Raw genomic sequence first — 67,000 nt, forward strand, 5'->3', positions numbered from 1 at the left:
CCTCCTTCCACGAAGGCTATCATTGGAATTGCGACTTCTCCTGTTCTCCGTTTGAGCAAAATGTCCTCCAGATGACAGTACTCTAAACCTACCTCCGGTGGGATACGATACTTCGCCCTGAAGCCCGCCATACCGGCCGGAGAATCTACCATTTTCTCAAGCCTACCCATCCCCTCTAATCCTAAAACAACTTGAAGGCAGTATGATTAATGAAGAATAATGGAGAAGAAGCGCGCACTTACGGGTAAGAGGCTCGAAGGAGTCTTCAAGAGAATGGCAGCGAAAGTAAGAACGGACTGAAGGAGAAAGCTCTGAGAAGTTCTGAATATTGGAATGCTCGTCAAAAGTGAGGGACAAACGCCCTCAAAGCCTATTATACTCGGTAGAAGTTGAACAGACGCACTCACGTCTAAGGCACGTGAAACGCTGTCCACCGTAGATCCTGCCTCCAACCGTTGGATTGGGCGAGTGTAAAACCTCGAAAGCTGTGTTACTTTCCCCTGGGTCATTAACTGCCCACAGCATTAATGAGGCACGTGAAGGCGTGCTTCCCCCCTACACGTGTGAAGCAGTGATTCACCACGAGCCGTCTAGTGAGGATCAAAATCCCGCCTTTTCTCCTCAGACCCAGAAAAAAGGCAGGCATTTTGAGGGGCTATTATGGGGGTAAATTCCGTCAGCCGATGTTGGGCCATAGTACATGTACCAAGCCCAACCACAACAAGAAGAAAAGGCATGGGCATAGGATATCCCATCCCAACCATGTTGGGCCGGGCCTATTTAGGGGCGTCCGAGGAGGACTACCTCCTCGGACTCGCCAAGTGGGTGTCCGATTCACACTCCATACATGGCGAAAAGTCACCCAATACGAAAGAATAGTGCGTGACGTTCAGGAAGGGGGGCAACCACAACTGCCGCATTAAATGCCAAGGAACTACTTTTCCAGCCGCATTAATGTGAAAAGGACAGGAACGCAGAATTATCTTGGCCAGTGCAACTCACAGAAAAAAGGGAAGATGACCTATGGGACAAGCACTCAAGTAGAGGGCCAGATGGTTGACAAGTGTAGGGTCGTGATCTTAGGAAGGATGCTATATAAGAGAAGGAAATCCCCATGGAAAGTGGATGGCAAGCAGAAAGAAGAAAAAGATAGAAAAAGAGAAAGGGGATAGAAGCAGAAGAAACAGCCCCAGGGACCGTTATTCCAAAAGTTTGGAGGAATATCCTTACGTCCAACTGGTTGCATGGCTTGGTCATAACTACGTTTCCTCTATCAAAGACCTAGTTCTGTAACCTACTCTCTACAAATTCATTGTTGAGGGACTTTTGGGCCAGAACCACCCGTCTGTTGGGCCTGAGCCCCAAAACCGCCCCCCTACATTATCTACATATGAATTTTGATTAAGCCGTGCATCGCACGGGCATAATGCTAGTTTTAGGAATAAGATAGGCATTAAATATAGGTTTAATCTTACAAAAATTAAGAATTATAAACCTCACAATTTGCCCTCTTTTTTGGGGGTGAGAGTTGAATTTTAATTAATAAATAAATAAAGTACAACTGCACACATCATCAAACAAAATTTTTATTAGTGTATATATATGAATTGGCTTTCGCAGAAACCCAGGTGCATGAAAATATACATGAAAAAACAGTCAGGCAATACAAGTGGCTTTCGTAGTTGTAATTTTTAATTAAGTCAATTAATTATTGCCCCAAGTCACAGTAGTTCAACTTCAAGAGCAGTGTATACGTAATACTTTTTTTTTGAGAATCCGTATACGTAATACATGATAATACATTGTATAGAAAAGGAAGTTAAGGTTCTTGATTTCTCACTCCTTTTAATAATTACGTTTTGTTTTTTTTAAGGAAACAACAAGGAGAAGCTTGAAAGTGTAAACCACAGATTTGATTTACAATTAAGTTAATCTTCCTCCCTAAATGTCACATTATTAGTTTGTCAACAGCGAATGCACAAGAAACAAAGCTAGAGAGAGAGCCTTTTTTTTTAGCCCTCCTAGTTTTTGTTTTTATTATTTGAAGGAAACTAGTGTTGGTTTAAACTGGAAAAGTGATTAAGTGAGAAAATAATATGATGTAGTTTGGATATGATTCATATGAAATTCTTTGGGCTTATACACACAAAGTTGAAAGCAATAACAACAATAACAATATACTAGTAATCTCTTCTCACATTTAAGATACTTTTCTTTTTCTTTTTTTAAGAAAAAAAAAATCAGTATTCTCCCAAAAAAAAAGAAAAAAAGAAAAAAAAAAGGAATGCATAAGAAATTTTATTGATTAAGAATCCTCAAAGAAGTTAAAGAAAGTTAAATTTTAAAATCAATTGAGATTGAAATATATATTTGGTAGTGTAGGAGTGTCCACAAGTTGGATTGAGTCAAATTTTTACTCAACCCAATTAAGAGTGGCGATTTAGACGGATCAGGCTCTTCATTGCAGTTAAAGATTGTGTGGAGATCTCACCAGATTCAATGAAAATTACTACCAGATTTAATGGAGACCTCTCACCATAATCACGTGGAGATCTTACTCGATCTGGTGGAGATTTCAACAAATTGCTCATTGGTCAATCCAAATCAATTTCTAAAATTATAATTTAAAATTTAAATCGCTCAATCCGAATCATTTTCCAAAATTCTACTAGATTCTAAATTTCCATAATATTTCATATCCACTAATTTTTAGATACTCCAGTTATAAGCTCATCCAAAACCAAGGGTTTTCCTCTAATTTTATTTAGATTAAATCTATTTTTTTCCCTTATAAAGATTAAAAATAAGATAGGCATTAAATATAGTAGGCGTCACAATTTGCTCTCATTTTAGGCGTGAGAAAGTAGAGTTGAATTTCTCAAACAAATTTGCTTTTAGAAACAAAGAAAATATATTGCTTATTCCCTCAAAAGATAGGCCTTTTTGATGGCTCTTGTGAGTCTAATCTAACTAAATTTTCTCAAAAAATAAAAAAAAGAAAATATATTTATTAAAGTGTACTTGTTAAGAACTGAATTCTTCCATGACAGGCAAGCAAAGATATACCTATAAAATTTTTTTTATAATAAAAATATAAAAAGTGAAAAGACGAAAATACCCCTGACACCTTGGATCCGTTCCTCAAGATCCGTGGCTCTAAAAAAACGTTAAAACCACCTCTTCGGTTCTTCCTCGTTCCCCACTTCCCACTCACTATAATAACTCCCCTTTTCTCAAAAACTCTCCGCCCCATCCGCCGCCGTCGTCTCCGCCACCGAAAACGATGAACAAGCACCACCGCATCTACAACAACAGCCAAGATTCGTCGATATTGCCGCCGTCGTCGTCCTCCTCCTCCTCCTCGTCTCTCAAGCAAAAGCTCAAGTCGTCCCTGTGTTGCTTCCACAGTCACGGCCAACGTGATGACAATTCCGTGAATTACTCTTCCGACTCGCAGGAGCCGAGGCTGTACCGGAGCACGTCGATGAAGCTGAGGCCGCAGCGGTGCTTGGTGAATCACGATGCTCTCATACCGCCGGAGTTGAAAGACAAGTGCAAGAACTTGATGTCGCGAATCGGAGCAGGAGGTGGAGGAGGAGGAGGAGGAGGGAGGCACCGGAGGCGCCATTCCGCTGATTTCAAATACGATCCTCTCAGCTACGCCCTCAATTTCGACGAGGGCGAAAACGACGACGGTTACGGTTACGGTTACGGCAACTGTAACGGTAATGGAGTGCCGTCTCGCGATTCCGTCGATGTTCCGTTACGGAATTTCGCGTCAAGGTTACCGCCGTCTCCGCCGCACACGGGGATCGCCACCCATAGTTGATGATTATTCAGGTTTCTCTTTTTTGTTCGTTCTTTTTCTTTTAAGAAAAAACAAAAATGGTGGTGTTTGTGGCGGTTATGGCGGTTATTATAAATATATATATATTTCTATTATATATACGTGAATATCTGCTTTCACTTTCTTTGTTTTTTTCTGGCCCTACGTGTAATTTTGCTTCTTCTTTTTTCAAGAAAAGGTTTACAGTGCCTTAAATTCTGGTTCCCATTGAATAATACCAAAGAATTTTTCCAGATATATTTTTTTGAGCTTTTATTTTTGTATTGGATAAACTTTCTAGATTTAAGAACAACACTAAAAGTATTCTTGTTATCTCTATAAATAGTAAAAATAATGAACTAATCAAACTGCATTAGAATTTAGAAAAACAATTCATTGCTTTACGGATTTGGTATTACACAATTTTAAGTTTGAGAAACTTCTTTAAAATTGGAAATAAGATTATGTATCGATCATTTTTCCTATTTGGCTGTCTTGTGTCATATTAGTGTCATATCAACCGTATCATGTTATAAATTTTTTTAAAATTATTTATATTTTCATGTCGTAGCCGTGTCCATGTCTGTGTTCATGCTTCCTAGCTCATTATTCATGGCTTTCATAATCATTTTACATGCAATGCCTGCGTGCTGTGTTTTTATTTATTTATTTATTTTTAATGTTGTTCATGTTTAAAACTTAAAATAGAGGATGTATGATAAGAAGTATGTGAGAATATTAGCCACCAAATTCCATAGCCACTGCTACTTTTTGATGGACAATGCTCTTTTAGTTGCTTCAATCTAGTAAAGGTCTCTTATGCAAGCCTATAAACGCTAATAATAAAAGTTTACAAGCTAGCATTGTTAGATATATATAGTTGACCCAGTTGGCCATGGTAGAAGGACGGTGGGTGAGCGTTATGAACTTATTATTTTGTAAAGGAATTAATTATCTTGACTTGTGTGTCAACATTTATAGCGGGCCCATGTAAGTCCCGTGAGGGTTTGATAAAAAAAAGCATCTTTATAATATTTGACCTAATAAAAAAGCTTAGTAGATGTTCAAGAAGTAAAGAAAAAGTAAACAATTCTATTCTTAAAGATATCATGACCCACAATGTTCAAATTTATTGTAAACCTATATATTATTACTTGTTAATCAATCAAAATTTTAGGGTTAATTTAGGCTTCTTTAGTATATAAATCATACTTGCGTTCATAGTAAATAACAAGTTCAATGGTCAAGATGTAATCGTCAAGAACTTTTTATTGAAGATGTAAACAGTTTAGACTACATTAAAACTTTACTTCCACTTGTTGTAAGGAATAAAAAGGAAGAGAAAGAGATTTTTGAAAGAAACTATGTAATGTGTGTATAAACAGTGCATTTTCTGTATATAAAAAATACACATATATGTCTAAGTTGTTGACCTAAGTTGGACAATATTAAGGGTTGAATTTGGCACACTAACTGATACTAAAATAGATATCCTACAAATATATATACTAACACCATTCTTTATTTGTCTCTTTCAAATATTTGCATCACTTGACAAGTTTAACACGAACAAATATCCATAGCTAGATATCGTGGCAGCACATTTTGGCGATCGCGATTGATATTTGATAGGCATTGAATTGAAAGCTTCTTGTGAAGAGTGATGATATTGGCACGGGACAAAGACAGCCAGTGAGTGAAATACTAAATAATAAAAGTCCACTCACTCCAATAGGCACGAATCACATGACCATTTTAAAAATAAAAAGCAAAAAAAAAATCTCAGAACTCACAATACGGATGGTTTGGATAGAGTAATGTTGGTGCACAATTCACTCACGTGACGAGTTGTGACTTGTGAGTGATAGAGGGATGATGGTGAGCCCAGGTAGACCTACCTTTATTACTCACAACTCACTACCTGGACGAGTTATGGCACAAATTGTGCCACTTTATGTGACACTAGCATTAAGAATTCTTACTAGCTTACTGCACCAATATTTTAACAATGATAAGAAAGGAGAGAATGAAAATGAACAATGGAATTTGCTTTTCAAAAGGAAAATTCCTTATCTAGCATATTCCACTTTTTATCTAAATATAAATCTCTTTTATATTCTCAAAAAAAAAAAATTAAAAAAAAATAAATCTCTCTCAGTGGCTTGACTTTCAACTATAATAATGTGACTGCGTGTTAATTTATAAGACTATTTATATGTATTATTTCAACAAGTTACACGACTCACTAAAATAATTATATGATAAAAAAAAAAAAAAAAACCACATAAAACACCTCTTCAATCACTAATTCACCATTAATAAATTGTAAGTAAGATAACTTCAAATTGAGCCCAACTTCTTCTTAAAAATGATAGTTCTTTTATTCTCATTCATCCTAAAGTGTATAATGAAGTTGCACTTGGCAGTGGCAGCAAATAGTAGTAGCGCAATGCTCTAAGCCTCTAACCCCTACAGCATATGATTTTTTTTTATTGTTTAGTTTAGCATATTTTCCTTTGCCTCTTGTTTACGTTCTTTAATCTTTACAGCTTTACTACATTATTTTTGACACATCATATCATATCATATTATATTATATTATATATATAATAAAAGTTGGGCTTAGACGTCGTAGTTACGCCACGTGGCTTCACAAAATTGCATAAATTTTAATAAATTTTTAGATTTTAAGAATAGATATATACAAATTTTTTGGATAAATCTAATAAATCAATAACAATTGTGTCTATCTAAAATGTTATCAATAAACCCTAAAATCAATAGAATATAATTACCTAAGGATAGAATTCAAATAAAAAAAAGAGATAAAAATCATATCATATTATACTACTAGGACTCTAATTCATATCTTAAAAAAATGCAAATTGCAAAAATTTTATTAAATTTTCAGATTTTTAAAGAACTAAAAAGGAATAGTATACTACCAGAATTCTAATTCATGTCTAAAAAAAACTGTAGATTAATATTAGATTAATCAGGACTCTAATTCATTTTTATCTCTAATAAAAAAATCATGACTCTAATTCTTTTTTATCTCTAAAAAAAATACTGGAAAAAAAAAAAATACTGCTGCACGTAAAAAAGTTGGGCTGAGAAACAAACATGCGAAACGAGATACGAGAAAAAGTATTGTTATACATTCATAATGTGATTTAAATATGCTAAACATTTTCTACAGAACAGAAAAAGTATACCATATAGTGCGGAAAAAAAAATTGTTATACCCTTAACAATGTGTACACTTTGTACGTATGTATCATATCCAAAATTTAGTTGTATACTAATTAATATGTGATAATCATTACTCATAACACAATTAGATATGATTGAATTCTTTATTCTACTTGAGTCACTCCATCTTTGAAAGTTGGGCTTAGAAGTCGTGGTTGCGTCAAGTGGCTTCACTAAATTGCAGAATTTTTTATAGATTTTTTAAAAATAAATATATATTTTTTTTATTCTTATCTTTTTTTTTTCGTTGATAAAAAGGAATAGTATACTACCAGGATTCTAATTCATGTCTAAAAAAAACTGCAGATTAATATTAGATTAATCAGGACTCTAATTCATTTTTATCTCTAATAAAAAAATCATGACTCTAATTCTTTTTTATCTCTAAAAAAAAAATACTGCAAAAAAAAAAAAAAAAATACTGCTTCACGTAAAAAAGTTGGGCTGAGAAACAAACATACAAAACAAGATACGAGAAAAAGTATTGTTATACATTCATAATGTGATTTAAATATGCTAAACATTTTCTACAGAATAGAAAAAGTATACCATATAGTGCGGAAAAAAAAAATTGTTATACACTTAACAATGTGTACACTTTGTACGTATGTATCATATCCAAAATTTAGTTGCATACTAATTAATATATGATAATCATTACTCATAACACAATTAGATAGGATTGAATTCTTTATTCTACTTGAGTCACTCCATCTTTGAAAGTTGGGCTTAGAAGTCGTGGTTGCGTCAAGTGGCTTCACTAAATTGCAGAATTTTTTATAGATTTTTTTTAAATAAATATATATATATTTTTTTTTTCTGTTGATAAAAATTTTAATTTGAAATCACTTCTTTGGATAATGTTTGATAGGCACAAAAACTTAATAATTTAATATTGTAAGGACTCAATTCTCGACGGCCCCAAAACAGTATTGGGTTTGTACGTAAAAAGGCCTAAACAATATAATTTGTAGAACGTGGGTTTGAAAAGCTAGGCCTTGGTCACTGAACGGGTCGTGGTGTTCATACAAAATTAAACCATGTTCGCTCGGGGAGTCTTTCTCCTCGAGACGATCTGGTTCTTGGCCTTTTTTCCCCCCCCCCCCCCTTTCTTGGTGCATCAATCTTCACATTATATAGCCCTTCTTGGCTGATCTTGGCCATCCATCTGTTGATCAGGCAGGTGTCTATTCAAGTACCTGTCTCATCAGCTGCCTCCCCTTACTTTTTGTTAGTTGCAATAACCGAAACCACACTGTTCAGGCGTCTTTTCTCATTAATATGGTTAGGACGTTTGTGGACGCATTCAATGCGGAGGGGACATATTTACCTTGAACCACCTCCACACCGTACCCCCACGTGGGTTCCATTCTACTCGCCTCTTCTTCTGGGGGCCTTTTGGAGGCTGCCTTTGATGACATGTCACTCTTCCCTTCGAAGTCTTGGGATGCCGAGGACAGAGTCATCCTCGGCTACGTCTCTAGGCTATTTGGTCTTTCCCTACTCATCCTCGGCAACTACCCTCCTCGGCACGGGCCCTGGACCCTAATGGAAAGTGGGCCGGGTCGTAAGTTCTCTGGCCCCACAAATATCAACTTAACTTCTTCTCATCTATTAAAAAAAAATTATTCTTCTTTTTAACCCCAATTTTTTATTTCTACGTTATCTTTTTTTTTTTTCCTATAATTTCTAAGTTGATAAAAAATTTTAATTTGAAATCACTTCTTTGGATAAAGCTTGATAGACACAAAAACTTAATAATTTAATATCAACTTAACTTCTTCTCATCCATTAAAAAAAAAAAAAAATCATCTTTTTTTCCCTAATTTTTGATTTCTACGGTTTGTCTTCTTCTTTTTTTAAAAAATAAAATAAAAATTATTCTTCTTTTTTTCCCATTTTTTGATTTCTACGATTTCTCAATTTGTTATTCTTCTTTTTTCTTTTTTTATAAATATTTAGATAAACACAATTGAAAAAGAAAAATATAATTAAATAATTAAATATCATCTTCCTAATGGGATTTTATATAATAAAGTTTAACTGGAACTCTACTTCTCTTACAAGTACATGTGAATATAGCACTATTTAAAGTAGATCAGTTATTGGATTTTGATAACATGATACGCAAATCAATTCCATTGCTACAAGGGAATGATAGCAATTTCACACTTTCATTCTATATACACGACATGCTCAGTCTATCCCTCTCTTCAGTTTTTTCCTTATTTACAAGGTAAATTTCTATCTTCCTCACTCTAAAAGCTACGATAATGTTTGTTTATAATTTAATTTGTTGTGCTCGAATATGGTTTTTGGGATTTTCTTAACTTTTGTTACGGGTACATATTGATTTTTTTTTTCAGACTTCCAAGATTTAGATTTTAACTTCACACCTTCACAAAATTAAACTGACATTAGATTTTTTGTTCATATCAACTTCTTTTACGTGGAGTGGACATATATATATATATATATATATATAATAACTCATAGAACCAGACAAATTTTTTTTCTCTATTCATCTCTTCTTCTATATGTATTTGTTTACTCTAATTTATTCATCTCTATTCATAATAGCTATCTTCTTTTTATTTTTTATTCATTGTGTTTCTATTTTTCTATTGACGTAGTTCAATTATTGTTTAAATTCTATTATTTTTATAAAGTATTTTAGATAATGCAATTCATTTTAATTATTGATATATATTTTTTTTAATTTGGTGTTTTTAATTGATTGTGCAGATTATTTCCTCACTAAGGGCAATATCAAAATGGCTAGACATGAATGTCAATATCAAAATGGCTAGACACGGGTGATTCATATGTAAACTGTTACATTTATATTGCAATATGATATATATATTTTTCTCTTTATGTACCTTTATTTATCTATTTTTGAAATTATTTTGAGTGTAGTACCCTAGAAGGTATAGACACTTATTTTTATTTTATTTTTTTGTAATTTATGGAATATTTAGTTCAGTCATATATACAAGAAATTTTATCACCAAATCTATTTGGGATGGAACTCATCTACAATATGAAATTAGGAGATTTATGTGAGAAGAGCTATCTTTTTTATTTTATTTTATTGTGTTTCAATTATTACTTAAATTCTATGATTTTTTATTGAAAAAATTTAGATAATGCAATTCATCTTAATTATTGATATTATTTTTTGATTTGGTGTTCTTAATTGATTATGCTAATTATTTCCTCACTTATGACAAAAATTTACATTTACATCGCAATCTAGATACTTTATTTTTGTAATTTATGGAATTTGTTTTTGGTTATATATACTAGAAATTTATTTATGGTTAGCACTTCTACTACTCCACGTGTTAGCAAGTATAATAGAAAGATTTTTAAGTGCCATATATATATATAAAAACAAATTAAAATTTTACTACAAAGAGCTTCTAAAAATTTAAAACTTGCCATAATTTTTAAAAATTACTATTTTTTTGTTATTAAATTATATTATAGTATAAAAAATATATATTTTAATTTATATACAATTTTTTTATTAAGTCGTGCAGATATAATACTAATATATTTTATAAATTTGTGGCAAAATAAATGAAGATAACCCACAGCCCGCTGACTTTCTCGTTTGGTGGAGCTAACCATGTCCAGTTAGACTGCCAGAAAGGCCCAGAAACTAACTCAAGCCCCATTTTTGACAACCCATCCTAGACCTCTTTCGATGATGGGCCAGATCTTTCTATCTACGGCCCATATGACAAATATATTCTATCTTAGACTCCATATTATTATTGAGTGTCTCGCCCACATATTTCCCCTTTATGAAAAATTTTCTTTACTAGTAACTTGAAGTTCAATTCAGCCTATGTCAAGTATAACAAATTTGCAATTCAGCCAATTAAAAAAAAAAAAAAAGTTGAATTGCAAGATTTTAAGGTCTAACAAAAAAATCAATTGGTGTCTTAACTTGATATAAAGACCAAGCATCATATAATAGACACTGAAAACTATAGGTTTGAAATATTATCCTATTTATCAAACAAAAAAAAAAAATCCAATTCCCATCTCTTCCTTTGTCGTACAAAATTTATTCCATGAGAGATGCAAAGCAAAATTCATAAAGTGCCAAGGGCCTTGTTGTAAAAGTATATGTTGATTTTTCCGCCTTATAATAAGCATATTTATTATAACCGTACTGAACTCATATTAATGAATTATAAAAAATTTCAACTTGGTTTGAAATAAAAAACCTGATTTTTACAAAATATAGAACCCACTATTTTATTCTAACCATCCTATTTTTGTGGGTTCCAGTTAACTCAATTGATAAGTCTCTTATGATTAAATAAGATATTTGAGGTTCGATTTTCAACTACACAAAAAACCGATTGATGTCTTAGTCTGATAATAAATAGCTATCATTAGGAATGGACGACATAAGTCGAAACTCTAAAAAAAAAAAAAACCATCCTATTTTTCAATGTTAAGTTACTTTTATCAAATAACCATCCATTCTTTCAATTTTACGCTTTTAGTCTTTTACTTTTAAGCTCGAAATAAGTATGTAGTTAAAGATTTTGGTGTCCTATTTTAATCATTTTTATATATAAAAAAGCATTAAATTCTATCTATGTATAATTTTATAAACAATAACATTATATTGATTTTAATATTTAGTATACTCACATAGTTTATGTTTAAATTGAATACAATCTCATATTATATATATATATATATATATATCATCTTCGTTTTTTATGTATTGTTTAATTATATATATTTTTATAAATAAATGAACTATTATAATTATAATAGTTATTAATAAATGGGAGAGGATTTGAATCCAAGTTCTTTTTTATCTAAAATCTTTGTAATGCCACTGAACTTCAGTTCTTAACTCTTTTTTTATTTTTATTTTTTTTTATTTTTTTTTCCAGTAATGCTAAATCAGAAAAATAAATATATGAAGGAGATGATTAATTATTTATACACACTAAAATGACCTTGAAAATTATGATAGAGAGACCTCTTAATACACAAAATTTCTTCCAGTGCTCTTAATTAAACACAGGTATTCACAATTTCAATGTTGCCAACATGTAATATATGTCATCACGGTCATAACATATATAGAATAAAAATCGATACATACTTGTACTCAGTTGTACTAGAAATCATTGACATTTATCACTGCCCACAACAGTTTGAAATCACAGCCAGCTTGTGTCAAAGAATGTGTAGTTTCCACTTCCACTTCCACATTCAAAATATGGTATTCTTTTTTCCTCAAAAGGTGATAATTATTTGTCATACTTATTTCATAGAAACACGTAAGTGACCCACATTTTTGTGAGAGAGACTATAGAGTGGATGTATAAGATACTTTCTCCTCTAACAGTCCAATTACGACTTAAATAAAAGAAAGGCAATTGGGTTCACATGTCATCAACTTGGGTGGGATAGCTGGGCTCTTATTGACGGGAAAAACTTAAATAGTCTCGGAGCAGTGCTTCGGGCTCTCACAAAGTGGGTGTGCCCCAGACGTGGATCCCACCATGGGGTCCACCCACTTTGTAAAAGCCTAAAACATTGCTTTGAGACTACTTAAATATTACTCCTTATTGACCACCACTTCTACTTTCCCACCTACAAGCTATAACAGTCATACTCATGCACATTCCTTCTATTTCTTAGCCCATGTTAGTTGTTACCGTCACCAGGAGAATTCTCCAAGAATTAGTCAACAAGAAGTGCTAACTGATATTGTAACCTACCAACTCTTTGTTTTTTTTGTTTGAGAAGAATGTAACCTACCAACTCAATTGGTGGATTTCAAAAAATTTTAAGCATTCTAATATAAGAGTCAAAATAATAGAGTGTTCTCGCCCATGTGAGTAGTCATCCTCATCTAAGACAGTCTGGACTATTCATTGACTATCATACCTATATTGACTTTGCATATGGTTTTGAATATTACAATCCCTCAAAATTTTGGTAAGGAATTTAGAAAAAAAAAAATGTAGATATAATATGAAATAATGGATTTAATTGCCAAGAGGTAAGAGCCTTGCAACTCAATTGACACTTTTTGGAGTTTTTAACGAAAATATTCAGGATATAAATCCTTCAGCCCCTAATTATTTTTTGGGTTTAACGCAAAAATATATTTACAAATTGCAATCTAGACTCAAATACAATATTTTTCAGGTATTTTAATTTTTTTTTTAAATCCTAAGAAAACATATAATTATGGAGATTTAGAATTCAGTATCATAGATAAATTTTAAGTGAATAGCATAAAATTTTGACCTTTTAATTTTAAATGATAGCATAATCAATTGGATACTATATATGTCTCAAGAAGAGAAAACCATTAATTTAAATCTCTCTCATTTTTTTTCTCCCTATAATCCTAAACACATTTTTAAAATTAAAAATTACCTTCTTGAAAGAAAGAAAAACATGTGAAAAACTGACATTGCTACCTTTCTTTATTGAGATTCTTTTCAACCATAACTTTCTTTTTTTTGGTTCTCAAATTAGGTTTTTTGATGTCCCTATTTATGTCTCATCAATTCGATTATCTCTTCTCTATATATTAAGAGGATTTAGAAAGTTAGTTATGACTTCAAAAAATATAAAAAATACCCATAATTTAATTAGATAATCCTTATTCTTAAAAAAATAAAAAATAGGGTTAAAATTGTGATTCAACAAAATTAAAAAAAAAAAAAAATTACTAGAGAAACTTTTTTCCTAAAAATTAGCACACTCTCTATTTAAATATATCTTATGCAAGTTTAATACATTTTTTCCTAAAAATTAGCACATACCAAACCAACAGTTTACTCCATTTCAAATCCTAAATTTTCCTTTCTGTGTAACCTTAATACCTTACTAACAATAAAAACATCACCGTATGTGCGGAGCGCATGATGAGGCTAGTAGACATTATTTCATACTTAATTAATAATGTCCAATGCAAATACTTTATTTTTGTTGATAGAATGGAGACAAGGAGAAGAGAGAGAAAGTGATGTGAGAGGAAGAATATGCGAGAATAATATGTATATTTTTGTATAAATAATGTGCTGCACAAATAAAGGAAAGTAAAATACAAATACAAATAAATTGAAGACTGGGCTTGAGCCCGTTGGGCTGTACAGTAATATAGACTAACAATTTTTTTTAGACTTGCAAATGCATTTGATAACATATTTTTCGACTCGGTTCAGTCGGTTGATTTTGTTCAAATTCTTGGTTAATGCGTTTTAAGAATTCCATACCCAGACGCATAAAAAGCATAATTTCGTATCATCAATTCATCACCATCATCATCAATCTCTATCCCATAAAGCCTAGTTGTTACAAACTGAAAAGACATCATAAACGTGTTGGTTTCACATCATTGCTGAATAAAGTATAGAAAACACTACTACATTACCATGCCCCACAAAAATAGAATGACCTACTAGTCAACTAGTATCCGTAATTAACCTTTTAATAAGAGGTAGTTGGAGCATCTTTTCTTCTTGTCTTTGCTTCTCATATATATTAGTGGCCAGTGGGTATTAGATAATTTTGTTTAAGAGAGAGAAAAAGTTTCAATTTATGACGTTCGCTCTTGATGATAAACTAAAATACCAATCGGTTTTTTGGTGTAAGCGGAAATTGAACTCAAAATCTCTTATTCAAATTATCAGGGACTTTACCAGTTAAGTTAACTGGAACTCTCAGGTATTAGCTAGATAATTAAACTTGATGTAAACATGTATTTTTTGTGTTAAATATATTCTATAGGGTATCTAATCTAGAGGTTGTAATGTGCAGTGTTGGTTGTTATGTGACCAGTTATATATATATATCTCGATAATTATGATGGCAAACTTTATTAGATGATTATGTATACTATAAAGGGTCAGTCCTTGGTTCATGGTTATCATATTCTATCATCATATTTGTGGTGGTGGCCATTAATTTCTAGTGGCCCCAAATGAAAATCCCAATTGCAACATTGGTGAAGACCTATAGAAACTTTGAAAGATAATCTAGACGCGTCTTAAAACATAAAATATGATATCTTCTACCGTTTTTACGTTAGGGAAAGGATGGACCCATATCCTTATAAAAAGAACAGAGAAAAACGCGTTCTATTTTTCTCACTAGTTTTACTTTTACCTTTCTATTTGTTCCAACTTCCTAGAGTTTTCTTTTCACAAGCAATACCTTTCTGTCTCCCTTTTGTTTTGTTTTTTTTCTTTCTTATTCTATGGCCAATAGATAATTCTCACCGACATAAGCCAAGCACTCAATAACTCATTCAAAGGGATTGCATGGAAGCTAACATAAAGTGCTCAATTTTGCAATAAAGAAGAGTAAAAAATGTTTTGTTGAATTAGAAACTTTTCTCAACTTTCTTGCTTTCACATGGCTTTGCTTGTTTTTGTTTGTCTTGTGACTTAGGGTCCAATGTATTCAATTCATTGGACTAGTTAAGATGATGATATGTGATTAAAAGTAAATATGTGTTATTATCATAGTGGGTCTAATATAACTGGTTATTAGACCCAAGCTTTTCCCGTTTTATTGTGTTGTATTTAATTCTTTTATTATAACCAAATGATGACAACTGGCTAAAAGTGAATATGTATCACCATTGTGATGAATCTAATGCAACTAGTCATTGGACCGTAGCTTTAACAATCTTATTGTGATGCATTTAAGGCTCTATTTGGGAAGCGCATTTTCCAGCGGAAGCGTTTTTTTATGTGAGTCCGTATACTGTTTATGGGACCTACAATTGCCTTTAATCAGCAACTTTTTCACGACATTATTTGCACATTTAAAAATTATTTTACAACAACATTTTTAGTTTTCAGCAATAAATGACATCTAAATAGAGCCTAATTCTAATATAAGCAATAACCAACCAACTCTACCAGAAGGTAATCGCAACTAACAACCTACACTTATGGGCCTATAGCTAGTGTGCAGCGCTGTACTCCACGACTAAAACTTGCATACCCTTGTACTTTTAGCCCGTTAGCCGCACCATCTCTCTCTCTCTCTCCAACTACCAATATACACTGAATAAATACTATAACCGATATGATTCTGTACTCAACAATTAATAAATAAAGTGAATAAAATTGGGATTCTTTTTTATATAGGTATATAATACCGGAGATCCTGTTGATTAGTATTTAATATATATCCAGGAAAAAATCATGTAGTACCCCGTAAGTTTTGCAGAAAGATTAGGGTATATCGTTATGTGGGGATTTTTTTGGCCACCCTGCTATTACTTTGGATTCATCTTTAATAAATTAAGTAAGAAAGCGACTGCCGCTTGCTAGTTGCTACTAGTACTTATAGTTAATTTTAATTACTCTCAGACATTCTGAAGCACTTTTCCTCTGTGAAAGAGCTTTTTTTTTTTTTTTTTTTTAAGAAGTCCATCTATGGATACACTAAAATTCATACTCAATTTTACAACGTGCTTCCTTTAAATAAGAAAAGAAAAAATTCTCAACAAGCTTGGGTGTTAATCTATGATTGAATTTCAAAATTAAGTGCACCAATCATAAGGTAATACTTAAGTATGTTGTAAATTTGAATGTGTCTGTATAAAATACTCTTAACTTAGTAGAGTTAAAGGGATGCAATAAATGTTATATGCCTTCCTTTTATAGGATTGAGATGATAAAATGTAATTAATTTGATAGCCCGTGAGTAAATATTAATCATTTGATTGCGTGTGTTAATTTTTTTATTTTTGTTTTTTTATCTGAGATAGAATTATACTTTAGTTTAATTTAAGTGTATGTGTGTGAAGCTCCTTACTAGAGATTTGAACTCCGCCCCTTATCTCCTATACTCTACAAACACTTATAATGTTAGAGTAACCATCATGTTAAGGGTGTGTGGTACCCATGGTACCATAGTCTTTTTATTCTTTCTTTATTTTTTCTCTTTTTGATAAAAATTAGGACAAAATTTGATTCCAAGCTAGTTTGGGTTTATTTTTTTCAACACATTAGGTGACAATTTATAAGATTATTCTTGTGTATTATTTAAAGTTTCAAAAAAGTCACATAACTCATTAAAAAGTTATGTGGCAAAAATTATATACGGTAGATTAAAGCAACATAACACCAAATTAGTTTGGAGCCAAACTTTTTTTTCTAAAACTTATAGGGCTTTTATTATCATTCATTCATTTGGGAAACTAGTCCCACAAGTCGACCAGGAGAGTTGTGTCCAACTTTGACACTAGTGGTGGCTAATGTGCGTGGAGCTATCCGAAATATATGTTCCTGTTGTTGGGATTCCCAAATGAAAATCTGACACACCCAACCTATTCCAATGGTGGTAGCAAAGGAAAGGCTCCAAAATTAGACGAAGGAGATTGAAGATCTAAGAATCTAGTGAAATCTTCTCTCTATCGCCCATTTTCGATTTAATCTCCACATGGTCGATTTTACCAAACGCTGGCATTTTTTTTTTTTTTCATTTAAACCTCTACCACTAAACCAGTACTTTCTACAAAAATCCAAACTCATTAATAAGAGTTACAACTATATTTTTATTGATTACTTCAACAAACATAATAAGAAACTTAACTTGTAACTCATGCATATGCATAAGATCATTTAAGAATAATTATAAATTAGATAAATATTAAACATTTATATCTATGTTTATTTTAATGCTAAATATATATTTTTGATTTTTTTCACCAAGTCTTTTAGGAGTATCATTTCGTAGAGTTTGTAAAATTGTTCATTCTTGATTAATTCTTTTTTGTTAAAAAAGAAAAGAATGTAGTTTGTTGACATATTTATATACTTAATTTATACTTCATAGTTTTTGTTATTGTTATAATTTATCTTGTTAATGTTAATTACTGTTAGAGATATTATGTTTATGTAACCCAAGGACCCAATTATATTACTCAACTCATGTATGTCTAACCCTTTTTCGGTGAATGTAGTTCATTAGACTGAACCGTGTAATCTTTGTGTGTTCTCTCTCTTACTTCCATTGTTTCTCAAGTATAAAAATATTTTCCCTTAATTATAACTAGAACATTTTCAAACAAGTTGCATAAAATTAAACTATTGAAATGATACAACCGGTATTTCAGAACATTTTAAATTTGTTATTGAAGGCTAGTTGGTGTCCTAGCATTGGCCAAACTATTCCACTTCTTGCTCATGAGACATTCCAAAAATTCTCTGGACTGATAATGTGGTGGATGACTTTAGAACTTTTGGGTTTACAATACATCCTTCAAGTCTATTGAACCTACCACCTAGGCATCCTTAAATGGACATTTGTTATTGAAGTTAATACTTGATCAAATTATAAGTTTGGATAAGAGACTTTGGATTAGTTTTTGAAGGGGTGGAAGTAATTTTAAATGAGTTCACGATAATGAGGCTAGCACTAGTTTTAAATTAGGACACTTCCAATCATATTAACTAAATTTCAGTCATTGGATAGACCACAAGTACAGGTAATGTGATTTTTGTCATTTTGATTAATTTATTCTCATAAATTGTTAAGTTATAACAATTTGAAAATTGTATCGTGAACATCTAGTAGGCCATTGCTTAACGCTCCCATTAAAAAAAGACCAAAAATTGTGGGTCAATAAGTGGCCTCACTAGTAAAAAAAAAAAAAAAAAAAGGTGAATTGTGCTCTCTTTTATTCACCCAAAATAAAAATTATGACCAATAAAAATCCAACCAAATCAAAATCTTAAGGTCTTTCCGAAAGAAAAGAATAATTTGCTGTGAGTTTATCATCATGGATGATTATTTTCTTCTAACGGCTTGAGACTTCAATTTTTGAAAGTCTGTCTTGTATGCAGTAGATTGTTTGCATTAATTACCCAATCTCTCATTCGACTGCATATCAATCTCTCTCTCTCTCTCTCTCTCTCTCTCTCTCTCTCTCTCTCTCTCTCTCTCTCTCTCTCTCTCTCTCTCTCTCTCTCTCTCTCTCTCTCTCTCTCTCTCTCTCAACCAAAGTCAAAATTGAAAACTAGAATTTCAATACAATCATTGCGCACCCTTGGTGCGGTGGTGATCACTCCACAAGTATAAATGCTTCTGGAGTGTGGGGGGAAAAGGGTCGGGATTTAAGTCTCCAGGAGAGAATTTCATACATATATACACTTAGATTAGACTAGAGTAGAAATTTTATCTTGTATAAAAAAAAAAAGTTTAAAATAAAACTCTTTAAAAGGTAAAATAATTTATTGCTTGGATTGGTTTCTTAGAACCTAACACCTACAAAGATTTTATTGCTCGAATTAGGCACCAAACATATTATGTTGAAAGTAGTTTTATTATTAATTATCAACTCAACCTTGACTAAATATCTCTCTATCTTGGGATTTTAGTGATAGCCTAGTGGTCAATAACATCTTTTTGTGGTGCCTCATGTTTTTGTTTCGAACCCCACATCTCCCTCCCATATAATTGAGAGCATCATATTATGGGGAAGTTTTCTAATTGAGATGAACGTGTGAAAAGGTATTAACAATGATGAACATATTGACAAAGATACACTAAACTTTATAAAAGTATTTTTGGAACAATAAGAGATATAGGAGACGAGTCTCTCTAATTAGGGGTGTTTACAGGTAAGTCAAAGTCACATTTAGGGTAAGAATCGACTTGATTAGGCTTGAGGGAGTTGGAATTGTTGTCGACTATGAAAGCATGAGTTTTTGATTGGTCTAGCAACCATAAAGCGTTGGTTGAATTAGGTGAACCTGCAATTCAATGGTAGTGAGGATAATCCTTGTTGCCAATATGGGATTTATGAGGCCTGGGCTTTGTTATCGGGTATAAGGTGTTAGGATCAGGTGGAAATCTAGCAAAGACATCAAGATCCTTGTCAAAATATGGTGGAGATATCAAGATCTCCATTGAAGGGGAACAACCACATGCGAGTAGTGGTGATGGATGAAGGGGTAGAGTGAGTGTTTGTCCACCATTATCTGTATTCTTTAGACATTTCATTTTATGTTTATTAAATTTGTAATCATACAATTGAGAATGGGTGGTTTAATTGACAAATGCTTACCCATATGTGAGAGATAAGAGATTTAAACTATGAACATAACCGTTAAAAACATTAAAAAATATCGGTTGAATTATATAACTGTTGATCGCATGTGGTTTGGTTAGACTCAGTCATAAGTTACTTCTTATTTGTCTAGTCCACTCTTGCTATTAATTCTTTAAAGAGTAGATAATGTTATAATCAAATCCAAATAAAGAACTTTCACCGACTTAAACCTCCTATTATTTTTTATAAAAAAAAAAAAAAAATCACTTCTAAGTATCTTAATATATTTAGAAGTCTAGGTCCCATTGAGGTAGGAGTTATAATTAGAGAGAGTCCCACACATACTCTTTTAGGAGTAGTAGAGAAAATTTGCATGAAACGATCCATTCCAAATCCACGTGCCGCTTCCCCCAGTCTTTTATCTCCACTTGTTTCCTTAAAACCGAAGAAAAAATCTAAAAAACGCCACGCGTACTCCCAAATCTCATGCCCACTCAGCCGCTCTTCTCTCTCTCTCTCTCCGACTTCACATCGCTACGCTCTCTACTCACTACTACGCACAAACATACAAACACACTCACTTTCTTTCATTTTCTCGAGAAAATAAATCAAAATTCCCACCTCCTAGATTTTTTATATATACAATTAATTACTCTCACATCAAACACAGGGTTGTTATGAAAAAAAACATATGAAATTCCTATAGAGACAAATTAAAGAGAGAGAGAGAGAAAGAGTTGAAAGACACAACAGATTCATCAAAGCCCTGAATCGACGGCGCGTTTGGGAACTCCACCGACTCCACAGACTCTTCCTTCTCTCTCTCTATATATCTTTCTTCTTCATCTTTATCTCTCTCCAACACCGTTCAAATCAGGTACCTCTCTCTCTCTCTCTGTGTAAATTTATTGTAGTTGATAGGACTAGTTACAGACTCGAATGTAGAAAAGGGAAAAAAAAAAAAACCCATTAAGCACAGCCCTGGTTTTATTATGATTATTGCTTTTGTGGATTGATTTATAGTGAATTGAAGTAGATATAAATTTATATATACATATATATTGTTGTAGATATGGCATTTGATCAGAACTCTATTCCCCAAGATCTACGGCCGTTAAACGTAGCTCGAAGTATAGCAGAAGAGCCACGCATTGCACCTGCGCCGGCTGCTTCTGCTTCTACAGCTAGAAACATAGAAGGGTTTTTCCCCAACCCGCCTCTGGAGGCCGGGAGCACCGGTTCCATACCCGTTTTTTATCCAGCTGGGACAGTGTCCGAAGCCGGGTTTTTTGGTTTAGGGTATGGAAATGGGGCTCCGGGTGTTGCCATGTGGGGCCCTCGCATGCCCATGACTTCGGTGGGGCATCCTGGTGCTGTTGGTGTTGGGTTTGGTTATAATCCCAATTTTGGCAATCGGGTTGGTGGCAATGCTGTTGATCTTGCTAGTGGTGCTATGGCGGCTACTGGGACTGGGTATAGTGTGAATTTGGGCAATTGGGTTGGTGGCAATGGAGCGGATCAGGTTGGCGGTGATATGGCAACTGGGAATGGTTATAATGTGAATTTGACCAATAGGGTTGGTGGCAGTGGCGCGGATCAGGTTGGCAGTGATATGGCAACTGGCTTTGGTTACAATCCCAATTTGGGAAGTAGGATTAGTGGCAATGCCAATGAACAGACTGGGAATAGTTTAGCTGCTGGTTATGGTAATAGTTCCAATTTGGGCAACCGGGGTGCTGGCAATGGGGCTGATCAGGCAAGTGATGAGGGTGGCGATGATTCAGTGTCAGGGAAGAAAGTAAAGTTTTTGTGCAGTTTTGGGGGAAAGATTTTGCCTAGACCAAGCGATGGGATGTTGAGATACGTTGGAGGACAGACAAGAATCATTAGTGTTAGGAGAGATGTGAGCTTTAGCGAGCTGATGCAAAAGATGGTGGATACTTATGGGCAACCTGTGGCTATCAAATACCAGCTCCCCGATGAGGATCTTGATGCATTGGTGTCTGTTTCGTGCCCTGAAGATCTTGATAACATGATGGATGAATTTGAGAAATTGGTTGAGAGGTCTTCGGATGGATCTGCTAAGTTAAGGTTGTTTTTGTTTTCTGCTTCAGAACTTGATCCTTCTGGTATAGTACAGTTGGGGGATTTACTTGATAGTGGGCAGAGATATGTTGATGCAGTGAATGGGTTAACAGATGGAGTTGGTGGTGGAATTATGAGGAAGGAAAGCATGGCGAGTGCTTCTTCAACCCAAAATTCTGATTTCAGTGGGACTGAAGCTGTTGATAGCTTGGGCCCTGGTCAAGGTGATGTTAAAGGACCTTCATCAACTGGCATGTTATCGCCCAGGGGAAATTTAGCTACTTCTAATGACACTGCTCCAAGATTAATGTGTGTAGATCCCAACCCTGCAGTTTATACAGATGCCTCTACAGTTCCATTAGGCATTCCTGTGGTTAAGTCTGGCCCTCCCCAAACTTCATCTTCTCAGCCCGAGGTTGAGTTAGAAAGGTCCGTGCCTATTACTGTATCACAGCCACAATTGGGGCTGCAGCAAACTGGAATGGACGTTCCAACTTCTGGAACTTATTTGCAGGCTTATGTTGATCCTCGCCAAGAAGTTATGAAGCATGCAGATTATCTGCAGCTTTGTCCTCAAATGGGGTTCCCAAATCATCAGCTGTTGGGGACTTCAGGGTCTTTATACACCCAACAGCACTTCCGTGATGGCACTGGTGGCATTACTCCCCATCAGTATGTTCCTGCAGTGCACATGACCATGACTCCTGCACCTTCTCATGTCAGTGTAAGACCAAATATGATTCAGCCAATGATGCAACCACAACAAACTCGATTGGATCATTATGTTGATGAAACCAAATTTGGACCAAGGGTTGTCCAGGTTCCCATTGAGCGGAGCTACAATACATATCAAGTTCAGGCCCCATCTGCAATTGGAGGATATGGCTGGCATCAGGTTCCAGTGCCTGAGCATGTAATCTTCTCTGATGGATCGGTACCTCATCAGCAGGTAATGTATCCTGAAAAAGGCCTAAGGTTTGAGGACTGTTATATGTGTCAAAAAGCATTGCCTCATGCACATTCTGATACTTTGGTACAGGATCAAAGAGACTCAGGTGCAAGTTGTGTGTCTACTTCTAACTCAATTCATCATAGTCTCCGTTTGGAGGAAAATATGAGGGCTCAGCCAATGAACAGGGTTATGGTAACTGGAGCCTTGGGGGAAGGCATTGTAGATCAGAAAGTTGGGGCTCAACCCATGGTCCTTGGTCAGGTGGATCCTCAAGTTGGGATAACTCAATCAGACACAACTGCATTTACTCGAAGTCCGGAGACACAGAATGAAAATGAGAGGACTATTCTCCAAAAGGAAGATGATCTTGATAAACCTCGTATTTCAGCTCCCCTGAGTGTGATTGGTAGGACAGGTGATGTACAGTCATCTTATGCTGCATTCATAGGCACTGCACCTCAGTCTTATCTAGATGATGCTGTCCAGCAGCATTCAGTGCCAGCCCAATACCAGGTTAAAAAGGATGCCTTAGCGAATAAACCCATTAATGGTGATATAGCGTCAGCTGCAGGTGCACCAGTTCAAAATTCAGAACGTATATTTCAGGAGTCTCCAAAAGAATATCCTAACAAACATCCTGGCATTCTTCCAAAAGAAGACACTGCAGACGCTTATTTTTCCTATGATCAGCTGAGACCAATTGATGGGAGGATGGATTCCCTCAGAATATCCCCTTCTGAAACTTATAATAATGAGCACAGCAAGGCACCTCTTGATAAAATTAGAAAGGAAGACAGCTTTGATCACAAACCGCAGCAAGTTTCAGGGAAGGAGGTGCTTCTAGATAATACTTGTGGCAAACCCAAATTAGTTCTTGAGACAAATCACAATAAACCATCTGAAGGTATGCCTTATCCCTCTACAGAAGTTTCCTATGTGCATGGTTCTCAAGCATTGGAGTCCTATGAGGTGGCTCAATCTGCTATTTGGGCTAATCCTGAATCATACTCTCAATCAAATGTTGGTATTCATAACTTGGATCCTGAGGAAATTCATTATGGCAACCCTGTATTATCTGGTGTTGAGTCTTCTCATCTAACTGATAGAATTCCAGCCCCTGCTGAGCTGAAGGATGACACTTCACGTATCCAGCCCAAGATGGTACCAATTGGTGTGGAAGCCTTCCCCTCGAGTAATAATACACTGTCTTCTTTATCTCCATCTGGTAGAACTGGAGATGTTCAAGATTCATCAAGCTCACTTTTCAGCAATCAGGATCCTTGGACTCTGCGCCATGATACTTATTTTCCACCTCCAAGACCAAACAAAGTTCTGCCCAAAAAAGAAGTCTCTGCTAATAGGGATCCATTTGGTGAGAGCCGTTTGGGCAATAGTGGGGAACTCAATACAGAAGTACGCCTGGAGGATGGACTTCACCAGTCACTGGGCAATCAGAACAAGGATTTCCATTCAGAGCATTCTAGGTCTTCTAAAGGTCAGTAATATGTTAATTTGCTTGTGTAATTAATTAATTACTATATAATATTTGTTTGCGGGGGTTTTTATTTTTATTTATTTTTATTGGCTTTATATGTCAAAGGCTCAGTGGAGGAACAGATTAAGCAAGATCTTCAAGCTGTTGCTGAGGGAGTAGCTGCTTCTGTTCTTCACTCAGCTACATCTTCCAATCCTGACTTGCATGACAGAAATGAGTCTGAAGCTATTCAAGATGGAGATAATCAAAATAGCAGTGTTGACATGCAGCGCAAAGCTAAAGCTGAGGTCATTTACTTTCTTTCTTTTCTTTTTTTCTTTTTCTTTTTTTTTTTTTTTTCAGCGGGGTGGGGGGGATTATTTTACTTGTTGGTTTCTTTCTCTCTTTATTTATTTTTTCTTTTCCCTTGTTTATTTCAGGATGTCAAGAACAAACTGCCGGATAAGGCACACCTTGGTTTTCCAGTAGCAGATGGCATTGGCCGCTTGCAGGTTGAAATTTTGGTTTTGCATTTTTATTGAAATTATATTTCTGTTTTGCTAAATTGGCCTCTTATCCCAAGCTGCGATTGTTGGCAGATTATAAAAAACAGTGACCTTGAAGAGCTGAGAGAATTGGGTTCTGGCACCTTTGGCACTGTTTATCATGGAAAATGGAGGGGTACTGATGTCGCAATCAAACGGATAAATGATAGGTGTTTTGCTGGGAAGTCTTCAGAACAAGAGCGGATGGTTGGTGTATTTTTATTGTAATAGGTTCCAATGTAGCTTTCCCCCCTTTTTCAGCTTGCTTATTAATTCACTACATTTTGGTCTATGGATTCAGAGAGATGATTTCTGGAATGAGGCAATCAAGCTTGCTGACCTGCACCATCCCAATGTGTTAGCTTTCTATGGTGTTGTGCTTGATGGCCCTGGAGGTTCTGTGGCAACAGTGACAGAGTATATGGTTAATGGTTCTTTAAGAAGTGCATTGCAGAAAAATGAGAAGTAATGTATTCTTTCCTTCCTCTTTTTTTGTCCTTGTGGCTTGGCCTTATGTCATTTTCAAGGTTATGTAAAATTGACAAAGAAGTAATTACGTCAGGAATCTTGACAAGCGTAAGCGCCTCTTGATTGCAATGGATGTGGCCTTTGGAATGGAGTACTTGCATGGAAAGAATATAGTGCATTTTGATTTGAAAAGTGACAATTTACTGGTCAATCTCCGAGACTCTCACCGCCCAATATGTAAGGTTAGTGAATCACCTGATTTCTTTACAACCTCATTCTAGTCCATTTTCTGAGTTCAAAATGTGCTGAACTATTGTTCTAATATCACCTTGTTGTCAAATAAACAAAGACCATATAACTTATGATTAAGTTAGCGAGGTACCACCTTGTTTCTTATATGTCAACTGATTTCATGTTCTCTAGTAGTTAGTTGTTCATAAGAGCCATCTTCTCTAGATTCTCTACTTACCCTTTATGGGAAATCCTCAAGCACATATTGATATCGGCTTATATATTATAGCATAATCTGGAGAAATTTCTTATGTTAATATATGTAATTTACAATATTTGCAATGATGAGCATAGAAAATGTGCATTATGGACGCTTTTTTTTTTCTAAAATTTCGTGTGTCAAACACTTAAAGGTCTGTGTCTGTATACTGGTTCATTACATAAATTCACCCTCATGTACATTTTGAGGATATCATGTATTTGATCACAAAGCTTATTCACAGTCATTATTATTCAAAATTGTTTTATTATCTATGGTTCTTATGTGTGCAAGCTTAAACTCAATGACATAGGACAAATTGGGAAATTTCTCTGTGTACTTGTGGTGGGTTTAGGGTTAGAAGAATTTGTGGATCTAGGTTCTAGAATTGTCAAAGGGTTTGAAGCACCTATGTTGACCACTCCAAACACAAGCAATTGAATATCTAGAACGAGTGGACATAGTTTTTTTCCTTACGTTGAGTTGCAGTCATCATTTATTGTCATTGTCAAAATAATTTTCATCTCCCCCAACTAATACTAGCATTGTTGTTTCTGAGAGTTGAACTGGTTTGAGTTAAAATAATAATTATCTAGTAGTCCACTACATAGATTTTTACCATCCCTTTATTTATTTATTTTCTTTTTTGTTCTCCAACGACTGAAGTTGCACAAATCATCTACTTTTAAATTGGTAAACATGCCTATTGAATACCTAATCTACTGATTGTGGGTGTTAGCCCATCTGTATATATTTTTTCATCTTTCAATAACTTGGTAAATCCCGGTTATTAAAAAGATTAAAAGATTAATGACCATAACTTTACTTTGAAAGGAATCACTTCTTTTAAATGATAAGTGAATTAAAACTTTAAAAGATACGCCAATGAGTGCTAACACGTGATTCTGTCACATGCCTGTTAGTCATGGGTTTTAGAAATTTCAGTTTCTGTAATTTTGATTTAAAGCATACTTTCTGTAATTCACTTATGACTAATGCTCAATGGAAATGGAACTTGGTAACTCTAGGTCCCATGTGCGTCAGATATCCAACCCAATCAACTCGCTAATTTGTTAATTCTAAAACTAATTTTTAACAATTCGATCTCGAATTAGGGTATTGAATCTATTGATTGCAAAAGTTTATAGTTTAGGGTAGATATTGCAATTCCTATAATTTAGGACAGATAGCAACAATTAAGAGAATTAACCCTCAATTTAAGTTACAATATAAGACCAGATTTTTAGCTCCAAGGGATAGCATAATCAGTTGGGGACTATGCATCATAATGTGGAGGTCACTAATTCTAACCTCCTGTTGGAACCAAAACTTACTAATAATAATAAAAAAGTTTCAGACCAGATTTTTACTTGTTAATTTTTGAAGGTTTTTTTATTTTAGCTTTCTTTTTTAGTTGGCAGTGCTGTATTGTTGTATTTTGGCACGTCTGATATTTTGTTTTTATGTTCATTTCAACTGCCTGCCATTCTCTGAGTATTCATTAATTTGAGAGAGTGATTTTAAACTTACGTTTCTTGGAACCAGGTTGGTGACTTGGGCCTATCCAAGGTAAAATGTCAGACACTGATCTCAGGTGGTGTTCGGGGAACACTCCCTTGGATGGCACCAGAGCTTTTGAATGGTAGCAGTAGCCTTGTTTCTGAAAAGGTTTGTGCTCTACTGTTTCATTTATTCATCGTCTATAATAATCCCTCTCACTCACTGAATTTGACATTTGTGCTTTGAAAATTCCTTATGTAATAGGTTGATGTATTTTCATTTGGTATTGTATTATGGGAACTCCTTACTGGAGAAGAGCCTTATGCAGATTTGCACTATGGGGCTATCATAGGTAATCTTCTACTTATATTCAATCTCATCGATAATTGGTTATCTTCCCTTTTGGTTGAGTCAGAAATTGAGATGCTGATAATCGTTGCAATTACAATTCAGGGGGTATTGTGAGCAACACACTGCGACCACCTGTACCAGAATCTTGTGACCCAGATTGGAGATCACTGATGGAGAAATGTTGGTCAGCAGAGCCATCAGAAAGACCAAGCTTCACTGAAATTGCGAATGAGTTACGTTCTATGGCAGCAAAGCTTCCTCCCAAAGGACAAAACCAACAGCAGCAACTCCCCCCCTCCATACAGTCTCAAGTTCAGAAATGATCACGGGCAAGCCGCTTCCACTTGGAGTCTCTCCCTATGGGCTAAAGGCCTGTGTCACAGGCTGTTGGAAGATAAGTGATGTCTTGTGCTTGAATGTAACGAGGAAGATCGTCTTACTCTCTATGGTTAGAAATTTTTTAGTGGCTACAAGTTTTCAGTTTTTTAGGTCTAGATTCCTGATGTATGTGCTGCTGTACATTTCTTCTGTCATTTTTGTGTTACCAAAACCCCATTAGATCATTAGTAATTTGGGTATGATTGGCGCCAATGCTTTGTTTGAGCTCCTGCTACCCTTAAGAAGGGGTGTAATATTTTCTTTTTCAAATTCTCTTAGCTCAAATTTTGAGGAATCTCTACATGATCACCTATCCATACTTCTGAATTAGGATTCTTTAAGAGTTACTACGGTAATTTTAGAAGTTCTCAATATCCTCATCTCTCAATATTCTTTAGGCCTCATCTCTCAATATTCTTTAGGGCAATTGTTAATAAATTATTTTAGGAAAGTTTTGACACCACTATCAAGAGAAGCACAATTCTTAGGTACTCCCGAAATATGGAGAATGATGCTTACTCACCTCATATTCATAGTAGGGTCTACACATTAAATTTATGGTAGGGTCTACTATGCATGTGAGAAGAGCGAACACCATTTCACTATACTTAGGGAGTACTTAAGAATTTTTCTCAAGAGAAATATAAAAGGCCAATAAAAATTTTTAATTGCTTTTTTTTTTTTTTTTTTTTTTTTTTTTTTTTTTCTAAAAAAGGGTTCTTGAAAAATATTTTTTAAATTAATGCCCTTAGGGCATTTGTTAACTTTTCCCGTTATCCACTTATGCTACTATTGTAGTCTAAACCTACTCTTAGGATGGCAAAATATGCTTAATCCGCGGGTATCCGGTCTGACCTAACCCTAATGGGGTGGGTTTACCCAATCCGTAAAGCAAATGGGGCGGGTTTGGGTTTAAATAAAAAAACCCAAAATGAGTTCGGGTCGAGTTCGGGTATTATGCAAACCCGGCCCGAACTCGACCTGTATACATATATAATATTAAAAAAAAAATTTAAAAACCTTAACCCCAAGTATAAATATCTTCTAAACTCTCTCTTCATCTCTTAGCTCTCTCACTCACACGGCCACAAGCAGTCAAGCATAGCTCTCTAACTCTCTCATCTTCGTTTCATCCTTGCTGATCTCACACAAGCCTCTCATCTCCCTTGCCCCTCTGCCATATCCCTCAACCATCTCGCACCAATACCTTGCCAGTCAACCACCCTCTCACGGCCTTGCTCATCTACCCTCTCACGGCCTTACTCCACCTCACTCTCCAAAATATATATATATATATATATATATATTTTGGGTTCAATTTTTCTCAATCATGTGAGTTTGTGTTTGTGTGTATGATTTCTGTGTTTGGTTTGTGATTTTGAAAGGGAAAATCATAAATATGAAATTTGTGTTTGTGATTTCTGTGTTTATGTTTGTGTTTGTGTTAGGATTTGTGTTTGTGATTTTGGGCTGGAAAATCATAAATCTGAAATTTGTGTATTTGTAATTTGTGTTTTTGATTTTGGGTCGGGCATGACGAGACGGGGTGGGTTTGGGGTGAAAAAAAAAAAACTTGTTTATTAAACGAGCTGGGTTTAGGTCACGGGGGCGGGTTCGTGGGTCAGGTTCAGGTATAGAAAAACCCGCCCCAAATCCAACCCATTACCATTCCTACTTACTCCGTGCATTTTGTGCTCAAGGAGGTACCACTTGTATCAAGATGTTCAGTTATTAAATTACTTAGATGAATGCTACAATTGTAGCCCTTCCCCATGCATTTTGTGCTTGGGGGAGGTAAAATTGTGCTAGGATCACCAAAAATGGCACAAAGTTGTATCACAATTTGTCATATGACAAGTTGTAATTGGTGAAGGAGTGTCTGTGGGCCATCTAGGGACACATCTTCACTTATTACAACTCACCACGTGACAAGTTGTGGCACAAAGTTGTACCATTTTCGATGACCTTAGCATTTTCTAGGGGAGGTAGCACTTGGACCAAGATGCTCAGTTATTAAATACTTTGTTGGTGATAAGAATGAGGAAGCTACGGAGCTGGCAGTGGGCTATTGGTTCCGGTCTTTTGGAGGATGAGATTGTTTGGTACAAAGGCAATGTGAATGCCTTTGGTTTCAATGTGAGTTGAATTTGCTAAGTTAGCTTTGGATTTTCTATTTAAATTTTTTTAATTGATGTGAATTTTTATTGGGCCACCTCTTATACCTTGCAAGAATTGCCTATTCACCAATTGTAGGTGCTATGCTTTTGCCATATTGGGGGTAGGAGGTGAAGCCTTATTCTTTTGAAGTAATTGAATCATTGACCAATATGTATACACCTAAAAAAGAAGAAGAATGTGACATAAAGTTACCAATAAATTTAATGTAATTACTATCAGATGTAGCAATTTTACTATCCAAAGTGATGTCTTTAATAACCAGTGTGACTATACAAGGAATTTAAACCAATTTAAAAAAAAAAAATTAAAACAAGAAAAATAAACATTAAAAAGAAAAAAATAGAAAAAGAAAAAAAAGAATGCGGCATAAAGCCACGAAAAAATGTAATATAATTATTTTTATATGTAACGTTACTACTGATAACTATATAAGGAATTTAAAAACAACAAAACAAAAAGAGGAAATGCCAAAGCTATTCCAAAATTTGTTACAAAATTATTACAAAGTGACATGGCAATAAATATAATTGGTGTCACCTTAACAATATAATTAGTAAATGTATGAATTAACTTTTTGTGGTTGTTGACCATTGCTATTCAATATGAATTTATTATTAGATTTTAAAAAAAAAATTAAAAAAAGAATGTTATCTAAGGTTGCCAACAAAATAACAAATGTGATTTAGTTACTATCATATGTGACAAAGTTATTAATGTGACTAGCTATATTATTTTTTAAGCATTCCTATCAAATGGTAGTAATTATTATTACATTAAATTGATAGTAATTGCTATCATAAAAACCATTAAAATATTATTATTAAGTATTAATATCATATGATAGTAATTATTACATTACATTGTAATAATTATTATCAGTTATAACTACATAAAACTCTCCCAAAAAAAAAAAAAAAAGTATAAAGCATTGAAAAAATAAAACGAAATAGCATATGATCGCCTATTATACTAGTAGATTAAATTATTTCAAAAAAGAAAAAAGAGAGATACTTTTCTTAACAAAAAAATAAATAAAAAAAAAATTATTAGAGATACCTTTTGAGTTTTGACCACTACAATTGGGCTTTTTTTGTGAATTCGTTTTAGAAGCGTGTGGCTTGATTTTGATTAGTACTAGTCAACCTCAATTTTGAAGGCCCTGGCCTTGAACACGAATACGCAATCAATCCTACGTTTTTATATTTCTTATTTTGTTGGTTTTTGCATATAATAATCCAATTATTAGTGACAGTCTTGTTATAGAAATATATAGCAGCGTACGATCGTAGAAAACGCGTAAGCATGACAAACACGTACAAGTAAAATCCTAATACAACTTTGAAATAGGATTTCATATTCAATTTCCCTTGAAGATAGGATTGGCAACTCATATATTAAACCCATTTCTTGTTTTTTTAAGGCTTCTCTAGTTTCTCATAAATCTATCTCGCAAAACACACACACAAACATGGCTGCCCTTTACGAAAAACCATTAAAGGAGAATGAAGAAGGAGAAGCTATGTATGACTATGATGAAGATTCTGCTTCTGGGTCAGGGTGTTGTTGTTTTCGGCTTTTGGGGTTCAGACCACAGAGAAAAAGAAATGACAACGAAAGCAAATATCTTTTGCAGCAAAAGGGAGAGCTCAGGGAATCATGGTGGAAGAATAAACTGAATAAGGTTAAGCAGGTAACAGAAGTATCAGCCGGGCCCAAGTGGAAGACTTTTGTGAGAAAGTTCAGCGGATTTGGGATTAACAAGAACAAGAAAGATAGGAACAAGTTTCAGTATGATCCACAGAGTTATGCTCTTAATTTTGATGGTGGTTTTGATAGTGAGGAAGATGACCTGATCCTTGGTTTTTCGCAGAGGTTTGCTGCTCCTATTCATAATCACGAAGAACAGCGGAGAATTGGATCAGGAATGTGATGGTTTTGTTTGTATAAAATTTTTTGATGATTCACATCTCTTTGTACTGTTTTTTTTTTTTTTTTTCATAGAATATTATTGTTCGTCCATAATCTTTTATTTGTGTCTGTCTTCTTTGAATTTAGTTTTGTGTTTGATATTATCATTCCTTTTTTCCGTAAAATCTCTCATAATTCCTTGTTCACCCAGTTGGAAGTTCATAATATTAATAATAACTAATCACTATCTTGCGCAATGTACCATATAGTTACAAATGAATTAACTTTTTATAAAACAAAACGCTATATATATATATTGAGAAATAACCATATTATGTCATTTTTTATAAGATGAAACAAATACACACTACTAATATTTCACCTATACTATTCATTTCCACAAAAACAATTAATAGATATTAACAACATGAGGGAAGACATAACAAATATACTTATTGCCTCTTAGACATCAAATTTCAAAATGAAACATACATGATCCACATTTTCATATGCATGTTTTCAGATATCAAGATACTTTGATGTCAAACATGAATAAAAGTATTTTTTTTAGCATTTACTCAATTTGTAGTTTGCATAGAAATCTCAACCATGTTGCCACAATGCACTAAAAAAAAAACATTTTTCATCATGTAAAACTTTAGTTTGATGTAAAACTTTAGTTAAGTCCATATATTACCTTTAAGGGAGGCACATAATAGTTGCATATTTAACTTCATAGGATTTATACATTACTAAATATTTTACAATTTTAAATATAATCTATATCAGTAGGAAACTGTCTAGAAATTAAATTGAATTAACCATTTTTTTTAGAGAGAAAGCACCACTTATATTTTTGAATTGAGAAAAAAATAAATTTAAATTCTTGGTCAATCACATTGATCATCAATCAATTAATCATAACTCAATTCATGATCATATTTGACAATAAAAGAAGAGTTACTAATTAATTATATATTTCATAATTTAAATCAAATTCAAATCTATAGAGGTGCAATTCATCCCTCTTAGTGGACTTTTTCTTCTAATGAATATAGGAGGAAAATAAAAAGTATAATTCAAAATTTTTCACAAACTTCAAAAAAAAAAAAAAAACTTACAAACCTCAAAGTTCATGAACATATTATAACATAAAAAGAAAACCAAAAACTACCCTTAAGTTATGGAAACTCATTTATCACAAACCAAAGTAATATACTTTCTCATTAAAAAGTCAATCTTCTATAATAATACATAAAAGAATTTCAAAACACCGTCCCCAAAAAAAGCCAATCTAGTTAATCTAAGCCATAAAAAATTCTGATACCTACTATGCATTTATCTATAATTTGATTTTTATCTTTTCTTTTAAATTTATCTGTCAACCTTACCTAATTTTGTAACTTCAAACTTAAAGTATGCAATTCAATATTTCCAAGTGAAGATTCTCATTGGAAAAATCTAATAGTTATAAATCAAAACTTACAATTCTTAAAAGTATGATGTCAAGAGCATAAAAAAGCTTTGGATAAAGGTGTAATTTATAACTTTTGATTTCTCAAGAATAATGCTATAAGAAACTGTAATGCATCCAAATGCTAATAATCACTATTACATGCTGTCGGGGGCGGAAAAGTCTTCCTTCCAACAAATGAGATTTGTGTTGGGTTGGGGGCCTAAACCAAAACTCGACAATGGGCTTGAAGCACGGCCTAAGGGCTATCGGTGAAGATTTGGAGAATTCGCCTTGTTTTATGCCTTGGGCCTAGGTTGGGACTAACAAGGATTATGGGATGGCCCAACAACATTTCCTTCAACAGACACATCAGAAAAGCATATTGCAACAAAGAAATAGCCCCGCAATAAAGTATTCAAGTGGTAAATATTCCAACAGTAAAATGAGATAGAACAGAATAAACCTCCAGCCGTTAATTATTTCACAAATTAAGGAGAGTATTTACATCTCCAAAATCATCATCCATAGTTTCCAGTGAGAAGAAGTCCTCTAATACAAGAACATGAGGGGAAAACTCTATAGTAACAATTACATTATAACCTTCAATAGTAAATGAATAAACAAACACTATGGATTTCATTATAAGAAGTAATGGAGAAAGCTTGGTGCGAGATGAAGGGAGAGAGAGAGATTCCAGCTAGTGCAGCAAGATCATTATGATGCCAGGGTATGCTCATGGGTATAGTATATGTAGTGAGTAATAAGGGTCATTTTGGGTAGTATGAGTAATGAGAGAGAGAGTATTTAGTAGAGCTACTGAGACTTTCTGCTGGGTATGGATAAGAGCTTATAAGTAGAGGTGTGAAAGGTATTTGTGAGCTAGGGGCTGAAGAACTTAGGGCCTGTTTGGGTAAGGATTTTTCATCACTCAATTTCCGTCACTCAATTTCCATCACTCATCACTCATCACTCATCACTCATAACTCATCACTCATCACTCATTTTTTCACACTCATTTGGCAACATCACTTTTATTTTCATCACTCAATTTTTTCACACTATTCATGGGTCCCACACCTGTTAGCCAGTACAGTTTTTTTTTTTTTTTTTTAGCACCCAAACTCACCGAAGCTAATATATATATATATATATATAAACCAAACCGAATAGCCAACCCAGGAAAAGAAAAAGAAAAAGAAAAAAAAAAAAGAAAAAAGAACAACGCCAACCCAGAAAAAAAAAAAGAAAAAAAAGAAAAAAAAAAAACAACGCCAACCTAGGAAAAGAAAAAGAAAAAGAAAAAAAAAAAGAACAACGCCAACCCCAAAAAAAAAAAAAAAAAAAAAAAAAAAAAAAAAACAAAACAAAAACAAAAAACAAAAAACTGAACGGCCAACCCAGGAAAAGAAAAAAACAAACAGCCAACGCCAACCCAGAAAAAAAAAAAAAAAAAAAAAAAAAAAAAAAAAAAAAAAAAAAAAAAAAAGTCAAAAGGTGGTCAAAAGTTGCGGCTGTGGGTCCCTCATGTGTGTTTATTTACAGAAATGCCATTGAGTTATGAGTTATGGAAACTGAAAACAGCCTTTTGTTGTTTTCAGTTTCCATAACTCATAACTCAAAAATCAGAGAATTGAGTGATGGAAACAGAGTTATGGAAACAGAGTTATCGTTTGGCCAAACAACCTTTTTACTATGGGTCTCACCATTTTTGAGTTATGAGTTATGGAAATAGAGAATTGAGTTATCAAAAAACTCAATCCAAACAGCCTCTTAGTTTCTAAGTTTGAAACTAAGAATTTAGAGGCTTAGAACCTCGTTAAGAGCTTTAAGAAAATTAGGGAGAGAGGAAAATAGAGAAGTTTATGAGAGAGTTCTTCTCTATAGGTGTGTGTTGAAGTGTTGGTGGAGAGCTTTATTTATAATTAGGTTTGAGGGGGTAATCAGCAAAGAATCTTTGCCAAATTAGTCTCAATCTTCAGAAAATCCTTGGAAAATTATTCCTAGGATTTGGCCAAGAGTGGTAAGTTCAGCTTTAGAATGTTCTTGTTGTTTTGGGTAATAGCAGCTGGAGTTTTGACTTAGTATTAGATGCTGATTGTCTTCAGCCAATGAGATTAGAGCATGTATTAGGCTAATGATCTTGATTGTTTGCTGCTAGAATTAGAGCTTCCTAGGGCAGATTATGTCACCCCAAGTCAGGTGTCAATTTTGAAGCCCTCTACTGGGAACTCTGCTAGAGATCCTTTTGGTGCCCTCCAAACCACATTTTCCTAAGTTTTTCCATTTAGGTTCATGTGCTTAGTTCATGAACCAGAAAGTACACGTTTTTGGCATAATAATTAGCTATTTTCAAGCTATTCCAGAAGCTTCCATGGCTGTTCATGGCTACCCCATAATTCCTTGATTGATTGTGTTGGAGAAGAGAGAGAGAATGGCTGGCTGTAACTCCACAACTTTGTGTCTTGTCAGCACAGTTTTATGTCACATCAGTAATCATGAAAATCAGCTTGCCAAAGAAGGGTGTAAACTCAACTAGACATGTGTCCTCTTTTGCTCTGATTTGACAAGCTAAAAATGATGGTAATGGGCCCCAGCTGTCAGCTTAGCTGTGCTAAAACTTGACTAGTGGTTAGTCTAACCATTTTAGTTGCTCAAGTGATCCTTGGTTGCTGGGATTAGCACATGGGCTAGGCTATCCCGGTTGGGCCTTGTTGTTGGGCTTATTTGGGCTTGTTCATCCTTACAAAATGAATAGTTTTGCCATGGGTAATATACATGAGCTTTCATAGCTAGAGTTTTTTATGGAAAAATAAGTATAGTTCCATGATTTTTGTAGAAGAAGTAGTTCTAAAAGATGAGTAATGTATCATAAGTAGTTTATGCTTCCCATAAGTTAGGAACTTTAGTACATGAAAATATGTTTTTGTCAAGGAATAGTTTTGGGCTTTGAGTATAACGTAATTGTTTTTGCCAAATGGTATTTGGGCTTTAATAGAATAGTTGTTTGCCCAATAGTTTTGGGTTATTTATTTATTTTTTTTATTTTATTTATTTATTTAATTTTATATATATATATATATTTATATTTATATAAAAGATGCCAAAATAATATTGGGTTTTTGTAAATAGTTGGGCTTTTGTAAGTAGTTGCCAAAATAATATTAGGCTTTTATAAATAGATGTCAAAATAGTATTTGGGCTTTTATAAATAGGTGTCAAAATATTATTTGGGCTTTATAAATAGGTGCCAAAATATTATTTGGGCTTTTTGAGATTTTGTAAAAATATTGCCGTATAGCAACAGACTTAATAAGAGTGTCATGTAGCAATGGGCTTTTAGAGGTACCGTGTAGTAATGGGCTTTAGGGTGCCGTGTAGCAACGGACTTTAGGGCGCTGTGTAGCAACGGGCTTTTAGAGGTGCCGTGTAGCAATGGGCTTTAGGGTGTCGTGTAACAACGGGCTTTGTAAGAGAGTTTTGTTAGGATTTTTGGGTTTTGCCCACAAGGTAAATGAGTTTGGGCCTTTTTGTGGAGATAGTATAATTTTGTGGCCCAATTTTGGTAATGGTATGATAAGTATTTGCGTAAAAACCCAAGTTGGATAATATGTGGGATATAATGGGTAATATTTGTGAGAGGGTCCAAGGTAATTTATGGGGCTTATATGGGAAATATTTGTGGGAGCCCAAGTTGGATAATATGTGGGAAGTATGTAGGAAATATTTGTGTGGGTCCAAAATAGTTTATGGGCTTGTATGGGTATTTTAGTGATTGGGCTAATGAGATTAGGACCCAAAATTTGTACCTCAACACATACCTATCACAAACTATTGTTACAGTCCATAGTTTCTTTTCCATGAATTTGGTGAGATCATAGGAAAACAAACCAAATTTCTCATGCATATATATTCACTCTATAATCTAGCAAATAAATAAAACAATTATATTAAAGATGAGAATTGGAGGAGAGGAAAAGAAACAACAAAACTAACCCCGCCCACTCCTCTTTTATTCAAACATGAACCACAAAAAATTAATTAACCTCCACTCTTGCAAAGTAAAAGTCGAATATGGTGGAAATCAAACAAATACCAGAAATACAACTTTATACTAGAAATACAACTTTTCATGCAAATTGAAAAATAAGGACTCCTAAATAGAAAAAGCTACTAGCTTACCACAACAGAATGACTCCAACTTGACCATCCGGTTTTGAGAGATAAGAAGTTGCTACAACGATTTTATGTTTAGGGTTTGTGGAGCATAATTTTTTTTTTGATAAAAAAATCCATACGTATTCCATGGTAGTTTTTGTATTTGTATGACTTTCACATCTTCAGGACTCTCAAGCCACATCTCAACATTGCCATTCCATGGTTTTTTTTTTTTTTTTTCCATAAAGAAGGCTCTGCGTTTGAGCCGTGAGAAAACAAAAGAGAGAAATAGATAGGGGCAGCATGAAGAGAGGAGTGATTGTGTGAAGGAAGACTAGAGTGAGAGAGAAAAAAAATCAAAATTTTTTTAAAAATAAAATAATGCTGATGTGAAAATTTGTGGAGCTTAGCAAAAAGTAGGAGGCTTCGGTTTTATAATAATAATAATAAAATTTATAATTTGTCATTAATAAAAATGTTTATGCACCACTTTTGTAAGGAGAAAAGAAAAGAAAAAGAGTTTTGCCCCATTGGCAATAGACGTGCTTGCATTATTAATCAGTTTTTGATAAATCATAGTTGGATTGGGGGATTAATTGAATTATAAGTTTGGCACGCTTGCACCAATAAGTACTGTCATAATATATATAATATAGTTTAAAAAAATTATAGTTGTTTAATGGATTAAATAATTTTGAAGAGTCTGAGACGACAAGTTTGATAGTCAGCATGCTCGAGTAAGGCGTTCAAGAATTACGGGTTCAATCTTATAAATATATATATATATATATATATATTTTTTTTTTAATTAAGGATTCAATATTGTTAGGATTTTTCATTTATTTTGAGAAGAAAAACCTCAAACTTTCATTAAAAAAACTTATTAGTCATGATCGGCAATAAGAACATCATGAAGGTGTGAAGGAATATCTTTCATACATACTGATATACTTCTAACATTTTTTGGATGTTTAACTAGGTTGGCTATGAGCTATATAGTTGTCTAATTTATGTATATGAGAAAAAGAAATATTATTGAGGGCATTTATAGTGGACTAAACAGAAGTAATAAGTGAGTAAAGGAGGCAAATGACTTATCTTCACTTTTGAAGGCTTTGATCATGATTACCACCTGAGAATCTCCTTCCATGGATAATCTCACTTTTAAAGGCTTGATAGAAATACCCATTGTTTTAGACTTTTAGCCTACTCACCTTTTAATCCCAAAAATGAATATTTGAGATATTGAAACCAAGAATCCATATCCAATGAGTTTCACTACATTCAAACCTTCAGGATCTATTTTTAGTGCTAGAGGCTCAAGCTATATGTGAATAAAGATTTCATGGAGGAATCACTACATAATAAATCCAAAGGTTTTGGGATTATTGCAATAGGAAGGCAAGCAATATGTTTGCAGAGAAGTTTTCCTTTGGTTTTCCATTTTGTAGCAAAATCACCATGCCATATTCTTTAGTGCTTAACTTGATTGGTGTATGGACCAAATAAACTGGCCTGGCCCAAGCCCACTTAGAGCAGTGAGTTGTACAGTTTAATCTTGGCCCAAATCAATAAAATTTGTAAGAGAGGGAAACAATCAACAAGAGAGGGCTCTGCCTGAGGATAAAAATAAAGAAGAAAAGACTAATGTTATAGAATAGATGAGCAAATGTCTCCCCACAAGCCTGCCTGAGGAGGCCAATGTTATACAGAAGGTTGCACTGTTTACTCTCTTCTCTCAATGTTCTTCTTGTTTCTTTTTCTTCTCCCTTGATACTTGTGTCTGGATCTTTTTCTATGAAAACCATCTTTTTCTTATATACCCTCCCTTCCTTTGCATCATGACCTTCCATCTTTACCTCCCCCATTTCTCTTTGTGACACTTGTCCCTTTAAGCATCTGAAGAAGGTAGTAGATGGAGTTTGCTTAACTGTGAATTACACTGTTCAGGTCACTTCCTCATCAATGTGGCTGATAAAGCTGTTACCCACCATTTAATGCGGAGGCAACAAGCTACTTCTCTCTGGAACCTTCCCCTACTCCTCATGATTCTCTTATTTCAACCAATCCTTCCCACCTGAAGTTCCTAAAAGCCTTTTGCCTCTTCATCTCCCCTTCTTGGGTGAACTCCCTCCTCGGTGTGTGATGCCCCAATGCCAACACTACTACCCAACAATCCTTTCTTCGGTCCTTGGGCCCCCACAATTGGTATATTTCTTATTTTCAAATTGTCACGATTAATCATTAATTTGTTATTTTTACAAGTTTAATTAGATAGGGGTCTTATGCTTAGATTTTTTTTTCTCTAAATATTATCTTAATTAAGTACTTAAATCAAGGTGTGATATTGCAAACATAATTGAATGTAATTCGCAAATGACTAAATAATTAATAGAAACTAAATGCGTAATTGAATTAAATCCATAAAAAATAATAAAGTATAAAACTAAATCAAGCAAAAAACTAAAATACTGCAAATAAACCTACTTGCCAAAACAACTAAAATTAAGATAATTTTAAACTAATAGATGAGATTGCAAAGATAAAGTTGGAAGTCTTTTTTTATTATTATTTCAATGACCAAAATGTCCCAAACATCTAAAATGATTAAAATATACACCTCAACATTGTTAAAATGAGCAAAATGCCCTAAAATCCTCTAGAATGAGCAAAACAACTTGAAAACAACCAAAATACCCCCAAAATCTAAAAAAATTGAGTGTATTTTGGCTTAGTTTAGGGTTATTTTGGTCATTTTCAGAGGTTTTGAGGGTATTTTGCTTTATGTTTTTTGTAATATACCATGAAGATCATGCCAAAATCATAAAACATGTTAAATGCTTTTCATGCGAAATATGTCCACATTTTTATGAGGATTTTTCATATACACATAATATTTTAAATATAATTTTTTTTTTTTAAAAAAAAACTTGTAAATTTTCAATAGCGTCGTTTCTATCAAATACCTCAATTTATAGTGAGGAGTTCTCTTATTCTAAATTTTAATTGAATAACATTTATATTTTGATAATTTTTTCATTTAAAAATCTAATTTTCTTGCCTTTTGAGATGCAAGATTACTACTACTTATGTTTTTGTGTTCAACTTCTGCTAAGATTTTATTTTCAACTGGTAATATCACCAATTCACTTAATCTTCTTTGTGACATATTCTATCTTAAATATGATTTTATTAGCTTTAATTTTAAATAACTTTTTTCTGCAAATGCAACTGTATGATGTGTTGTTAGTTATAATTTATAAGCATTAATTAGTAAGAGCAAGATATTGTTAGTTAATATTTCTCCCTAATTGCATTAAAAAAATCTAGTCTTTTTCATAACTTATATGTTAATTAGACTATTTTCATTTATTTACATATTTAAAATTTTAATTCTAAAAATAAATCTAAATAATCAATATTATTATAAGAGTTTGAATTTGGTAAGGATGAGATGTAAATCAACATTTTATTTAAAATTCAATACATCTTACCACACCTAATAACATTTTAATAAATTTCCAATTTGGTTAGATTTATATATGGGTTTTTAGAATTAATTGGGTGTGATTGTGCTTATTTTTAAATCTATGATAAATAATATAACATATTGAGATTGGAGGAGTAAAATATGAATTTTACATCACGTACTTACAGAATCTCCAGGTATTGAATAATAAATTTTTTGAAAAAAAAAACTATTAGTTCTAATTTTAATTTTAATAGAGAGAGAAAGAAAGATTAAAATTTTAGTGAGATTGAAAATTTTTAAAAATAATTTTTATTCATTACAATTTTTGACTTTAATTAAATTTACTCTTTTTTTATTATTATATTTTATTTTAGTGGGCCAACTTTTCCATTTAGGCCCTTAGCCCTTTGCCTAAATGGCCGAAGTGACCCACCCGTGATAGAATACTAAAGAGACTTCAACCCCTAGTCTCTAAAAGATAGTTTCTTACTTGAAAAGATAGACTCTCTCGCGATCTATCTCAAACAAACATACACAAACATGGCCGATTCCGCTTCTGGGTCAGGGTGTAGCTGTTTTCGGCTTTTTGACTTCAGACAGAAGCAAAGCAACGACAATGAAAGCAAACATCTTTTACAGCAAAAAGCAGAACACAGTATGCAGGTTACAGGAGTATTGGCCGGGCTGAAGTGGAATACTTTTATGAAAAAGTTCAGCCGATTCGGTATTAACAAGAACAAGAAAGAGAAGAACAGGTTTCAGTATGATCCGCGGAGTTACGCGCTTAATTTTGATGACCGTTTTGATAACGACGAAGACGCTTCGGTTATTAGTTTTACGTCGAGGTTTGCTGCTCCTATGCGTGATCATGAAGAACAGCGGAGAACCGAGTCAGGACAGTGAGATAGATTTTGTATGGAAAATTATACGAATTCTTTCTGGGTATCTGGGATGGTTCCTTGTTCATTACAACAATGAAAGCACATTCTTTTGCCCCAAAAATAGAACACAGAGAGACATGGTGGCTGAATATACTGAATCAGTTTACAGAAGTTTCGGCTGGCCGGCGCAAGTGGAGGACTTTTGTGAGAAAAAGGTCAGCGGATTTGTATCAGTGGTTTTGATAGTGAGGAAGATGCTTTGGTTGTTGATTTTACGGCATTGAGATTTATATCTGATACAATTCCTTGTTTATAATGATATTTCTATTTGGGTTAGTTTAATGTATTAATTGTATGCGACGATTTGAAGTGAGACCTTGATTAATTATTTTTTTTTTTTTTTCCTTTTTAGAGTCAAACATTTTATTAGTAATTATAAAATTTAATAGATAAAACAATACAATTAATACAACTTCATTTAACCGTAAAAATATCTAAACAAATACTAAACGATTATGATAGAAAACTTTGAAATTATATTTTTGATATCTATAAATATATTTTGATTAAAAGATTTATGGATAAATTTCATAAATAGTTCCTATTTTTTACACTATGTGTTTGTCTTTATCCTTCTTTTTTTTATACCATTGAATAGCATCACGAAGTAGGGGTGTTCACCAAACCGCACAAACCACATCAAAACTGCCCGCAAAATAGCATAACTGCATCATACCGCAAGTAATAGTGCACCGCACCGCACCACACTACAACGCATGTTGCAGTGCGGTTTGCAGTTTTATAATAAGAAAACCACACAAATTGCACCGCACCCTCTCTATATATTAATATATTTATTTATTTTTAATATTAAATATATTATTAATAGTTTAATAACCCTAGTTTTCAAAAAAAAAAAAAAAATTAATAACCCTAGCAAATGTTGACTAGAAAAACCAACCCAAAAAAAAAAAAAAAAAAAAACTAGCTCAATAATTTAAAACTAGGCCCAAAAAAAGGAAAAAATTAGTTTTGGGCTAAGTAGGAAAAATCCAAAATTTGAAAAATATACCGATTTCAAACCACATCTTATACATAGTATCGCACATGTGACCGCAAAAATGAGGTATGGTGCGGTTATAGTTTTGGCTAAACTCTAAACCGCAAAAAACCGCATCACACCGCACATGTAACTATAAAAACAAGATGCGGTGCAATTATGGTTTTAGTTAAATCGCACCGTAAATACAATACTAAAAATAACCCAAAATCACACCGCACTGCATTGCACCGCGAACACCCCTATCATGAAGCATAGGAGACCAAAAGTGATGGTTTGGCATCCTAGTGGCCTGATCAGCTATATAGCACACTTGACCAAGGACCAAGTTAGATACAAAAATCAGCCTACATGAAAGTCCACTCTGTAGCAAGGACAGGAGGTCTGAAACCATAGTCTGTTTCTGCCAGTGAGGAGCTCTTTCTAGATTAGTGACCTGGACTAATCTTCTGCTGTTACATAAAATCAAAATCCGCTGATAACCAATGTTCCTGGCCTTTGTAATTGCTTCCATCAATGCTTCCTGATGAGTTGCACCCGAGGCAGTTTTAGCAGCACAACTGACAGCACATGTGAAGATAATGTTTCCCTGCAAATTTCTGGCTTCACATGCATAAGCACACCTATTTGCCTTTTTCCTCTTTATCCCTGCAATCTTGATGAGAATCTGCCAACGCGTCTTTATTCTTTCAATGCCATGTCAAACGCAACAAAATTTACTTGCAACTTCAACGGTCAACTCATATTTAAAATAAAATAAAATTTCTTTAAAAAAAAAACTCCAAATTTGAAGAGATAGGAAAGTGTTGTTTTGTTACATAGCAGGTATTCCTTTTCTTTACGAGTTCCTTTAATTACACATGACATCAACATGGATCCATTAGTCTTGCAAGAGTTCCAAGCTCCCTTGGCCTTAAGCACTAGTATTAGGTGTGCTAAATGCCAAATATTTGATATTTAGCACATCAAACACGAAAAAAATATCACATGTTTTAAATTTTAAAACCTTTTGCATTGGTGAACAATACTGTTCTAAATTTGGAATGGTACTAATCACAATCACAAATAGTAAATTATTATTTTTTATCATACCTTCTCTCCTCTATCTTATTGTTCACAATTTGTAAAATTTTTATTGTTTTGAATTGGGATGAGTTTTAAGTAAATATTATTTTAATGTGTTGTATATATTATTTTAATGTGTTGTATATATTATTTTAATGTATTGAATTGAATAATAGAACATGTGATGTTTGGTGTTATTTTAATAACATACTAAAATAATAAAGTAGGCTTTTTGACGTGTTAAAATGACATATACTTTTGCAACGGTTGATGCTGATGCTCTTACTTTTGATGAATCCAAACTAATGTAGAATCACTCCTTTTTGCCCTCCAATCCACTGCTCCTGATTTTCTTCCCATGGCTTGATGGCTACTTGCTTCCCTTTTGCCTTTAGTGAGCTTAATTGGTTCACCTTGTGAGAGAAGAATTGACCGATCGACCGCTTTGAACTTGATGCTTGTTTCAAATACAAGCTTTGGCTGAGTTCTCTTTGAATTGCTTCGGCTCTCAACATGGAAATTTCTGCAACTCTGCCATACATTTTACCGTTGGATTTTTGTTGAACTCACTTCTTTGCTTCTCATGTGTTAACACAGCCTTTCACGTGGGGCTGTGTGTGGCTTTGAGCCAGGCCTCATGGGCTGGGCTTGTGTCTCTTCTTTCTTATTTTCTTTCCCTCTGTGTATTGGCCTAATTAGTTTTATAACCACACAGACAGCCAATAGTAAAGTCATTCCCCTAACTCAAATTTTTGGCTCCGTTCTTGGTTAGTGCTTTGTTTTTCTGATGCTTTAAAGAGGCAAGATTGGGTTTTTTGAGTCTTCCTAGTCACATTTGTATAAGCTCGATCATTCACAAAAAGAGCATGGTGTTAAGCCTTTTTTTGGCAGAGTGGGATTTTGTGTTAATGTGTTATAAGCTTTGCTCCACCATTTTTCGTGCAGCAATAAGAGAGTTTGGCTCTGTTACTCCTGAGCCGTATTTTGAAAAGTGGAGAGAGCATTCTTGATTAAGCGCCCAGCCGAATGTTAAGTGCAAACTACAAACAAGTAAAGCATTCAACCAATAGATTTTTCTCACACAGCCAAGAGAGCATTTTTTTTAAGCATCCTAACCTTTCTCTCTCTGGATTTTGTTTCTAATCTCATGCCTTATTTTGCATCCCCATGGTAAAACAAAGATCATTAAAGAACCCATACCAAGTGCTTGATAGTAATACCCAGTATTTAGTCCACTCATCTTTCAATCCCAATGTGAGTATTTGGAGATTGAAACCACAGTCCAAATCTAGTAAGTTTCACTGCAGTCAATTCTTCGGGGGAGATTTCTTGGAGTTATTGGAAGAGATCATTTAATAAGGATAAAAATTCTAAAGGTTCTGAGATAGCTGCGGTAGGAAATTGCTGCGGCAGGAAGACAAGCCAAACATTTGCAAAGAAGTTTTTATTTGATTTTCAACTTTGTAAGTGACAGACTTAGGATTTCGAGTTAGGAGGGCAGAGTATAAGTAAAATAAAAATTATGAAATTTCAAATAAGCATCTATTTAATATTAACTAGCCTTTATCATATGTGCTTCACGTGTGCGATGAGATTTTTTATTTTTTGGGTTTACACGTAGGTGGGAAAAAAACAAGTTATTGATAAAAAAATGGTATGTTTGTAAAAAAAAAGTTTTTTTTTTTTTTGAAAGAAAAAGTTGTATTAGTACTTGACAATTAATGTGAGAGAGAAATGTGGAAGTGGGAGAAAAAACTTTTTTTTTTTTTTTTTTTAATTTAGCTAAAAATTAGGAGTTTTTAAATTACTAATTTTATATGTCTAACCCTATGATTTAAGCCTTAGAAACGGATGAATTTGAGAGTATTTTGGATACCTAAATTGAGAATCCCAAACAGGAAAAAATCCTTTAAATAGTAGTATAGATAAACTATCAATGAAGACAAATACACAAAATCATTGTTTCATAATACATTATAACGCAATCATTTACTAACAAAGACAAAGAAATGAAACACCATTGTTTCTTACTACATTAGAGCATTTGCATAAGTTCATTCAAAATTTTGTGTCTATTTTAGCATAATAACTTAATAGTCTACTTTAATTTTATTTTATTTATATACTTACTTTTCAAAATAGCTCACATTAGATTATTTATTTTATACTACATTTCATCATTGTACTATTTTCTTATTGATTTGTTATTATTATCGCAAATTATTACTCTCTTAGTCAACCAAAAATCATTGCCCTCAATTCAAATAATTTCTAGAACATTCATTTGCATAACTACAATAATTTTGTAAATTTTTTCAATTAATCTCAAAATACACTCACATCAGTCTATGTGTCATTGTACAAAAATATATTTGTACTATAGTAATTGTGTAAATTTGCAAAAATACATTTGTCCTAAAGTAATTGTGTAAATTTACATAGTTGTAGTAGCACAAATGTATTTTTGCACAATAATAAACAGATTGAAGTGAGTGTATTTTGAGGTTGCCAAATACTATTGCAATAAAATCAATGTAATATTGTAAGATAAGGACCTAAATTTTTTGAAATAAGGAGTTCAAATATAAAATTGTAATATATATATATATATATATATATATTCCCCCCCCCCCCCACCCCCTTCCTAAGACTGGGGGCCCGAGCCCCCTTGGTCCCCACCTAGTTCCATCCCATTTGTAATCAAATCACTATCTTGTATTCTTTTCTGCTTTATTTGATTTGGTATGTTTATATTAATAAGTTGGGTTAATGTTTAAGAGTCAAACTTAAATAAAGTAACAAGTCAAAAAAACAAAGTTTCATTTTTGACTTCTAATTATTTATCCGATTATAATAATCAACAAACAACATTAAAATGCACAACCCCAACAGTTGTTTCTCACTCTCTCTTGCATTTTCTCTCTAGGATTCCTTCTTATGGCCATTGAGAAATCTATTTGGCAAATTATTACTTTGATTTGGCTTTTTGAAGATTGGTCTATGTCCCCCACAAAAGCTTTAAAAGACTAAATTTTATTGAAAATTTTTCAGGAAAAGAAAGTTGTAAAGAGAGAAAGGCTGGTTAAGCCATAAGGAGAAAGAGAGGATTATGGAGAAAAAGACCGAAAAAATATTATTAAAAAAAACACTTGAAAAGTAGAGTTTATTGATGCCTATAAGGAAGATACAGAGTTTATCAATATTACAAAAGACTTGGATCAACCCAACTATGATGTAATGGCATTCGGATTGTCATTTTTGCAACAACATAAACAAAATCAAGAACACATTTGGGGGCAACTAACAGATTACAAACAAGTCTACTTTGATACAAAATTTCCATATTAGCAATCAAGGATCTCTCATGCCAAGCTAGATTCTTAAACCTGTGTAAAAGTTGGACCAGATTCTTGTTGTTGGTCAAAAGCAGAATCCTATGAAATCTGTAGTTTTTGGCTGTGATGACTGCTTCCATCAAAGCCTCCTATATAGCCCCATTTGTTGAATTTGCATTGCTGCTAGCTACACCATACAATTTGATAACTCCATGTAGATCCTTAGCTTCATAAGCCCAAACACTTCTATTATACTTCTAACCCCTACTACCTTGATTAGCAGCTGCCAATGTCCTGCAGCTATGTTGTGTTCAACTCCTGATCTGATGCATCTGCTGTTTGAACTATAGTTGATGGAGTAGGCTTCCTTCTACCTACAATACAAACTTTGAGCTGTGAGGAAAACTTCCAAGGGATTTGGTTGTATTTCCTCATGAACCACCCTATTCCTATGGTACCAAATGGTCCACAAAGTGATGAATATGTTCTACATATACTCCATAAAGATCTCATCATTTAAGTTATGAGACACAATTAACTCCCTTAACCATTGCTGCACAGAGATACCAATAAGATCAGAAATGTGAACAGCTAATGGTGATCCATGCCAACAAGCTCTGGCAAAAGGGCAAAGAAGGAACAGATGGGTAGTGGATTCTTCTTCACAGTTGCAAAAGGGGCAAAGACCATTATCAATGATTCCCCTATTTCTTAAAAGTTTTCTGGTGGGAAGACCCTCCTGTAAGAGCTTCCAAACAAAAATATACATATTTTTTGTGGTGTTTTCATCTTCCATATTAGCTTCCAAACTCTGTTATTAGCATGGGATTGACTGTGATGTTCATTGGAAAGTGTCAAATAGTCCTCAAGCAGAATTCTATATGTTGTTTTAACTTCAAACTCTCCACTGCTTGAGTGCTTCCATAACAACTTATCACCAGCAGAACTAATCCTAGGCAGGGGAATTTGTAAAATCTCCTTACAGAGAGGAAAAGGATAAACATCCCTTACTAAATCAGCTTTCCACTTATGAGATTGTTGATTTATAAGGTCTGCAACTGTACTAGAAGTCAGACTGGGATGATTAAGATTATGAGGTTGACCCCTAAACCAATCTTGATCTCTAAGAGGGATATTGTTTCCTTTGCCAACCCACCATCTCCCTTCCCTAAGCTTGGGATTGTCAAACTTGATTATATTCCTCCAAACCCATAACTAGTGTGGTTTAGGAGAACAATCCTGGATGGACCCCCTAGAAAAATACTTAGCCTTGAAAGTCCTTGCAACCAAGGAAGTTGGATTTTGACTTATTCTCCAATATTGCTTAGCCAACATAGCTTGGTTCATAAGAATGAATTTTTTAAGACCTAACCCTCCCCAAGACTTAGGATAGCAGATTTTGTTCCAATGAAGCAACTGCAACTTCCTAACCCCAAGATCATGACCCCACCAAAAATCATTGACTATGGAGTCCATCTTTTTGCAGATTGTTTCAGGAACTTTGAAAAAAGAAAAAGTATATAAATTAAGGGTTTGAAGAACAGAAGCTATAAGTGTGGTCCTTCCAGCTTGAGAAAGAAGATTTTCTTTCCACCCTTGTAACTTAGATTGAAGCTTATCCACTAGAAACTGAAAATCAGCCACTCTATTGCCCCTTAGCTTAAAATTCTGGCCTAGGTATTTGCTAGGATTTTGCACCAAGTTCACATTAATCATTCTAGCCAGGCATTCTTGCTCTTCATTAGACATGTTTGGAGAGCAAAACAAATCGGACTTCTCATAGTTAATGCACTGACCAGATAAGTTACAATGCCAATCCAAAATACCCTTTAGGTTTGCTAAAGATTTACAATCATTTTTGAAGAAAAACAAGGAATCATCAACAAACAGCAGATGAGTAATTCTCTGAAAAAATTTGGCAACATTTTTTATAGTAGTTGAAATAGTAAGTTTTTATTAGTTCTCATTTTGGTTTATCATTAACATCACTTTTTTTATCTACCACTAACAATCTGTCATAACAGTTAAGTGGGCCAATGGAAGGAAAAAATAATTAGCTGTTGTATTTAACAAGTAAGTTGCTCGTGAGATACATGGATAATGTTGTAATGTTTTATATAAGATAGTTTTGGAAAATATTGTGCATATATAATAGTATTGTAGGGACACGATTCTCAAACGGCCCAATAATGACGTTGGGCTCGCGCGTGAAGGATCCCTTACAATAAGATTTGTAGAGTGTGGGCTTGAAAGGCTAGCGTTTGATCACTGGGCGTTGGTCCAAACCGAACTTTAGGGAAACTCGGATAAGAAAAGGCTTCAGCCTGGATATCCAAGCCCTACAACTTTGTAACTTGGGGGATTGGACTCCTCGGATCATGTCCGAGGAGCACTAATGTCTTTCTCCGGTTACCCGGCGGTGGGTTTCTCGTGGTAGTGTACATGTATTGTCCGGTCATTCTCGTCCCTGGAGTTTTTTCCAGGAAGTGAGATGGGATCCCCTTCTAATTAGTTTACCTTTCCTTTTATACTAGCCTACGTTTGCTGTCCCTCGTCCACGTGTAGGGTCAACTTTTCCAGGACTGATACTTGTCCCGTCAATCTAATCCCAGAATTGTTGGGGATGGTTAATAAAGCCTAAAAATCAGGTTCTGTTAGGTGCAGAGTCTTATCAATGAAGGGTATTAAGGACAACTTCCCTGAGATATTTTCTGATCTTTAGAGTTTGCCCGTATGCCACTTTCATCAATGAGACTTTGGGTCTGCCGAGGACCAAGCTGTCCTCGGCTGTATCCCCGGGCCATTTTGAGCTTCTTATCTTTAAGCTTGGGCCATGGCCTTCTTCAGCTCGGGCCTGTGGACTCCCCATAAGCGAGCGGGCCGGGCCCATAAATTATTGGGCCCTACAATAGCCCCTCAAAACCCTGCTGTCCAACATCTTAGTTGGAAAGGTGGGTTTTGGTAATACCGAGCCTTTATTGTGGCTCATTCAATTCAGCCCTTGAATGACGTTGGCGATTCTTCACCTCCCTAGGGAATGCGCCGGTCTACAAGACGTTTCCCTCAATTTATGCGTGATGCGTTTATGCCGTTTGGTTATCCGAAGCATGCCTTTAATATCTTCCTTTTACGAGACCTCCCAGATTCAACGGTTTTTGATAGCATGGGGGAATGAAACGGGTGTATTGATGTTTGCAGATCTCCTTGGAGATCTGCACACATTAAGTAATCTCCTCTTCGTCCCCTATATAAAGAGAAGAAACAAGAGTTGTTTCTCCCACAGATGAATCCCTTTAATCCCCACAAAATTTGAAACCCTTAGATTCCTTCCGGAGTTTATTCTTGCTCTTCGGTTACATCTCAGCCTGAAATACACTCACCGTAGTATTAAGCAATGAAGGAACCATTCCCTTCCCAGAAACACTATGTTCTAGCGAAGCTCAAAATGGCTCGATCAAGGCAAAGATGGCGGAGACTCAAGATTTGTCCCGCCGTCCTTTTAGCCAAAATCCGAAGTAGGAGCTCGTCACGTCACACTTTCGGCGTGACTGAGCCGAGGAAGCACATCATCAGTACCACCCGCTCTTTCACGAGCATATCTAACATGGCGCCAGCGTGTTAGGAGTCAGGATTGGGGCAGGGTCTAAGTGCCCCTGCTTCTTCCTCTCTTCGTTCACTAGCGCCCCCCTTTGCCTCTCTTTCTTCTTCTCTTCACCACCAGATCCATCCTGGTGCTTTTCCTTTTCCCTCTTTTGCTCCTTTCTCTTTCTTTTCATCTCTTCTCTCTTCTTCTCCTCCTTCCTACTCATGTCCTCCATCTTCTTCATTCATCTCCTCCATCTTCTGCTCATGTCCTCCATCTTCTTCCATGTGTTCCAATTCTTCTTCCTTCTCCTTCATCTTTTTCTAAAGAAGGTTCTTCTCCTGATATGAGCAGTGCTGAGGCAGAGATTGGAGAGACTTTGAAGGCGAGTTTAAAAGACACCTGACTATTTACTGTTCTGTATTGCAGATGCTATTGTTGCTTTTAGCAATTCATTTTTTGTATAGGCTTGTTTAAGCCCTTCTTTGTACGTTGTAATAATTTTTCATATTAATAAAAGTTATTGTTATTCTACTTCGCATGTTCTGTCTATATGTTTTAATAAATTTGCAAGCACTGCTCGGCACAATAGTATAGCATTTGAATTAGTGACAACTAAGGCCAAAATACTTTGCTAATAAAAAGATGTCACCATAACTTTAACAGAATTACTTGACATAGCAATGCCGACCAGGGAGGGACGACACTTACCTCAAAATTAGCCAAAATGAGGACTGAGTATTCGATACGGTGTAAGAAGTAACTATCCGAGGACATGTCATTCGCAAAACGAACAGTTTCCTTAGGCTATTGAATAAGGGGTCATTTTGCCATCTTAACATACTGGCCTTAACATTTTACAGTATTCGGGTCAAGGACTTTCCCGTCTGAGTAGTTGGCGTTCCTATAGGCCTGAGTCCGAGAGCCATGCAAGGCCCAGGTTCTGTCCAAAACTTTTTTCAGTACTTGGTTTCCCCATAAGCTTGAGTCCAAGGACCATGCAATGCCTTGGTTCTGTCCAAAACTTTGTAGAGTACTTGGTTTCCCCATAGGCTTGAGTCCGAGGACCATGCAATGCCTTGGTTCTGTCCAAAACTTTGTAGAGTACTTGGTTTCCTCATAGGCTTGAGTCCGAGGACCATGCAATGCCTTGGTTCTGTCCAAAACTTTGTAGAGTACTTGGTTTCCCCATAGGCTTGAGTCCGAGGACCATGCAATGCCTTGGTTCTGTCCAAAACTTTGTAGAGTACTTGGTTTCCCCATAGGCTTGAGTCCGAGGACCATGCAATGCCTTGGTTCTGTCCAAAACTTTGTAGAGTACTTGGTTTCCCCATAGGCTTGAGTCCGAGGACCATGCAATGCCTTGGTTCTGTCCAAAACCTTTCGAGTTCAATTTCTCCATTTCTTCAGGTATATCACGAGGCGCCGAGCAGGAGGTTGCCCTCGGCAGCGGCTATTCCTCGGCGTGGGCCATAGTCCCTGGGCCCTTATGCAGAACGGGCCTGGGCCGCGAATTCACTAGGCCCACGAATTAAGAGGTATTTATGCAATCTTTGGCCACGCGGTACTTTCTGATGTCCCAGTGTTCGAGGTGCGCCTTTACGAGGCTCCTTTAATCTTGTGGTTGCAGTTGACGTTGGAAGTTGGGTCAGAGCCATTTTGTCGGTAGCGTTCCTTGGGACGCTGCGTGAGTTGACTGCCACCACCTTGTCTTTTCAAATAAATAGGAGGGAGAGAGAGTTGCTTTATATACACACAGCTCCTTCAGTTTCCTCCCAAATCACAACTCCTATATTCAGTGCTGTCCTCCCTTAACATAACATGTTTGAGGCGAAGGTTGGGAAGGAAGAACTCTCTCCGCCACAGAAGCGCCGTGTCCTCGTGAGACTCAAAATAGTAAGGTATGGGCGCAGGAAGCATAAGTTCAGGGGAATACTCCATTTCGACCGAGGGGAAATGGTGTTTCTCCCCCTTTTAGTCAAAATCCGAAGCAGGTTCTGTTCATGCCAGAATCTTGGCGTGTCAGAAGAAAGATTCTTCGCCATCAGTGTCTCTGCCTTGTGGCAGGCAAATATTTAGAGAAAGCCCCTCAACTTCCGGCTCCCTGCACCTTTCCTTCAGCGGTGTCAGGCTCAAGTTGGGTTCTCTCTGCACTCTAGAGCTTCGAGGTTGCGGGCCCCAGGCTGGGTTCTTTTGCTGCCTGAGTTATGGGCATGTAAAAGCACTGAGGAAGAATGAGGTCTTGAAGCAGTAGCCAACCTCTTTTCTATGCCACCTCCTCGGCTTTGTTTTATATACTTTTTCTTGTATCTTCCTATTCAGTTGCGTAGTGAGCTCTGACATAAGCTGATTCCAGCTTTTCATTGTACGCTGTACTATTTCTTTGTTTTAGTAAAAATAGAAATCTATTTACATGTTTTGAGTACTGATCTTTTGGCAACACTACTTTGTGAATGGGTGTGCTCCATGGGTGTGTTTCTTCAAGAATATTTAGAGCAAGATACCTTGAAACATAATCTAACTAACTCTAATTTTCCAATACTACCAGGCATTATATTGATAATTCATAGTAAATTAAACTTAGGAAACTAACCGGGGTAACAGTTGAATATTCTGTGATAAGCGCGTGAATACCGTCTAAGACTGATAATCTCTAAATAATCCATGCGAGCAGTCGACTGGGAAGTAGGGAACTTCGATTGGGTTTTTGTGTACTTGGTTTCCCCATAGGCTTGAGTCCGAGGACCATGCAAGTCCTAGGTTCTGTCCAAAACTTATGGTTTTTCTTTTACGTACTTGGTTTCCCCATAGGCTTGAGTCCAAGGACCATGCAGGGCCTAGGTTCTGTCCAAAACTTGTAAGATGTCTTTTTTGTACTTGGTTTCCCCATAGGCTTGGGTCCGAGGACCATCCAAGGCCTTGGTTCTGTCCAAAACTTGCAAGATTTCTTTTTTTTTGTACTTGGTTTCCCCATAGGCTTGGGTCCGAGGACCATACAAGGCCTTGGTTCTGTCCAAAACTTGTAAGATTTCTTTTTCGTACTTGGTTTCCCCATAGGCTTGGGTCCGAGGACCATACAAGGCCTTGGTTCTGTCCATAGGCTTGTAAGATTTCTTTTTTGTACTTGGTTTCCCCATAGGCTTGGGTCCGAGGACCATACAAGGCCTTGGTTCTGTCCAAAACTTGTAAGATTTTTTTTTTGTACTTGGTTTCCCCATAGGCTTGGGTCCGAGGACCATACAAGGCCTTGGTTCTGTCCAAAACTTGTAAGATTTCTTTTTTGTACTTGGTTTCCCCATAGGCTTGGGTCCGAGGACCATACAAGGCCTTGGTTCTGTCCAAAACTTGTAAGATTTCTTTTTTTTAAGTAATTTTTTCTCTATACTTATTTATTTTTCGAAGGTTAACCCTTAGGCCAGGGAGGGGAGAGTTGGCTTGAGGCCGGAAGCCCCTAGAGCTGCCCACGCCGTTAGCAGTGCAAGGCGTAGCCCCTAGCAGAAGCTTATGTCAGAGCAACAACTGCTCGTCGCCGGAGATGGGAAAAACTCGCGAATCTCTGCTTGCTAGAGAGCTGACTCATGCGCCACCCGTGCCAACGCGCAAGCCTTCCCACAGACGGCGCCAATTGTAGGGACACGATTCTCAAACGGCCCAACAATGACGTTGGGCTCGCGCGTGAAGGATCCCTGACAATAAGATTTGTAGAGTGTGGGCTTGAAAGGCTAGCGTTTGATCACTGGGCGTTGGTCCAAACCGGACTTTAGGGAAACTCGGATAAGAAAAGGCTTCAGCCTGGATATCCAAGCCCTACAACTTTGTAACTTGGGGGATTGGACTCCTCGGATCATGTCCGAGGAGCACTAATGTCTTTCTCCGGTTACCCGGCGGTGGGTTTCTCGTGGTGGTGTACATGTATTGTCCGGTCATTCTCGTCCCTGGAGTTTTTTCCAGGAAGTGAGATGGGATCCCCTTCTAATTAGTTTACCTTTCCTTTTATACTAGCCTACGTTTGCTGTCCCTCGTCCACGTGTAGGGTCAACTTTTCCAGGACTGATACTTGTCCCGTCAATCTAATCCCAGAATTGTTGGGGATGGTTAATAAAGCCTAAAAATTAGGTTCTGTTAGGTGCAGAGTCTTATCAATGAAGGGTATTAAGGACAACTTCCCTGAGATATTTTCTGATCTTTAGAGTTTGCCCGTATGCCACTTTCATCAATGAGACTTTGGGTCTGCCGAGGACCAAGCTGTCCTCGGCTGTATCCCCGGGCCATTTTGAGCTTCTTATCTTTAAGCTTGGGCCATGGCCTTCTTCAGCTCGGGCCTGTGGACTCCCCATAAGCAAGCGGGTCGGGCCCATAAATTATTGGGCCCCACAAGTATAATTGTTATAAAACTTTGTTAGTAATGGATTCATCATAAGAAGTAACAATTATAAATTGTACACACAAAACCATTATAATTATTCAGTTCAAGGAATGAGGGGAAAAAAAAAACTTTGGAGGAATATTATAGAATAAAATTTGATATAGAATGTGTTTCTCACTTTCTCCTTATTTCTAAAGCAAAATACACATCTCAAACACTCACAATCAATTACAACCTTTACAAAATCCATAAGTCCACAACATCCAACCTTAACATCAAAATTGTAATTGCCTTGTCACTTAATATATATAAAATGAAAGCCCACTTCCCTGGTTGTAGCCAACTCATATGGGTTAAGATTAAACGGGACAGCAGTGATATAGTTAGGTAGGCTTCATCGAAAGATTGAAGATAAATGATATTATTTTTTGTCTGTGTATATTTGACATATGATGACATAATGGCTACGTGCAGAGATATATATATATATATATATAAAGGAGTAGAAGTGCAAGAATTGAAAATTATAAATTGAAATGCTAAGAGTTTTGTGTTTATGTATGAGGGAAGAAAAGTATTGAAACATTGTACCAAAAGAAACAAATAATACTCATTTTTTAATTTAAAAAGTTTTGAAATATTGAACCAAATAAAACAAAAAAGTCAATATATAATTTGTTCTTATCTTTGATATGGCACTTGAGAATATTCCATCTCTTTTTGGAAAGAATGTGTCACTTAGCAAAACCTCATGTTTTCCTATATGAGATCTTTGCTTATATATATATATATATATATATATATACATATACACCTTGGCTACTGCACGCCTTGGCCTTGGAAGCATATCCATGGCTACCTACCCATGGGGACTACCTTGGCCTTACCTGTTGCATGCCTTGGCCTTGGCAGCATGCCCATGGGGGGCTGCCTTGGCCTTGGTTGCCTACCCATATATATATATATATATATATACATATATATATGGGTTAGGTTCAAGGTACACTTGATGTAATTTTAAGTAATGTTACACTGCTCAATATTTGTTAATTAGATGTGAATTTTGATAAATCCACCGCTGGATTACATTATCTTCGTATATTCTTCATACTTACAAAATTTAAAGATAATCAAAGATCAATAGCCATGTCATCAGTTAATTATTTAAATTTAAATTTTTGTAGTTTAAAATAATACATAAAAGATGATTTATGGATTGAATGGTAAATTACATCCGATTGGCATGAAAATTAGCGTGCATGTTAAGAACATATAGAATATGTAATTCAACGGTTGGATTTTAAAAATATGAATTGAATAACAAATTATTAGGTGGTGTAAAATTGCTTAGAGTTACACTAGGTGTAACTTGAACTCAACCTTTTATATATATATATATATATAAGGGAAAAAAAAGTATTGAAACATTGAACCAAATAAAACAAAAAGCTAATATTCAATTTGTTCTTATCTTTGATATGGTACTTGAGAATATTCCAATTCTCTTTGGAAAGAATGCACCTTTATATATATATATATATATATATATATATATAAGGTTGGGTTCAAGTTACATCTAGTATAACTCAAAGCAATGTTACACCACCCAATAACTTGTTATAAAATTCATATTTCAAAAATCTCATTGTTGAATTACATGTTCTATATGTTCTTAATAATCATGTCAGTTTTCATGTCAATTGGATGTTATTTACCATTTGATCCATAAGCTCATCTTTTATGCATTATTTTAAATTACAAAAACTTGAATTTAAAAAATTGATTGATGACATGACTATTAATTTTTTATTATCTCGAAATTTTGCAAACATGGAGAATATATGAAGATAATGTAATCTAACGGTAGATTTGTCAATATTCGGATCCAATTAAAAAATATTGAATGGTATAACTCTAAGCAATGTTACACCAGGTGTAACTCTAAGCAATATTACACCACTCAATATTTTTTAATTGGATGCAATTTTAATAAATCTACCGTTAGATTACATTATCTTTATATATTCTTCATACTTACAAAATTTCGAGGTGATCAAAGATTAATAGTTATGTCATCAATCAATTGTTAAAATTTAAATTTTTGTAGTTTAAAATAATACATAAAATATGAATTTATAGATCAAATGGTAAATAGCATCTAATTGATATGAAAATTGGCATGCATGTTAAGAATATATAGAACATGTAATTCAACGGTTGGATCTTCAAAATATTAATTTAATAACAAGTTATTGGGTGGTGTGTTTCTCCAAAAAAAAAAAGTTATTGGGTAGTGTAACATTGTTTAGAGTTACACCAGGTGTAACTTGAACCCAACTCATATATATATATATATTTATATATATATATATACAAAGGTGCATTCTTTCCAAATATATATATATATATATATATATTGATTTGTGCCTAATGTTTAAATTGCAGTGACAATGTGATTAATCACTAATTTTTTAAAATCAATTCCATGTTTTTATACTTAGTATTCTCAAAAACTTTCTCCCCTCTACCGGGAATACAAATCCTCTTTATCTCATTTTGTATTTCACTTTATGTTCCACCAATCACAACTTTACATGTGTTTATTTTTTTTCATTTTAAATTTTAGCTATTTTATTAGGAAAGTTAAAAAAAAAATACAGGATAAGTTGTGATTAGTGGAACACAAAAAATGGTACAAATAATTTGTATTTTTTCCCCGTGTGTGATAAAATCCTTAGTATTTTCAACAACAAAAAAAAATTCCACGTTTTTATATTTCTATTTTTTTGAGTAAAACGTTTTTATATTTCTTAATTTGTTTAATTTTTGCATATAAACCAAGCGATGGTCTTGTCAAAGAATCATTAGCAGCATCCAAACACAGAAAACGTGTTTGTATGAAAAACGCGTACAAGTAAAACCCTTATTTCTTTGATATTTCCTTTCCTATTCCTTCTATACTTCCAATTTCTCCACAATAAAAAGGAATCTTCAGTTCCTACTTTCATCATCAAAAAGATCTCTCTCTCATACACACACATGGCTGCCCTTCATGAAAAACCATTAAAGGAGAATGAAGAAGGAGAAGATATGTATAACTATGATGAAGAAACCTGTTCCGCATCTGGGTGTGGCTGTTTTCGGCTTTTTGGGTTCAGACAGAGGCGAAGCAACGACAATGAAAGCAAATATCTTTTGCAGCAAAATGGAGAACACAGAGAGACATGGTGGAAGAATCATCTGAACAAGGTTAAGCAGGTTGCAGAGGTATTGGCCGGGCCCAAGTGGAAGACTTTCTTGAGAAAGTTCAGCAGATTTGGTATTAACAAGAACAAGAAAGAGAAGAACAGGTTTCAGTATGATCCAGAGAGTTATGCTCTTAATTTTGATCGAGGTCTTGATAGTGAGGATGATGCCTTGGTTCTTGATTTTACGTCCAAATTTGCTGCTCCAATTCATGATCATGAACAGCCACGAACTGGATCCGGAAAGTGATGATTTTGCGTGGAGATTTTTATTTTTATTTTTTTATGATTCACATCTCTTTGTACTTACTTTTTTCCATGTATAGAATATAATGTTCTTTCATAATAATCATTCATGAGTCTCTCTTTTATTGGAATTCAGTCTACGTAGAGAAATTTTGTGTGTTTGATATTGCCATCTTTCTATTCCGTAAAATCTCATACTACATATCTACAAATTTGCTAAAAACTAGAGACAGTTCCTTGTTGAAGATGTAATTATGCCGCACTTGTTGAAAAGGGAAAAGAAAAAGTTTATACCCATTGGGGAATAGACGTGCCTGCACAGCTGCACTAATCAGTTTTTTATAACTCAATAGTTGGGTGGGGAAGAGTAATGCATACAAAAAATTGTATACACACAAAAATTGAGATGGTACCATTTGAGTACACCACTTGTATCATTTTTATTTATCACTAATAGTGCCGGTTCTACCATATAAGCAATTGATATAGTCTCTTAAGGCCCTAAGTAGAAAAAAAGGCTCCCAAATTTTAACTAATATGATTATTTCTTTAATTAATTAAGCCCAAATATTAGCCAACAAATAAAATAATATATTTTTATCAAATGAAAAACAAGAAAAAGAAAGAGAGAAATGTTATGTCCACAATATTTTTTACAACATTTTTACAACAAATCTTAAATAATAAGTTGTTACAGGCAATAAGTGATGGCAAAAAAATAATTTCAGTCATGGGTTCAAATTAAAACCAGTAACAACTTAATATCTAAGATTTGTTCTGCAAAATATTGAAAATGTAGCAGTTCTCAAAAAATAAAAAATAAAGCAATACACACAAAATTCACAACATTTTTTATAATAGTTAAGTTGGCAATCTTTTACTAGTTCTCACATAGGTCCACCACTAATATCACTGTTTTATTTACCACTATCAATCTATCACATCAACAAGTGTAAATAATTTTATCAAAATTTTTTTTGTATTTATAGACTTTCTAAAAAATATTTCTACGTGGTTTATGTTAATTAGTAATATATTTGCCCCTAAAACAAGATATATAATTTAAATAATATTTTATTTTTTAAAATTTATATTTAAATATATAAAAAACCTCAATTTCAGATTTCACCTTAAGCCCCCAAATATATTAAGCCGCCTCTGATCGCTAATAATTTACCACATTAGCATTTTTACCTACCAACACCATTAGTAATCTGCCAAAATGTCAAATTTCTTTGACAAATTTGTTTTGTGAGTAGACTTTCTCAGGTGGGGAAATTTTAGAGTTAGGCGTGACTGCACCATCAATACTATTATGGTAAAATTTATAATAATGATAGATTGTAGAAAAAGAAGGAAGGTTGTTCAATGGATGAAATAATTTGGACTTTCTGTGAGTTTGAGTCAAGTTTGGTGGATAGCGTGTTCTTGTGTAACGTAATGTGTTCGAGGATTGAAGAGGGTTTCTACATTGTTCTGATTTGATGTTGATATGGACCGTGTGGCTTGAATTTTCCCAGCCCAAATCGGTCAAGCTTGACCGAATTCCAAATTTCTAATTGGCAGAGGAATTCTCCTTTGCCGACTGAGTATATAACACTATATTATACACACGTGTGTTATTATATGGGGCACAGTGTGTTCCAAACCTAGCAGGGGTAAGGCATATAGAGAAAATGAAAAATAGTATCTCCCCACCCCACCCCCCACCCCCCCCCCCCCCCCCCCCCCCCACCAAAAAAAAAAAATCCAATGAACACTTGCTTGTGTATTTGTTCTATTACTGATTGTCTAGAAAGCTTAAACTATTAGAAAATGGTAAATTTAATCACTTAATCATAATTCTAAGTGAGATCAAACTCCATTTCTCATAATTCTTACACTCTTGCTCATGTGTAAGATCAAACTCCCATTCTTTTTAATAGGTGAGGACCAACATGTAAGATTTTTTTAATATTTTAAATGGGAGATAGAGTGAAGACAGGAATCAAAATCAAGATCTCTTATTCTGATACCATGTTAAATTACCAATTGTACATACCTTTCTTTTTAATAGGTGAGGTCCAACAAGTGAGATTTTTTAATATTTTAAAAGAGATTTTTTTAATATTGTAAATGGGAAATAGAGCGAAGTCAGGGATCGAATTTAAGATCTTTTGTTCTAATACCATGTTAAATTAACAATTGACCCAAAAGCTTATATTATTAAGAAATTGTGAATTTAATCACTTAACCATAATTCTAATAGTATTTGAGGTGTTGAGCCATTTTTTGCAAAAAGGCATTTCGTGTTTCAAGCTTTGCTCTAGCATTTTTTTGGTGCAGCAATACAAGAGTTTGGTTCTCTTGCTCCTGAGCCGTAAATGAAAAGCAAAGAGAGCATATCTTAGATTAAGCCCTTAGCCGAATGTGAAGATCAAACAAGTAAAGAACCCAACCAATTGATCTTTCACAAAAATCCAAGAGAGCATTTTGTTAAGCTTCCTAACCTTTTCTCTCTATGGATTTTGTTCTGATCTTATGCCTTATTTTGCATCCCCATGATAGAATACCCATTGTTTTAGTCCACTCACCATTCAATCCCAAAGTGAGTTTTTGAGAGATTGAAACTACAGAGTCCATATCTAGTAAGTTTTACTTCAGTTAAACCTTCAAGAAAATTCCCTAGAAAAGTGCCAAAGCTTCAAGGAAATTCCTTAGAAAAGTGCCAAGGTTTGGCTTTTGGGAGTGAGGAGTTTGTGGGGGAGTTAATAAGGATTCTAGAGCTTCTAGGACTACTAGTCTTCTACGGTTGGAACACAAGTATGGCATGATTTTTTCACTTTGTAACCAATTATCACTTGTTATTTTTGCAATATATATATATATATATATATTTTTTTTTTTTTGGGTTGCTGAATTTGTTATTTTTGCTAGTTTAATCACTTAGGGGTCTTAAGCGTACATTTTTGAAAAATATTATCTTAATCAAGGACTTAAACCAAGGCGTGACATTGCAAACGTAATTAAATGTGATTTGAGAATGATTAAATAATTAATTGTAACTAAATGCATAATTAAATTAAATCGAAAAATAATAATAATCTATAAGACTAAATTGAGAAAAAAAAAAACTCAAAAACTATAAATAAACCTGCAATAACATGATAAAACAACTCAAATTGAGGAAAATTTAAAACTCAAAGGGGAGCTTACAAGGATAACCTCACAAATTCTCTTAACAACAGTTAACATATCATCAACATACGGTAGTAGAAAAATATAAGAATCATCATTAAGTACTCTAACATATACGTAGCAATCATACTCACAAAGGGTATAAAAAATCTGAATCACATAAGAATCAAATCTCTTGTACCACTATCTAGAAGATTGCTTAAGCCTATAGAGTGAATTCTTTAATCTGTAGACAAGATTTTGCGTAGGTTGCTTGAACCCCACTAGTTGTTCCATGAAGATCTCCGCGTCCAAATTCTCATGAAGGAATGTCATCCTTATATCCAGTTATTCCAATTCCAAATCTTGATGTGCTATTAAGGCCAACACCACCCTAATAGAAGTTTGCCTAGCCACAAGTAAGAAATAATATTAATAATAATTTATCATCGATGAATTGATAATTGGGGTAGGGGCTTTAAATTTGGGCATTTCTATTGAAAGTATCAAGAAGTGCCAATTGAACTACAAATTTTTTGGTGTGCCTGCACTAATTAGTGTTATCATTGTATATCTATTAATGATGTTGAAAATCGTCAGTAAGCCGCACAGTCCTTACGTGCTCAAGACAATACCTGCACAACACAGAACAAGAAGATCTTAGGAGAGTACCGGTGTGGTACTGGCCAAAGACCCCCCGAAGGTTAAGTTAGAAAACTTCTCATAACTCTAGAGTGCCAGAGTTGGGGTCAATTATGTGTACCTTCATTTGGGAGTGCTTTTGGAGTTTTTATAGTAATGTAGAACCGACTCCTGTTCCTTGGGTAGAAAGATCTTTCCTTATAGAGAGAATTTTAATAAATGTACGTATTTCGTGGGATTCTTCCCATATAGGGGTTCCTTGATGTAGAGTGCAAGATATTTCCATTTAAGATTCCTTGGAGTTTACATAAGTCATGTGGGTGCCATGTGGCCTTGACATTATTTGCCCTCGTGTCCATACACCAAGGATTCCTTCCGTCTAGGACTACCTCTCATGCGTTCTTTCCGTCCAGAACCTTGATTCATCGCCTTATATTATTTATTGTCGTCAAGTTCATGTATCCGTCATATTTGATTTTTATCCCTTTCAGCTGCCCCCTCACTCTATGGGTCCGTCACTTCCCTTTATAGATGGACCCATGGAGTGATGGTCTAACCCATCTTTTGAGGAATCGTACTTTGATTGACAGACTAGACTAGGGCCATAAATGCTGTAGGGGTACGTGGCATGTTTTTAGTGGTTGATCACTCAGAACAAAGCATCCCTTCGTCTTCCGCACCGTTCCCTCTATATATAAGCATACTCCTTTACCTTTCATTTTTACTTTCTTCAACAAATTGTCAACCAAAGTGCTACCGTCCACTTCACTAAATTGATGTACCTTCTACTTTGTGCAACCGTCCACTCCTAGATTGCTTTCTCCAACTGGTAAGTTTTTTTACCTTATGTTGAATTTCTTTGCTACTTATTTAAATTTTTGCACACCCGCCGTCTATGTAGACCATCAGAGTCTTAGGGTTTGTCCGTCACGTGTAGGTGAACAATCGTGTATCCACAAGGGAGCAGGCTATGATGAGGTGTTTTTGTCAATTCTTAACGACCTCGGCACCTCAAGTACTGAAAAGGAATCGTTAGCCACCTCTCCTTCCACAGGAGATGAGGACACGGATGTGGAGAGGTCAGAGGGAGATTCAAATGATGATGTAGATAATGGTGAACCCCCAATTCAGTCCATCGTAGGCCCCGATGGATTTAGGAAGTTCATTATGCTACCGTTGTGGACAATAAATAATTTCAATTCCTCTGTCAAACAAACACATTTCAACACGCTTAGGGAGAAGTACCAAATACCCATCAACATCCCAATGCATCTACCTCTGAAGCATGAAAAATGTTACTACAAGGGTATAAAAGACGTCGAGGTGTATGAGCAGCATCTGAAGGCGGGGCTTAGGTTCCCCTTAAGTGCTCTCCACCGTCGTCTGCTATAGTATCTTGGGCTAACCATCACCCAAATCTCTCTGAACGCCTAGAGAGTTTTTCTGGGTGCGGAAGTCCTGTATGGGGTTATGAGCGGGCACACAAGATGACGATGGAAGAGTTCTTCCATTGCTACCGTCCAGCTGAGATTACCCAATCAAAAGGCATGTACAGTTTTGTGCCAAGGAGTACATTGCTTAGGTTAGAGTGTAATACCCCGGACTTCAATAGAAACTGGAAAAGCCATTATTTCTTTATCCAAGGGGGCAATTTGATGTGTCACCCAAGTGACGAAAAGCACATGCCAGTAGACAAAACCTGGGGTATTATGCCCCCGTCTAGTATGTGTCTGTCTATATTAGGGTTTTTTATTCTATTGTGTTTACTTGATATTCTAACCATTACTTTTTTCAGCTAGGGACCGTCCTTAGGTTAGCCTTGAAGAGTGGAGTTTTTTGGAGAGGATCTTCACGACTACTAAGTTGTCGGAGAGGTCGTGGTCGAAGCTGGTAACTTAAAATACCCTTCACTGGTATTGTGACGGTCCAGAACCAATTGAGGCTACCCGTCGCTACGACGAACAAATACACATATGTGAGTCCGTCTCCTCATACTTGTTTTCTTTTTTGCTTTTTGGTAAATTACTCAACTCTTTTCACCCGTCCATCTTTATGCAGAAATGGAGGAGAGTAGAAGGAGAGCTTATATTAAGCAGCAGGCAACTACTAGGAAAAAATAGGAGGGGAGTTCCCACCTAAAGTGACGGGTCAGGCTAACCTGTCCTCAAAAAGAAAACCGTCCGAGAAGGTGGACCATCCACCTAAGAAACCCAAGGTGATGTCGGGGCCAATTGTTGGTGAGACTCCTAACACCAGCAAATTACCCCCCAAGCCTGGCAAGGGGAAGGGGTTGATGACAGGCGAGGTGCCCGCCACCAAGAAACCCCCTGTCCTCCTTCACGAGGACTCCCAATACGCATTTAAAAAGATTTCTTCTATCATCAGAGATGAAGATTATGAGAACCTGGGCAACCATGCCACGGAGGCTATCGGGGAGACAGGTCTCTTCAGCCTCGCTCAGGTATGTATCCGTCCATTTCTTTTTATCCGTCCACTGTGTTTTTTCTTTATACTAACATGTGTTTTTTTGATTTTTGTAGGGGGTGTTGATGTTGAAGGGTTTAATGGACCGCTGTACATCCCATGAGACGGTGATTAGCCATTTGAGGGAGAAAGTTGAAGCAAGAGACTCAGATCTTCGAGAGTTGACGACCTAGAAGGAGGTCCAGATTAACAAGCTGGACTACACAAGGAAGCTGTTGGAGGAGTCGGAGGCCAGCATTGAGGCATTGAAAGAAATACTCAAGGACAAGGAAATAGAGATCACGGAGGCAAAAAATCAACTTCGTCAGGCTAAGGAGGATGCGGTGCGAGAGTATCGTGACTCCGACGCCCTTCTGAAGGAGCTTGGTGGCTCCTTCGCTGATGGTTTTAATGATTGTTTCCATCAGGTCAAAGCCTCATTCCCTGACCTAGATCTTTCACACGTTTCAATCGACGCCCAAGCTCAGACTCCAACCTAGCCCGTGTACTCCAAAGGAATTGACGAGCTCTTTGCTGATGATACCAATCCCGACCCTCAAGGTGACGGAGATACTGGTCAGGTTGAGCAAGAAAAATCTGTCGAGGTCGCCACCCGTCTTGAGGGGGATCAAGTCATGAAGGAGAAGAATAAAGAGACCTTTGCTGCTTAGTTATAGTTTTTCTTTATTACTTTTGCTCACTCGCAAGAAATGTATTTCTTCCGTTGACGCTTAATGTAAAACATTTGCTTCTTTGTGGGCTTCTATTTATTATCTCTATTTATCCGTCGCTTATGTTTGTTTATTTGCATAGTGCTTTCTGTTTCCAATTTCTGAACCATGTCTTTGTTCGTTCATGTGATTTCAAATTAGTCCAGGGAGTGGACTCGTCCATCTTATGGACTTGCTAATTTTAAATCACCTTCAAGGATGAACCTATCCTTTAATGGACTTGTAGTTTTAACTCAACGAGTGGTTGAACCCGTCCACCTTATGGACTTAATTTTTAAATCCCACTGAATCCGTCCACTTTTTGAACTAAATAATTTTTGAATCACCCTTTTGGATGAACCTATCCTCTTATGGACTGGTTACTTTAATTCAATGCGTGGTTGAATTCGTCCACCTTATGGACTTAATAATTTGAATCATCCTTTTAGATGAACCCGTCCTCTTATGGACTGGTTACTTTAATTCAATGCGTGGTTGAATTCGTTCACATTATGGACTTAATAATTTGAATCATCCTTTTAGATGAACCCGTCCTCTTATGGATTGGTTACTTTAATTCAAAACCGTCCACTTTTTGAACTAAATAATTTTTGAATCATCCTTTTGGATGAACCTGCCCTCTTATGGACTGGTTACTTTAATTCAATGTGTTGTTGAATCCG

General features: G+C 35.0%; 5 protein-coding genes across 6 annotated transcripts; all 5 read left to right on the forward strand.

The window, feature by feature from the left end:
* The first annotated feature begins 3,283 nt into the window (after nt 1-3,283).
* Nucleotides 3,284-3,829, forward strand: LOC126704665 (uncharacterized). Its single transcript, XM_050403698.1, has one exon. It carries the CDS (start codon nt 3,284-3,286, stop codon nt 3,827-3,829), a length of 546 nt encoding a protein of 181 aa, XP_050259655.1.
* A 16,805-nt stretch (nt 3,830-20,634) lies between these two features.
* Nucleotides 20,635-28,752, forward strand: LOC126715523 (uncharacterized). 2 transcript variants are annotated; one of them, XM_050416162.1, is made up of 11 exons: nt 20,635-21,030; nt 21,224-23,187; nt 23,278-24,685; nt 24,791-24,972; nt 25,105-25,176; nt 25,264-25,416; nt 25,511-25,674; nt 25,772-25,919; nt 27,713-27,835; nt 27,932-28,019; nt 28,121-28,752. In XM_050416162.1, exons 2-11 carry the CDS (start codon nt 21,226-21,228, stop codon nt 28,339-28,341), a joined length of 4,521 nt encoding a protein of 1,506 aa, XP_050272119.1. In that variant the 5' UTR covers nt 20,635-21,030; nt 21,224-21,225; the 3' UTR covers nt 28,342-28,752. The 2 variants fall into 2 exon arrangements, with proteins under 2 accessions (XP_050272119.1, XP_050272118.1); XM_050416161.1 differs by having other exon boundaries at nt 21,224-24,685.
* Nucleotides 28,753-31,942: 3,190 nt separating this feature from the next.
* On the forward strand, nt 31,943-32,739 carry LOC126707402 (uncharacterized). Its single transcript, XM_050407017.1, has one exon. The coding sequence runs from the start codon at nt 32,043-32,045 to the stop codon at nt 32,502-32,504; it is 462 nt and encodes a 153-aa protein (XP_050262974.1). The 5' UTR covers nt 31,943-32,042; the 3' UTR covers nt 32,505-32,739.
* A 9,319-nt stretch (nt 32,740-42,058) lies between these two features.
* On the forward strand, nt 42,059-42,771 carry LOC126707411 (uncharacterized). Its single transcript, XM_050407030.1, has one exon. The coding sequence runs from the start codon at nt 42,106-42,108 to the stop codon at nt 42,466-42,468; it is 363 nt and encodes a 120-aa protein (XP_050262987.1). The 5' UTR covers nt 42,059-42,105; the 3' UTR covers nt 42,469-42,771.
* Nucleotides 42,772-58,726: 15,955 nt separating this feature from the next.
* LOC126715524 (uncharacterized) lies at nt 58,727-59,477 on the forward strand. Its single transcript, XM_050416163.1, has one exon. It carries the CDS (start codon nt 58,895-58,897, stop codon nt 59,348-59,350), a length of 456 nt encoding a protein of 151 aa, XP_050272120.1. The 5' UTR covers nt 58,727-58,894; the 3' UTR covers nt 59,351-59,477.
* Nucleotides 59,478-67,000: the final 7,523 nt, after the last annotated feature.

Source organism: Quercus robur, chromosome 2 (genome assembly GCF_932294415.1).
Source record: "Quercus robur chromosome 2, dhQueRobu3.1, whole genome shotgun sequence".
Classification (NCBI taxonomy): domain Eukaryota; kingdom Viridiplantae; phylum Streptophyta; class Magnoliopsida; order Fagales; family Fagaceae; genus Quercus; species Quercus robur.

Bases quoted from the DNA above. Each gene is read 5' to 3' on its own strand.
- LOC126704665 (XM_050403698.1), top strand. From the start codon at position 3,284: ATGAACAAGCACCACCGCATCTACAACAACAGCCAAGATTCGTCGATA.
- LOC126715523 (XM_050416161.1), top strand. From the start codon at position 21,226: ATGGCATTTGATCAGAACTCTATTCCCCAAGATCTACGGCCGTTAAAC. The intron at 25,675-25,771 runs GTAATGTATTCT...TAATTACGTCAG, and splicing joins GCATTGCAGAAAAATGAGAA to GAATCTTGACAAGCGTAAGC. The intron at 27,836-27,931 runs GTTTGTGCTCTA...CTTATGTAATAG, and splicing joins GTAGCCTTGTTTCTGAAAAG to GTTGATGTATTTTCATTTGG.
- LOC126707402 (XM_050407017.1), top strand. From the start codon at position 32,043: ATGGCTGCCCTTTACGAAAAACCATTAAAGGAGAATGAAGAAGGAGAA.
- LOC126707411 (XM_050407030.1), top strand. From the start codon at position 42,106: ATGGCCGATTCCGCTTCTGGGTCAGGGTGTAGCTGTTTTCGGCTTTTT.
- LOC126715524 (XM_050416163.1), top strand. From the start codon at position 58,895: ATGGCTGCCCTTCATGAAAAACCATTAAAGGAGAATGAAGAAGGAGAA.